The sequence below is a fragment of the Platichthys flesus genome, chromosome 10, assembly GCF_949316205.1.
Source record: "Platichthys flesus chromosome 10, fPlaFle2.1, whole genome shotgun sequence".
Classification (NCBI taxonomy): Eukaryota; Metazoa; Chordata; class Actinopteri; order Pleuronectiformes; family Pleuronectidae; genus Platichthys; species Platichthys flesus.
In genome coordinates this window covers 7,987,774-8,059,446 of record NC_084954.1, presented here as the reverse complement: position 1 = coordinate 8,059,446, position 71,673 = coordinate 7,987,774, and the positions used below count along the sequence as shown (strand labels likewise).

At 43.6% G+C, this 71,673-nt stretch overlaps 3 protein-coding genes across 4 annotated transcripts in view; 2 read left to right on the top strand and 1 right to left on the bottom strand.

Moving 5' to 3' along the window:
• Positions 1-18,494: 18,494 nt before the first annotated feature.
• LOC133961428 (SLIT and NTRK-like protein 3) lies at positions 18,495-34,834 on the bottom strand. Its single transcript, XM_062396528.1, has 7 exons — positions 34,750-34,834; positions 31,449-31,729; positions 31,023-31,274; positions 30,776-30,891; positions 29,581-30,510; positions 28,147-28,366; positions 18,495-21,094 (listed from the first exon to the last, which is right to left on the bottom strand). Exons 2-7 carry the CDS (start codon positions 31,662-31,664, stop codon positions 19,955-19,957), a joined length of 2,874 nt encoding a protein of 957 aa, XP_062252512.1. The 5' UTR covers positions 31,665-31,729; positions 34,750-34,834; the 3' UTR covers positions 18,495-19,954.
• Positions 34,835-41,893: 7,059 nt separating this feature from the next.
• LOC133962243 (nardilysin-like) lies at positions 41,894-63,320 on the top strand. The gene is made up of 32 exons (XM_062397771.1): positions 41,894-41,953; positions 42,478-42,869; positions 43,900-44,149; positions 44,551-44,632; positions 45,878-46,031; positions 46,661-46,734; positions 46,899-46,994; positions 47,192-47,314; positions 48,487-48,544; positions 49,511-49,584; positions 50,054-50,123; positions 50,747-50,824; positions 52,471-52,591; positions 54,336-54,394; positions 54,783-54,837; positions 54,919-55,023; positions 55,700-55,823; positions 56,146-56,232; positions 57,461-57,580; positions 57,705-57,756; positions 58,084-58,234; positions 58,367-58,494; positions 58,946-59,108; positions 59,262-59,293; positions 59,557-59,695; positions 59,785-59,832; positions 59,922-59,974; positions 60,725-60,808; positions 61,051-61,141; positions 61,347-61,463; positions 62,300-62,389; positions 62,541-63,320. Exons 2-32 carry the CDS (start codon positions 42,655-42,657, stop codon positions 62,754-62,756), a joined length of 3,309 nt encoding a protein of 1,102 aa, XP_062253755.1. The 5' UTR covers positions 41,894-41,953; positions 42,478-42,654; the 3' UTR covers positions 62,757-63,320.
• Positions 63,321-68,576: 5,256 nt separating this feature from the next.
• The window catches only part of LOC133961515 (protein FAM163A-like), a 14,230-nt gene continuing 11,133 nt past the window's right edge, over positions 68,577-71,673 (top strand). Inside the window, exons 1-2 of one of the 2 annotated variants that reach the window (XM_062396642.1) lie at positions 68,577-68,875; positions 69,378-69,503. The gene's annotated coding sequence lies outside the window, so the exon portion shown is untranslated. The remainder of the gene's footprint in view (positions 68,876-69,377; positions 69,504-71,673) is intronic. The other variant, XM_062396640.1, reaches the window with a different exon arrangement.

Sequence of the window (71,673 nt, the reverse complement as noted above, 5' to 3'; positions counted from 1 at the left end):
ATGAGGGAAACTACAGAGAAAAGACCCAAAGTACACACACACTCACACTCGCATGGGGCACGCACGTGCACGCTGAATCGTGTACACATGTCCCATAGTTACATAAAGGTTATGTAAAAGTCATGAATATTAAAAGGACTGCAAATGCTCGGCTGTCATTAAAAGTGTACGTGCACTCGTCAGTGTGTGTGTGTGTGTGTGGGATTGTTTGTGTACACGTGCATCATTAAAATACCTAACATTTCATGAAGGAGCAGGATGGAGGTGATCCTGGAGCAATTTAATTAGAGCTGGTCGTGCAGGGATGGGAACTCTTGTCAGGTGGTGAAGTTATAGACGAGCTCATCCTCCATGATCTGACAGTCAGTGGTTCACAATAGAACAAGAACAATACATTATAATTACACAGGGGACAATAAACTATTAAATATGAACCTCTTTTAGTCTTTCAGGATCACCACAGTGAGAAATTAGATCCGATCATCAGACCTGTCCATTACTATTATAAATAGTTTATTTCATAAACTGTACATTAAACATGTTTCCACTTCCTCCCGTTGTACAAACACGAAGCTAAAATATCCTTTTTACCCTCGGGTTATTAGTCACAATGGTGCGGAGCCGCAGTATCGAGGTCCAACCAATCACAAGACAGTCTTGTTTTATAGCATAAAATATCTAATTAAAACTAAACTTATTGGAAAATGAACACTTGAAAAGATAGAACCCATCTTAATGAAATTATTCTTCTAAATTTAGTTTGGGCCATGTTCCACCCACTAACATGGAGGATACAGGGTTTGGGACCTACACTGCATCCAGCCACCAGAGGGCGATTCACATGGGTTTGCTGCACTTGTGAGGAGCTGTCATGTTGTCCGTCTATACACGTCTACGGTTTTCCCCATAGAATGTACTAAGACACACTTTTGACCCGTACGTTGACTGACTTTTGGAGCTAGCCTCAAGTGGCCAGTCAGTGAACTGCAGTTTTTGGCACTTCTGCATAGGCTTAATTTGTCAGCCACTTGGTCTGTTCATTCGTGTTTGCTGCGTCAAGTACTGCAGCCCTGGGTGCAGCACACTCTCAGCTATCAGCTAGTTATCATGGCTAGCATCCTCTGTGATGTGAGTAGCCTCTTACACTGTATATAAACTGCTTCGGCGTCACTTTTGGGAGCTGTCATGTCGTCCATTCCCAGGTTTATATTCTTCTGTCACAGACTTATCATTAACGTGCAAGGGACCAACTATACATCCCTACCTGGAAGCACTAATAACAAACATTTACCTATATAACTATGATTACATGCATGAAAAATGAATCTGGACAATGTTTGAGACGGGTGAATTGAGGTGAGGCCAACCTTTCACCCACAGATGATTAATGCCTCATGCCTCAAACCCAGGAGTCAAAGAGTAACAGGTTCACGGAAAAAAAAAATCATTCTTCTTTGAAAAGGGAAAAACGGAAGGTTAAGGGATTAAAAACACCCTCACACGTGGGTTGCAGTATGAATTCATGCCGCACTGTTGTAAAAACTTTTATAATGAGATAAGTTACATTGAAACAAGGTTATATTCTGCAGGGTTTCATTCATTTCCACCCGAATATTTATGATATTTATGATTTTCTTTGCTACGTGCTGTAATGAGGATCGGCCCAGACTAAGCTGCGAGCAACCCATGCCTTCAATAAAATATGAACTCGTAGTATTCTGAAAGGTATGATAATATAAGATCTACAGTTCTTACAATGTAGCTGCTTGTTCTCCTCAGTTATGCAGAGTGCAGCGAGGGACAGACTCGTCTCTGCCGTTCGGGAGCCACACTGTCTGCAAGATATGATACAAACAGACACTTTGGCCGTAATGAAACTCGACAGCTTTTTCAGTAGGTGTTGTTCCCTCAGCTCATTGTGATTTCCCATATCAGGCTGTTCTGACTGCTGGCATCAAATATATAAAAAAACAAAACACAGAGGGTTAATGAGGTTCAGGTGCAGCTTCTCGTCCCTTTCCACGGCTACGAGCCGACGCAGCCACCTCAACACCAGCGAGGCTCCGACTGTCCTGCATCACCAGCGAGTTTGTTCAGTAAACCTGAAACAGCAAGATGTCAGGGTTTAGCTGCAGCCTTGAGCAAGAATTTCACTGCTACAGAAGTTCGTGCAGACGCGTGGCTCAGCTCACCATCGCTGCTTCTGGCTAAAAAATATCGATCCAAGAAACAATCATCTTGAAACTGAAAAAGTAGTGTGGTTGTTGCAGAAAACAAACCCTGACCCATTAGCTCATTTTTACATGCACAGACATCAATCACATCATTCAGTCTGAACCGTAGGATTTGGATAGAAGACCAGTTTTCAGTGGTCTGAAATTTCTATTATTTTAAAAAGATTATTCCCTGTTTTATCCGGATGTTTCATACCCTGTGTGTCTGCTTGTTTTACTTCTCTGCTGTTTCCGAAATCACTCACTGATAACTCTATATAGACTTTTTGCTGAGCTCACTAAATAGTCATGTATATAAAGAAGACCCTATAGCAAAGTATGGGTTAGTGGTTGAGTGACTGATTACAGACACAGTCATTGTCTTCTTCATCTGGTTTCCTTACGTCTGGGATCTTCTGTCTCACCCTAATGTGCTTCACCTGTTCCCAATTATCCAGACCTCCCGATTGTATTTAGTCTGTGCTCCTCAGTCTTCTCTGTCAGTTCGTCTGTTTCGTTCCCTCAGGTTTCCTCTCAATTTAGTTCTTTGCACCTGTTCCTGAGTTTAAACCTGTTTTGCTGCCTGAGTTTTGAACTTTACGATCATCTGAGACTTTTATATCCTGTCACGTAAACTGGTAAGCCTGTTTTTGTTATTAATTATTTTACTGCACAGCAAACTGCTTCACCAAACACCTCAGTTGTGTTGGATTTGGTGCTGTGAGTGTTAAGTTGTGTTTTGAGTATTTTCAGTGAACAGATCTCTTTGCTGCCTATTTGTTGCCAAAATGTAAAAAGTAGTTTTCCCCATTTGCATCTGTTGCAGTACGTTGAGTTCTCAGAGCCACTGTGGTGTAATCATGTTGTTGTTGTGGTGAATAAAGACTGTTTAATCAAAAGGACAAAGTGTCTCCACATATCTACCTTTGGTGGAAGTTCCAAAATAATCCATTAAATAACCAGCTAAGATGAGGGAAGTTCACAGCCTCACATTGACCCATTATGCTTTATTAAGATTATAACTGAATATTCTGCGGGCACATTGTTGAAGGTGGATTTATCGGTTGGGTATAAAATGTGTCATTGCAGACATGGACACTTGGTTTGTACTGAACAACACATTTCAGTACATTTGAAGGACTGGTTTGGCTTCCTCCAGAGACACGTAGATGTTTTACAACCTTCCAATGCATCAAATTTAAGGCCTTCAAGTCACAGGGGTTTGACACTGAATCAAAAGCTAAAAAGCTGTGTCGGTTACAGAGTGGCTGCCACTGCATTCGTATATAAGTTATAACCTTTGCATTCAGACACGTTGAAGACCTTCTTTAAATAAAGTCTTATGCACAAAATACGGGATAAAGACAACATTCATCTTAAAAATGCTTCTGCAAAAAACATATTCAGCCTTCAGCTGTTTGCGTCAACTTAGCCTCGAGCTTATGCCGCGGCAGTTCTTCCCTTTTGTCACACATATTTCCCTGGCGCGACAGTGTGTCTCGTATTGTTTTCATCCTGAGTGTGTGTGTGTGTGTTTGTCATCGTGGCAAAGTGTGGTCTACTGTAGAGGGAACCACCACTGAGGCATTTTCAGAGGGTGGGTAAAGTCTAGACTCAGTTTTCCGGACTTTATCCGCAGTTCTTGTCTGAAAACGATTCAAAGCAGCATCGCACCTGTGCAAGAGGCAGTCACAAACAAAATTCAAGATTCAGTTGTGTAGTTGAGATGAAATTTACAAATTACAGTGCAGAAAATGTATGTGATATTTAGCAGTTTAATTTATTAAGTGCAGTTAAACCTCATTGTCAATTGCAAAATGCAATTGATGGGATGACTTGATGGTTCTCATCCATCACATCATCATACTAGAGATTATTTTACTCATAAACTTCCCCTCCTATAAAAAAAGTCATTCTTTTAAAAAATAGTGGCGGCTTAAGGGCTGACTCTGTTCAAAGAGCCTTAGTTCCCATAACTTCCAAAGATTGATTTCTCTGATTCCATTAATTATAGAAATTTGGTCAAAACAAAAGCAGCTGATAAACTGGACATTTTGAACAGATGTTAGAGAAAAAGTTGAGGGTTGGCCACGTGAATATCTGTACTTTTTTACTTTCCAGTGTCATAGCGAACCATCCAATATTTATTGAGATATTTCAATTTGCACCCAAAATGTCAATGGACCCGTGGCACCGGAGGAAAGGTTAGGGGAAGAAGGAAGTCAATTAAGATTTATGGTCAGGGAACCGTGACTGTTACAGTTCCTGGCAATCCATCCACCCGCTGTCGAGATATTTATCTCAGTCTGGATCAAAGCGGTGAACAAGGCTAACAGATCGACATTTCCGGCCCTGCAGCCAGAACCGATAGTACAGCTCAAAATGTTCATGAGTCATAAATTAAGTAACGCTGACGAATTACAGCAAAAAAGTAAAGAAATCAACTTAGCGAACACACAGTTGTTCTTCACAATTTGCGATAACTGATCTATACATTGTTTATAAATACTTAAACATTAATTAAGCAAACTCTCCACACTGGGTTTTGTATTTCCTTTTTATTCAGTTTTTTACATATTTTTTTATAATCTTTTTTTGCATATTTTAATCCTGCTCAGCACTTTGGTTGTTTAACTGTGCTAAATAAATAAACTCAAAACTCATTATTGAAGCCATCAATCAAAACTTTTAACCATCTTTGTTGGCCCTAAAATTATTTATTGAAAGGTAAAAACCAGAATTAAATGTTTTTCAAATAAAGGTGTTTGCTGCAGACTGAAAACTAAATAGTGGACAAACTAGCAACTTACAAAACAATGTTTTGCAAGTGGAAGAGTTTTGCAGTTGGCAGAGTGAATCACAGCTCATTATTTTCTACTCTTCTGTCTTTGACCTCCACACAAGTTAATGTGCAGCAGACTTTCAACACATTGAGGTCGTTTAATGTGTTCTTGTTTCATTTCAAGAAGAGGGTTGGTATACAGCCTGATTAATTATTAACGTGATATATTCTCCTGCAGGGGATTTTTTAACGCTCATGTTGTTGTTGAGCCTGAATCATTATGAAAGCTCGACTTGGATCTCACATGCTCTGCATACTGAGCCGAGCCGGGACAACCGCTATACATTCTCCCACGTAGTGCGATTCCTCAGCAGAGGTAACTGCCTGTGAGAGCGACGCAGTGAAAAGCTACAAGGACATAAACACATTCCAGCGACAGCGAATGTCAGCGGTCAACAATTTATGAAGACGTGCCAAAACAAAGGACAGACACCGTGGAATGAAAATGTTACTTGAGGTGAGCTATTATTATTACATCCAGTAATTCAGGGCTGCAAATAAACATACGGATCATTTATGTGCATTGAAATGAAGACAGAGTGAAGAGAGTGGAGATATAACATGCACAGAGGATTTCTGAAGACAGAGGCCGTGTCCTCACCAAGGCTGATATTTAGCCAAACCAACCTTTTTCCTGTGTTTGAGCCTCTTGTCCACACGCAAACGGTTTAAGTCACCAAAGCAGAGATTTTTGCAAATTGCCTTCGAAAATCGAAACTCTAATGGAGTCTTTGGGAAATAAGCTTATTTTGTGCATGTTGTTGTGTGTAATGATGGGTCAAAACAACACCGAGACACTGTGACACCTCTTTCCAATATTTGCACTATAATGAAGAGCAAAGAAAGGAGATCAGGTGTGAAAGGCATATAAAGTAAGTTAACATTTATGCAGGTTAATCATTGAAGAAGTCTATAATGGCTAAAAATATATTTAAGACCTAAGCCTCAGCTTCAAGTTGATATTAAAAGCTCCCGATGGTAAAATTATGTTAATTGGTTTACTCCTGTACCAGAATCCGTGAATTTTCTGATTAGTACCATCTGCACATGAATGCATAATGAGCATGCACCAGAAACAACAAGCTTAGCTCACTGAGCATGATCACAACTTCTTCTCTGGTATTTGATGGTTTCTTGGTGTACACTTTATCGCCACCTATTGACCCTGCATGCTTGTTTGAGCAATTGCAGTTGTTTTTGCAATTGTCTGGATGGAGATATTTTGTATATCGACAATTTAGTTTTCTAAACAGAGGGATATTTACATAAGAAATATCTGCAGTAGTGTAGACCAGGTGTACGTGACCAGTCCAGTCCAGTGAGAACGAACTGAGCTCAACCCTGAAGATCAAGTGTTAACACGTGCTGGGTGTCAATTTCAGCAATTTTTTTGATACCGTCTGATCTTGAGAAGAAAGAGAGTAAGAGAACGACTTCAAATGTGCACCTTAAAAGAAAGTGAGGTAAATAGAGTGGGGCAGATGGAGGGAGGCAGAAGGAGAGATTGTGCGGTTCAGTGTTTCTGCGAGGCTGAAATGAGAGAAGGTGAAAGTGCTGGGAGGCAGCCATGTGTAATAAGGCAAAAATGGAGTAAAGAGAAATACAGCTGTAACAGGTAAAAATGAGAGCTCTAGAAGCAGCGCAATAAGCATCCTTGGCACTTTCCTTACCTCTCACATTTCTACTGTTAAAACTGGATTTCATGTGTGTGTGAGTGAGTGTGTGTGTGAATGTGCGCTGGTCTATAACCAGCTCATTATTTGAATAACAGAAGGCACAGACTCGGTCTGGATGCAGAGCTGCGGACGTGCTAATTCTGCATTTGCATTGCAACATTTAAAAAGCCCTTCTAGGCTGGAATGAGTTGACCAGAGCAGCACATTCTGCTCTGCTGAGTCGGCTCAGTTGTGCAGATTTCGGGTAGTTTGCTGCGTATTTATTCGATTCAACAATTGGGTATCTGCAGCCTACTAACCCCCTTGCAATGTCGCAGGGTAATCTCACTTATAATTCCAAATACTCCGAGCTTGGAAAAAGTAGGAAGGAGGCCGGTGCAGCATTTGGTCGTTACTGGACGGCTTAATAATATCTTGAAATGATCGACAGCAGCATCTTCAATCGCCGCAGTCCACATCAGCAGTGCCCCGGTCTCCCATCGTCTCTCATCATTGTGGGAATGAGTGACATTCATTGTGCCATAGACTGTCCACATGTGGCTGAAGTGTGCGAGGGCTGTTTCTATAGAGAGAGAAACAGCGGGGGAGGCAAAAGTACAATGTCCTGTGGAGTGAAGGAATGAGAAAGGAAAATAAAAATGAGGTCAAACAGTAGATTTTCAAAAAATCGTTTAAAAAAAAAGAAGGTTTTAAGCTTCCAAAAACACCCACGCTTCACTGTGACTCCTTTTTATTATTTATCACACATTTAAGTCCTGAAACATTAAGTCAATATATATCAATAAATTAAAAAGAAAATAACGTATATTTCATCAATTATTTAAGTTTGCCGGTTTTAGTTCCTGAGCTCAGACGATTTGTTGTTTTTCAGTTTAATTTTTTTACTGTAAATTGATTATTGAGAATATCTTGAATGAAACAAACAAAATTTCAGCCGCACTTTAAGCTTTCTGTTTCACTATTTCTTTGACATGTTATGAACCTGTGTTGTTCAAACTGGGGGGCATGTCTAGACAGAGAAACGTAAGATGGATCTATAGTTTTACCTGGAAGAAATAAACAGCTTGTCACCGTGCAGGTAAAGCAATTTGCACCGGGGCTAAAAAGTGTAATTTAGACAGACGTAAATCACACGACGGACATATTATTGACAAGAAAAACAGGTGGCGCATCGAGCAAAGATGACATCTAGCTTGCTCAGGGGTTCAATGTCAGCTGGAGAAGTGATTCAATTATATATACATGAGATTTGGAACATCAATATAAAAGCAAATCAGTACTATAAGTAGAGATATAGTGGAGTAGATCCTGATAACTCTCTGTGTGCTGAGGTCCGAACCTTTCTCTTCAACGGTCCAAGCACCCATTGCACACATGTAAGAGCGTGTGCATGCCTTTCTATGACACTGTTAGCCTTCCTGATATTTTATACAGTCTATGGGCTACACCCACCACGCCATTACTGTGCAAATCTTTACAATTATGCTAGCCATGCTAACTAGCTTCTAGCCACCGTGCACGATCCCTGAGTCTGTGCTGGCAAGAGCAGCAAACAAAACTGAACTAGACTCATGGACAAACCAAGCATCGACCTCCAGGGCCGATACATGAAGCCAACACAAGAGGCGCAAAAAACTGCAATTCACTGAGTGGCCACAAGTCAATAAGTCTTCATGTAAAGGCTATGGGACAAAGCATTGACTGTTTCTAAAGATGGACGACGTAGCAGCTCTCAAAATGGGAACCAAAATCCACCTCCTGGCCACATGGATCAAACAAAATTTAGAATCAGAATCAGAAGGTATTTATTGCCAAGTAGGTTTACACCAACCAGGAATTTGCTCTGGTTATGTGTCATAGTACATGTCAAATAAGTAATTCTAGAAGATGGTTTGTTCATTTTTGTGCTAAGTTTGGTTTCAGTAGTTATTTGATGCTATGAAACTGGGGATAAACTCAGACTGACTCACGATTGGTCGAGCATTTATGTGTCGTCAGGGCCTCGCTAACGAAGCTCCGTCGATCGCTACTGTGCAGACTTTGGTTCCAAATGGACAAAATAACACTGCTAGTATCTGGGATGTCTTGGCTACATATCTGGATAATTAAAGTAGAGAATCCATCTTTATATGAAAAGATAAAACCCCACCCTGTCAGTTGAAAGTTTTCAATGTGAAGCAGCAGCGGTGGGATGTTTGATTTAGATGAGCAGTAAGTTAATAACACAGTTCTGTGAGGAAAGTGAACAGTAAACAATGGGGCTGTTATCAATGAGATATAAATTGTAAATTACAGGCTACATTGTTTTTCTGTGAATCCCTTGTGCTTAGGTAGGTAATCTGAAACCGGCGCAGGAATAACCACTAAAAGCCACGATATAGAGAGCTTATTACTGAATGTAAACACACTTTATGGCTGATGCAGAAAAGCGCCGACCTTAAATTGTTTAAAATGAGACCGGATGAAAACCTTTAGGATTCATACTAATTTCCATAATATGAGTGGTTCTTCAATTACACCCCACTGAAATAGGTTGTTAGGACATTTTTTCAGCTTCAGACAGAAAAACATTTAACATCCAGAGACCAAACCATGTCTGCATCGATCAAAAAACAATTAGTAGACAAACAGACTGGTGCCACTCGATCCCAGTCTTCCCCACCTACATGCCGAAGTGTCCTTGGGCAAGATGCTGAACACCGAATGGCCCCTATTAGAAAAAAGGGTTGTGTGAATGAATAACTGTACAGTCAAGCACTATTAATGGTGATGAAGACAAGAAAAGCGACATATAAATACTGACCATTGACCATTGGAATCCATGCTGGTGATAATCGTTGGATGCAGCACTGCGCTCGATATCAAGATTTGTAATATTCACAGGGTTAAATGAAGTCATCAAACTGAATCAATCACAGGGGAGCTGTCAGGAGAGAGTTAGGAGCCTGAGGAGGACTCTGCCCGAGCAGCAGTGAGTCACAGAGTCCCCGTCTCATGAACTGTGAACACTCCAAGCTTCTGGCTTGTGTTTGCTATTGTGGCCCCCGACCCCCTTGTCCCACCATTGTTAATGATAATGTCAGCGGTGACGGGTGTGTGTGTGTGTGTGTGTGTGTTTGTGTGTGTTTGAGGAGTGTGCTGGCTTTCATGTGCTCTGTGTCGGTGCGTATCAGAGCAGAGTGTGACCAGAGGTGACCCAGTGGTGTCCCTGCTGGTCCGGAGCAGGGATAACACCCTCTGGAGGCAACGCTCATTAATCATCCCATTCAAACGCACAGAACGCAATCCATCCTCCCAGCCTCTCCTCCTCCTGCTCCTCCTTCCCTCTCCTCCTCTTCCTCCACCACTCCGCGGCACCAACGCTCCGTAATGGGGTCACTGCTCCCATTTAACAGAGACAGACAGAGGAGAGGGAGAAAGGGAACGTGAAGGGGTTGAGGTGGTGGTGGGGAGATGGTAAAAACGAAGTGAGATTAAATAAGAGGTAACAAAGGGGGAGTGACGGCGAGGGAGGCAGAAATAATAAAAAGAGGGGGATGGAGATGGGGGCGAGAGGGGAAGGAAATAATTACAGAGGGAGGTGTTTGAAAGTGGGAGCGATTAAGTGGAGAGGAAGGGGTAATAGAGTGAGGGAGAATAAGTTAAAGGACGGCAGGGGGGGGGGGTAAAAATGTGCTGAAAAACATTAAAAGTCTTTCTCTATGATTAATGTTGCGCAAGAGAAGCAAGACATTATGTTCTCTGGAAATGTGGAGAAAAAAATCTTTGGAATATGCCGCTGTGAGGACCAACACTAATTATGTGACTTTGTGTGTGTGTGTGTGTCTGATTCACTCTAGCGCTGTAGGACAAGCATGTGTACATAACCAGCACACACAGGGATGCACAAACGCTGGTGGAGGCAACACACGGCTAGCGTGCGATGCCAAGGGACCTCGGTAGAAGTAGGTTCCTCCTCCTGCTGCATTATTCTCTTTGGAATGTTGTTTTTATTTCCTGGTTCGAAAAACTGCGGCGCATTGCCCCCCGGTTATCAGCCATTACGCGCACACAACACAACACAACACAACGCAACACACAAAGGAGCGTTTCACTCAGCCTCGTCCCATTACCACTTTTGAGAAAACAGCCTCTGACGGATGCCCCGAACAAAAAGAGAAACTGGAGGCCGGCAAAACATCTGAGCCGGACAAGAAAGAAGAGGATAAAAGTCACTTTGTCTCCCTGCCCTCGAAATAAAAAGTTCACCCTGGTTCCTGGTGGTCAAGGCCCCTGGAGACATTGATGTCCATCTACACCATCTGGGAAACTCAGAACAAAATTAGCCGTGTCTCAATTCAGGGGCAGTGTCCTTCAGAGGCTGCATTTGTGCGACTCGACAGTCCCCTATTTGTAAAGCCCCTAAAAATCTGTTCTTCCATCTCCGAGAAAAAGAGGCTCAGATTGGGTGGATCCTTTTCAAGCCAACCTATCCCAGGATTCATTGCGCTTCTGTTTTTCAAAGAGGATGTCCGATTCTTAATTATTAGGATTCAATACATCTGAACAATTTAAAGTGCACATGTTAAAAAGCAAAGGCGCATTAAAACCTTCTTATTGAGCCCAACTGCAACGACCCACGAAGACCGCCTCTTTTGTTGGCCCTATAGACGGCCAACGGAGGTGGACCCTGAATTGGGACACAGTGATTGACACCACTCTCATATCTGCACTGTGTATGGATATTAAAGAGTCGAAAGTGACAGGTGCATTGTGGGTTTTTAAAAACGCAAAGTCTTAGATCTGAGCCGTAGCAGTGACACGGCTTATGGAGAGAGTTAATGGACTTTACAATATATCAAACTGAAATCTGAACACGAGTAAGTGATACGACAGATATCTGTATCTCTTACATATGCTCTCAAATAAAAATGCTCATAAATCTGTTAGGAAATCTTTCAAAGTATTCGTTATTACTCCAGACGCACTCATGTCTGTTTCCTTTAGCAGCATTTCAAGTATTTCAGTGCGAGATGTGAATCCTCGGATCTGTGCGTCCGAGGAAACTGAAAACAGGAAAAACATAAAGTCTGGGCCGAAATCCCATCGACTCTAGTTGCATCATGTCAGATGCAGTTGGCACTTGGTCAGAGTTTGAGAAGCTTCTGGTCTAATCCGTATGAAAAAGCCCATGCAAAATACCAGTTATGGCTGTTAGGTGCCGTGGCTCTGAGCGCTGAGCGGCAGAAAAATACCACAAAGTCACTGAGCCTGGCCAAGAGACGTCTGGCACATAATGACCCATAAAAACAGGCACACTGTCGTCTTTGTACAGATCAGACAAACGAGACAAATTGTGTTAATTAGGGAGCTTCAGAGGTGTTGTTAGGCCCATTTTGTTAATGGTCGACAGAGCAAGAGTGTCTGTCTCCAGTCTTTGTCTGTCCATCGATACCGCGGATCCTTTGAGGGTCGCAGGGGACCTGGAGCCAATCCCAGCTGACTCTGGACCAGCGGCAGGGTAAACTCTGATAGGTCACTTTGGGTTTAATAATTGCTCGATATACCTTCAACTTGCCAGATAATACGAACAAGCAGTAAAGCCAAAGTAGCTAGACTAAATTGGAGGTGAAAAAAAGTTACTTTTTGTCCGTGGCGTAAATTGAATCGAGAGAACCAACCACTTTGTGTGACATCCGATGACGTATGATTATTGCAGGAGTTTGATTTATCCCCAGGAGCAACATTCTACTCGCTCTCACATACAGCAGCACCACCCTGTCATATACAGATAAGTGAGTGGTATCAATACTGCCATCAAACTCTTCAACCGAAAACCATCAAAATTGAACGGCGAGCTGATACGCGTCTGTTTCTGTCCATAAAGGCGTTAAACATTAAACTGAGACAGAGGAAAAGATCATGGCTGTTCCTCGTAGTGGCTGTGAATCCAACTCGCAGAGGTCTGGGGCATTTGGTGTCGACACAGAGCTCTGTCTGCCAGAGAGGAGGAAGCTAATTTATATGAGAATGGGATGGAGATTAAGACCTCTGTGGGTATTATGGATTTAGGGAATTAAGCATAATGGATTTCATGTAGGGCTTTCTTTTACAGGTCCTCCTTTGGAAAGAGGTACGTGGTCTTGAGAGTAGATCTGATTCATTCGGCGGGTGAAGAACTGGCACGTGCACATGCCAACCTGCTGTCATCCAGTAAAAACACATGCACATTCCATTTTTGCCCCTGTGCCTGAATTCATATAAACAGCAGCTCGCTGGGATAAACTATATCCGATGCCTTTTGTCTTCCCCAAGTGTTTTTTATGATGATTTTAAACTTCTGTTTCACACTGCTCTGGTTTCCTGAAACAGTGATAACAAACAAATAAAACGCACCGTGCATCGAGTGTCAGAACGCACAATGAGGGATCAAATCAGGCAACAGCCTTGAACGTCATCTGGAGTGTTTCTGATCACGAAGCTCCAATATTCCGTTTACACTCTGCTAAATGCTTAACTGTGCTCATCAGCGAGCTGCTCTGCTGTTTGTCGCCGTGCACGTAGCACTCTGTGGTTTCTCTTTATTTGCTGCTGGAAAACAACGTGGAAAAAGAGCTGCGGTATTAAATCAACACGTTGAAGCTGCGGGCCATTAAAACTAAAGCTGAAACCGGCTGAACATGCTGAGTCGCGTTATGGTTCTGTCGCACGCCCTCTCGTATTACACATTGTAATTTGATTCATCGTTAATATAAAAGCGTTGATTAGTGCAGCTTTTTAAGATGCTCGGCGGAGGCCACATAACAATACTTGCAGTCGGTTCTCTTCAGGATTGAGAGGTTGATTAAGGAGCTCCAGACCAGGTCCACACCGCAGCGCCTGATTCATTTTAACTTTCAACACTCTCACTCATTTGTGTGGCTGTTTTTGCAAACGCAAGAAAGATTTCAACCTTTTACTATTGACTTTGTTATAGCAGCCAATTCCTCTGTGGTGTATTTATAATACCCTTGACTGTATGTGATTTAAATTAAGATAAGCTACCTTATAAACAAAAAAATAAGCCAAAATAAACCACAGTGGGTTGTGTCTTCCTCTTTGAATGTACATGACAATTTCAATTGCTATTAAATTATGTTCATGTTTAAATCCTGCAAGATGTTCTTTGTGTCATTATCTTTGCAGACGTCAAACTGGGAGCACAAGACATGTTAGCAAACAGGACTAATGTCTTGAGATTACACAGGTCATGCAATGCATTGTTGTTGTGTCTTGTTTGCCTCCATCATGTGCTTGCTTTACTGCGAGGTATCCTCAGCTGATCTCATACATGATGCATGTGTGAGTATTGTGTTTATTTTTGCTCGTACCACTATAGCTTTCATTGTGCTTGTTGTAAAGAGGAGGAAAATATTGACACCCATTTGAACGAGTCACCACGTTGACAAAAACATGCAAATCCATATCCCACGTTTATATCTCGTTGATTCAATGCACGTTGACATCACATGTGTTTACGCCACAGGTATAATCTCAGCAGCGGTGTCACCGGAGCTTGACTAAACCAGACACTCTGCTGGAGAGCGTGAACTTTGCTCCACTGAATTGAGACGTGCGAAGCAATAACTCTAGTGTTCGAAAAGGTAAAGAGAGCGCCCAGAGTCCCCCCACTGTGCACAGCACCCATAAATCACAGATACGCCCCTGCAGCCAGACACATAAACACAGTCGCGCTCCCAGTTTCTCGTAGCCGGCCCTCGGAGGGAGAGAAGACATTCTAGGCTATCTCTGCGAGCGGGTGCCTTCCCCTGGCTCCCTCCCCGCCAGATACACATGTTGTTCCAAACACTGGTTCCACACACGGCGACGGGCGCAGATTAAAGCTGACTTAACTTTATCATAAATGAAGTGCAAAGTCGACAGTTGTGTGGCCCACTGCCTCTCAATACTAAAACCACCAGCCGGGGTATTTACGTGATGGGAAGTGTGCAACTGCAGCCACCAGGCATTCCAGTGCTGAGGTAGGCTCTAATCCTCTGCTCCTGGCTCGCTCCTGACAGGGGAGGAAACAAGTCGAAACAGCAGGGAGACACGTTCACAAATCAGAATTTATGGAGCGATCAGCTCTGTCTTATGGCTGTTTCCGAGAGAGACACTGATCCCGAGGCTCTGCAGTTTTTGTTGTAGCTCACAATCCAGCGAATAATCTGTACACGGTGATTATTAAGAGAGTGGAACATTGGATTTTAAGAAGTAAATAGTGGCGATAGCTGAGCGAAGTGGGATGTCAAAGAACTGTTTCCAGCATTAATCTGTGTTTCTACTACTCATTGTTACTGTTAAAGACACGTGATGCAGGTCGTCGCTTGCTTCATCGGTAGAGGCTGAAAGAAACCCGAGTTGAACAGGGTCTTCTTACAGCAGGAGACTTCTCGGATGTGTGATATTTAAGAGACTTAAATGCTGGTAAAAAGCTTTTAAAAGTGATTTATGTATAAAACGGGAATGTGGCACTCACAAATACCTCCTTCTTAAATTTAAGCTGCACCAAATTGCACACACTCACAGCTCTTAGTTGCCTGAATGTGTTTTGTTTTTAATCTGGAGCTGTGAATTATTCCTTAGGAAATCAGTGGAAATGTCAGAAAAACTTCCAATTTCGCAATTTGAAAGAAAGTGAGAACAAACTCCTGGATCTGCCCCCTGAGGCGGATCCGCACCCAAATGATCTACGTTCCTCCCTGACTCATTCCACATGCTTCCACCAAGGTTCATAGTAATCCTGTAGTTTGAGCGAAATCCTCCTGGAAGAAAAGTTAAAAAACTTAAAATAGCCTTCAATCCATATTCTCCTTATTCTTATTTTTGATCTCTCACACAAAAGCCCTCAAAACTCACTCAAATGTGCACAAAGACTCACAGCGCACTTTGAGAACTCAACCGTCATGTGATGTTTTCAACGTCAACCGGGCCCGTTCCCTGCCATCTTAGTGTCTCCTCACCGGCTTACTGAGGCGGCGGAATGACACGGCAACAGACACATATCAGCTTACCATAATAACACCTAACCAACGTGCCGCGTAATCCACCATTTTGCCTCACAACACTGTAAACAAGCATTGTGGAGCTACAATGGGAGACGTGGGAAATCGTCCTCTTCTGACCGTTGCTGTTCGGTCGACACGTAATTGAGCCGCGAGTCTAATGCCGAGATCAGGTGGGTGGCGTCGTGTGCCGGGGAGCAGACACAAATGGCAAATTCAGTGTCTGTGTCTGTTTCACACATCTACTGTGAATCTTTCCGTCTCACTGCCGACTGTATCCCTCCACTTTAACAAATTAACAAGTCCTCCCGTAGCCCCGAGCCTGGAAACACCCGCTCGCTGATCTTTCTCCTCTTCTTTTCATCCCCTCCCATCCTCCCTCAAATCTCCCTCTGTCCTCTTTAGTCCCTCTTTGCCTCCCTACCTTCTCCTCAGCATCATCATCTCCTTCTTCCTCCTAGCATCCCCCCTCACCCCCTCCCCCCCGCGTCTCCCTCTCCCCCTTTTTTCCCTCCTCCCCTCCCTCCCTCCCCTATCCGTAGGTATTTCCCTCGCCGATGTTGCCCATCGAGAACCAGTGATTGTCTGTGGGTGAGAGCAGAGCAGAAGAGTGGAGCCGATCACTGCAATGCAGAGCAACCAAACAACATCACGGCGCCGCAGCAGACTCCTGTGTGTTTCCATGTGCGCTTGTATGTACAGCTTGTGTACATACTTAAAAATGGACTTTGTTTGCCCGTGCATTTCGTATTTGCGCGTGGGGGAAAGTGTGCACACATCTGCAGCACGGGTACAATGATGTAAATGTTTATGCGAGTGTGTCTGCGAGCGATGACCGGCTCAACCACAACTATTTGTCATGCCCAAACACCAAAGCTTCTGCAGCGATGCACCATGACTTTTAAATAGATCTCTTTTCACTGACATCAAACCGTGGCCAACTGTGCATTTTTAATACCCTGCATGTTTATGCAGAGAAGAATATGGTTTCATGCCTTCGCACACACACACAGACACACACACACACACACTTACACCCACACGCTTACACACACACACACGCTTGCTCGAAGAAGATCTGCCTATATTGCAGCTCAGGCTAAATCTATTATGCAAAATGACAGTGTTTTAATCAGGCTAATTGTCCAGCTCCTCGCCATGTCTCTGCCATCTCTACTTAACCGATGCCACAGCAGCTCTGTGTTTTCCCCCCTTTCTTTTCTTTTTTTTTTCAGGAATAAATGACACAGCGGTGGAGGAAGAGCGAGAGGCAATCTAAGCCACAGAGGCCCACAGGCGTTTGAAGTCTAAAGACTCTTTCATCCTCGACTCTGGGAAATGAATGATTTTTTTTCACACAGTGACAGGACAGCTCTGACAGGACCCAAACACATGAACCGTGGCAAAGCTGTCAGATAGTCAAACACACATATAGATGCGGACGCGTGCAAACGGGGAGACACAAGTGCAAAATACCGAAACACACACATGTACACGCAGCTGGAATGAGTCCAGAGCAGAAGGTGATTCTCAGAAGGCAAGGAATCAGGCCCTCAGCGCTCACGGGAGAATTGAGCATTAAAAGTGAGATGTAGAGAGAGAGAGAGTATAGGATGCAGAAAATGATGCTATAATTAGTTGTTTGTTGCTTTAACTGGCATTTAGTTTTAACTAGGCTTCTTTGTCCGTAGACACAATGGGGCTGATGTGGCATGAGTGAACTACACAGCTTAGAGGATTACGGCCGGACCGAGGCTCTGGCGTCGCACTCGCTCCCTCCGTCACGCACAACAAACAGACACTCAACGAGCTGCACAAACAACCCGCTGCTTCGCACACTTCCCTGAACACACACACACCTCCTACAAACAAAGGCACACCCCTTCCCAATGCACACGCACACACTCACACAGTCCTGCGTGTACGCACAAACTCACCCACCGGGGGATTATCTGTGCAACAGAGTTCTGAACACTGAGAGTGAGGAGGCGTCTGAAGAACTGCACTCATCACCGAAGGATGGCAAGAGTCGAGCAGAAACAAAGCAAAAGCACACACACACACACACACACACACACACACGTACGTGGACACACTCCGCTGTGAGCTACCTGTGTGTCGAGCAGCATATAGAACAGCATCTCTGTGTCCATCCTGTGAGGCTGAGCTGACAGCCGGGGCAACGAGAGGGAAAGGGAGGAGGGCGAGGAGAAAGAACAAAAGAGAGAGGTGAGAGGGCTGGACAGGAATAAAGAGGAGAAGGAGAGAGAGGACAAGTCAGATGGAGAAATGAAAGTGGTGGAGTTAGGGGAAAGGGATAAAATCATTAAGAGAGAAACAGAGCTGGTAAGAGATGGAGCAATTCGCGACCTTGGTCCCCGGGGCCGCCGGACTTACATGTCCTTATCCCACAGATAGCCTGTATCGATTTTATACCATTAATGTGGTAGATTTCACACTATTAGCTTCTCCCTCCACCCTTTAGTGTGTGAAGAACCCTGCAGGCACTCAGCTTTGCTCAACTCTCATCTGATCTCTCCAACACGCTGCGTGGACAAGCTTACAGGCTTAGCATACCTCGAGCTGTTTCTTTCATGCACCATTAAAGCAACAGAGACGGAGAGAGTGAGTGTGAATTTATGGGGGTCAGGGCATTTGTGTGTGTGTGTGTGTGTGTGTGTGTGTCTGTGTGTGTGTGTCACATAGCAGTTGCCATCGCAAGGTTTTTACGTAGCACCCTTTATTGTATTTCGTGGGTCGGCGGTAAGAAGGCTGAACCAGATGCAGAATCATCCTATACATTAATATAACATGATCCCTTACAGGAGAGCTTCAACACGCAAAAACTTAGAATAAATATATTCACAACTGCCTCTACTATTGGTAGGAGATGAAAGCATAAAAAGGTACCTCCGTAAAAGATAATCGATAAGGGTATAGAAGTGTCTGTCTTTTTTCTTTTTTTTGACAAAAAAAAAAAAAAAAAGCCGTCGTGTCCTGTTTGTTTTTTTTGTCCTTTTTCTGCCGTTCAATTTTCCTCTGAGAAATGTTTAAAAATCAATACAATAACATCGATGCTCTTCTCCGATGAAAGAAAGCATGGTGTCGAGGTCCTCGTGGCCCCATTGAGTCTAGCTGATTAAGAAATCAAAAAATGCATCCATCGCCACAGTGTCTTTTTGTGTGACAGCCTTCCTTTTGTTTTGTCTTGCATTCGAAAAATAATTATCATTTCTCTATCCTCTCTTCCATAAAACCAGACGCCTCTTTTTTCCCCCCTGGTGATATCGCACAGCAACCAACCATTCACTGATAAGTCCCTCTGGAATCGAGCCCCGAAGACTTTCCACTGTATAAGCAACTTAAGTTAACTGGATGAGATGGAAATGAACCGAACTGCATACAAACAACTCCCATATTGACTGGGTATATTATTATTTTTGGCTCATCCAGGGAATGCAATTATTCGGCTGCCTTCGATCGGTTTTTAGTCTCAGTCGTCCATCAGCGTCCCATCCGTTGGTAGTCAAACCTCTTTGTTTAGATAAATAGATCTGTATTCATAGAAAAATAAGCATTGACCACACTGCTGGCTGTTCATTGCTAAGGCACTTGGCTGTTTTTCAGTCATTTCTCTCCCTCTCGCTTCGTGTCTCCATCACAAGTGTCCGCCCCGGCTCGCTCCGCACCTTTCCGACTGTCCCAGTTTGCGACTCTGTGTTTGATGTTGCACAGCCCCGGTGTGTTTTCACCTCCACGCAGGTCTTCAGAGAGTGATAATATGAACATAAACGCCCACCACCGCGCCGTCTCCTGCTCAGCGTGGCACCGAGTGGAGAAAACAGAGCCTTGGTTTCTTTTTGCGATCGTGAGGTGTAATGGAGGAAAAAAAAAATACTGGAGTAGCTGCAGCGGAGGTTTTGCCTCCAGGCTGAGATCTGGGATCAGCAAATCCTTGCCAATCCTATACTTCGGTAGTGGGGGGGGGGAATAGAAAAACTGACCTCAGCTCGTTATCCAGGAATAAACATGGTGTGTAGTGTAGTCCTGCTCCCCCACAGGCGCCTCTCAAAGTCATGCCAGCCTCTGTACAGAAGTCATTGTTACTGGATGATTCATCACCCGAGAGGGGGATGAGGAGGAGACGAGAGGAAAGGGGTAGCAGGAAGAGTAGGAGGAGGGGGAGAGAGGGGAGGAGTGTTAGAACTGGTACGAGCGGTCCAGCACCTCCATGTAGTCCGGTGTGGTCCTCAGTCTGGCTCTGTGCTCCCCCGCACCCTGCTCGCTCTGGCTGCTGTTGCCGCCGCCCGACGCGGAGCTGAGGGTGGTGACCACGAGCACCTGGTCGGGTCTGGTGTCCTGCTTAGAGTCTTGGGGGTGGGGGTAGCGGGGCGGCGGCCTCGCGTACCTGTCTGGCAGCTCTCTGAACTCTGGGGCGGGGAGTCTGAAGAGGCAGTCCACCAGTTCGACTTTAGGGGTGGGGCCTTGGCTGTCTATCACCGTGGGGCACAGGATGCCGTTGCCGTGAAGGCCGGCGAGCTGTCCCATCGCTCCTGTCACGGTGTTGATGGGGGATGAGGACACCTCCAGAGTCCAGTTCCTCTCCTTGTCTGCCGCAGAGCAGTATCCTCCCTCGCTCTCTTTGGAGGCTGCAAATGTCTGTTGCTGCCGTGTTCGCTGTTTCACCGCGGCGTCCTGTTCCTCTTTGTAGATGGGGTTGCTACACATGTGCGAAGCCGCGGCGGGGTCGGGACCTTCCGATGCGGCCTCAGGGGGCAAGATTGTGTCGTAGACGTGATTGTGTTCCGGTGGAGGTAAGGGCGGCGTCTCCGGGAGGCCGTGGTGGTGGTGGTGGTGATGGTGGTGCGTCTGCTCAGTGAAGATGCCACACTCCATCTGGATGCCGGCCAAATCCACCTCTCCCTGGCGACGGAACGGCAGCTTGTCCCTCCTCCTTAGGGCGTAGGCGATTAGTGCCGCTGCCGCGAAGAACGCCGAGACAAACAACACCAGCAGGCTGAGCACCAACACCGAGAGAGGGATTGAATCCTTCCCAGGAGGGATCAGGGGGCCCAGGCCTGAGCCGGGGTAGCCAACCGATGCGCCGCTGTCTGCAGCTGTGGAGGTGGCTGTGTGCTCCTCCTGCTGCTGCTCCTCCTGGGGCTCCAGCTCAGGGCAGAGCAGCTCCATGGAGAGGGAGCGCAGGTCCACGCCTTTGGTCTTTTCCGGGGAATGGCAGACCACCTCTCCCACCACCACAACCGCGCTGAGCCCCTCCAGCCACCGCTTGAGTGGAGCCGCTTCACAGTTACACTCCCACGGGTTCTGCTGCAGGTCCACCTGGAGAAACACACAACACCACAGCGCATTGTCATCGTGTAACAGAACACTAATTACTGGTCTGCCGTGCAATGCAAATCCATGAATCACTTTGTGCAATGTAAACAAAAGTAGATAATTATTTCTGAAATGCTGTTGATGTGTTTAAGTAACTTTTAATGTCTGCAGCGTTGAAGAATAGGCCAGTAGCTCGCACTCTAATAAGATGACAACAAGAGAAACGATCATCCCTCCGCTATCCTTTTCTCTCACCAGCAACAATATGTGGAAAATGAGTTTTCCAGCATTTGCGTAACAGAGTGCAGCTCTCAACGGTGCCCGAGTGCCTTTAAATGATTTCTGTTAATGTAATTAATGATAATGTCAGTATAGGGCCATCAGCACATCCAAGTGCCAACATTTACTGAATGGCTGCGCACGAGCGTCAGATATTTTCCGTGACACACAGCAACCTGAGCCGTGACCAATTCAACTCGTCCCACCCACAAGTGCTCCTGTTAAAAGCTGTTCACACCTTCACTTCAGCAGGTTACAGGATTATTTCAGTTTACAATAACGACCACTCAGAGTTTACATAAGTGGTTATTCACAAAACTCACCGGCAGGGTTTTGAGCGACGAGCATGAGAGAGCACTCTTTGTTTTTTAACAATAGACGGGATGTGATGCAACGCTCCCCCGTGCCGTAATGCAATAGGTGTGCACATGAATCCATTTCGTTCTCAGGCATATTGATCACGTGTCCTAAAACAAACTTGAATATTCACTTTGCGGCTCTTGTTAAAAAAAAAGAAGAAGGGGCGAAAGCAGATTATGCACAAAGGGAATCACTTACATCACGTCGTATTGTCTAGAGAACTGATCCATTCCGTATCTTTAGCAATGACACTGGCAATGAAAGCCGATATTCTCTTTGTCACACTTCCAACGAGCCTGCACGAATGCTGTCATGCTAATTTGGTTAGGCTGTCTCCCTGGCTTGCAGGAATAGATGGATGCTCCACGAGATGATTCAGCACTGCTGTTGCGGGAGCCGTGGTGCGAACGCCTCCCCATGCCTCACACGGAACAACAGGATGCTCCTTCACTTTATTGAAGTTGGCCCAGTGTGGTTTTTTTTTTTTTTTTTTTCGTGTGGCTTCCATAATGAAATAACAGGAGTGGAAACAACAACTCAGCTGCAGTTTTGACTCCACTGTGTTAAAGGTTCTCTGAGAAGTGCAGCGTTGCAGGTTTCTGTATTATTGTGACATCTGGGCCATAATGTGGCATGAGTGAACATTAATAAACCAGGTGACATTTTAAATAAACACTTCATTCCCTTGTATTGTTTTGTTTTCACGCAGATGCAGGGGCTTTATCCTCTTTTCTCTTTTGTATGCATCTGTCTTACATGTCCAACTCGGTTTACAATTCATACGCCTGGTCACCCCGACGTGTGATTTGCCGTCAACTTGTCAATCAGCGCGGTGTTGTGAAGCGCAAATTATAGGCGCCAGCCCGACAGGTGCTAGACGCAGCGGAAACGCAAGAGCATGACCCCATTATATAGATTTTATTATGCAGCTTTTAGTAAATTCCTTCCACATTCCAGCACGATACAGATCTGAGTGCAGCATTCACTCGTTTGATGCTGCATATTTGAGGAAATTCATTCAATTACACTTTACACGGAATTTCCGTCGCCAGATATGAATTTAGTCTGACTTATAAAGAAATAACATTGTTGTTTTTTTAATTGGAAACTGCCACATTTACCCAAAGAAGAGTTAATTTTCTCTTGTGGGTTTTTATCCTTATGACAAGCGATCACAGATCAAACAATAACAGTCCAACACTTACTGGGGAGCCATAAAGTAAATCCCATTAAGGGAGAGAGTAAGGATGTTCTCCGTGAGCCATGTGACTTAAAAACTGCTGCCAAAACGGCAACATCCTGTCAGTCATTACAATTGTTCCGGTTAACTCACAGGAACAGAGTCGTTATAAGAAGGATTTTTGGAAGTTGTGCTGCAGGGATTCTGCTGTAGCCTCTGGTGACGCGCCGCCCCTGAGCGTCAGCTTGCCAAGCCTTCTCCATACTGATGCATGCGTTTCATAGTCTTTTGTATAGTGCACAGAGCGAAAATGAAAAGAGTGCATATTGAAGAAGCCCCACGCAGTACGTGCCAAACTTTGTATATTGGAAAACTTATTTCATGGCCACAGTAAACGTATCATGTTATACACACAAGGCCAAAGAGGTGTGTCAATGGAAATTTATTCATGTTCAGAAATGTCCCCCCCCCCCCTCCCTTTGCATGCATCGTCAACTTCTACCTCAGATAGTGAGTTATCATAAATCCCGGAGCAACTCAAGCAACCCCTTCGAGAAGGGGCATGAACTTGTTCAATCCACAGGCCTGTGTTTCATGTGGGCAGAGAGAGAGCGGTGGTAATAGCAAAGAGCAGAGAGCAAGAGCTCCTGGTCCAGTGAGGTCATCGTTAGAGCAGGAATTGGCAACTCTGCCTCTGTGTGATCGCTGAACATCACTGCAACATTATGAGAGTGGAGGAAAAAACTCCCTTGATCTTTTATTCTGAGGGGAAAAACAAACATTGACTTCAAATTCCGCTGCATTGGATATATGGATTTTTGGTTTGAAATGTATGCGGTAAACATGGCGTGTGTACATGTAGTATGTAGACATGTGTCGTCTTTTTACACAGTTTACAGACTCTGGCTCTCGCTGGGGCGTGTGCGTTCCAACGTGCACCTCCTCTGGAGAAGGTGCGGAGAATCTCTGGAGTTCAGTGCGCGTGTGAAAGCAGCTTATGTCTGTACAAGTGAAATCTGGCAAATTAATTAACAGTGCGAATGTTCTGTAACTAAACTGCTTAGTCGTTTATCTCAGGCAAATGTTCAGCTTTAATTTATTGTATTTAATGTTTTTACTCAATGTCTGGTTTGATGTAAATGTCTCCCGCGGAGACAATAAAGGAAACTTAATCTTAAGACGTCCTCATACCCAAATTGTTTCTTCACGATTCATTATTGAATCAATGCTACTAACTAATATTTTTGTAAAATATTGCCCCTGTAAAAACTTCAATGTAAACTTTTGACCTAGTTGGGTAATAATGCAATTAACTTTCAACAGTGCAAATAGGAGTACTTGCGTAAACATTAACATGCTGAAATAACACTGCAATAATAAATCTAATTCTAATTATGTCACGCCATATCATCCACCCCTACAGTGAACCGAATGGAAGTGGTTATTAACACACAATTACTCCCCCCTCTGAGTGGTAGGAAAATCCTGCCTTTCATTTTGCAGAGGAAAATAATCTGTACAGCCTGTTAAAATGGCTTCATTGGAATTTAGTGGTAAATCTGAAAGACCGAGACAGACAGTCGATCGTACGAAGGTCTATTTCCTGTCCTAAAAAAAGGAAATGTGTGTGTTTCCCAGAGGACGGGCAGAACAGTCAGAAAGCTTAGTACTTTTAGAGGCTTTTATTGAGATACTATATTTATGTTTAAAACACCTGTGGGGTTCTTGTGTTTGCTGTGCAGTGAAAATATCAGGTGAAATATTAGTTTATATTGCAAAAGGATCTCAAGAGTTTCCACTGCATAAACACATCCACTAGTGTATACTGTATCGTGTTAAAAACTGTTTTTTTCTACGTAGCATGTGAAACAGCCAGCTGAATACAACGGCCTGAGCAAAGTAATATATTGAATCTGATTTGATCAGGTAAGATGTTAGCGGTTATAATCAAGTCTATTCCCCGACTCTCAGCTGAGTTTTCGGACTGAATCAATGTTAACGCAGTTCACGTGGCCCCGTGTTAATGGTCAAAACCATCTGATCGTTCTAGCAACTGGGTAGTCGACCAATCTGCACCTGCACCACACCTCTTCACAATCTTTAACCCTCCCTATCATTAGGAAGTAAAGAGTAATTATGGTGTTTCGTGACACTGAATTACAGAGGTACATGTTTAATAATAGTGCAGTAGCCAAGCCAACTGCAACAACAGTTACACATTATGATTGTTTTTGTGGCTTTCCCTGTCTTGATTTCATTAAGCTTTTAACTGGGAACGGATGGGTTGTTTCTATTTATTTTAAGGTCTCGATCTCAACATATTTTCCGCCATTTTGTGAAGCACTTTGTAACGTAAAGAAAGTTATTATTATTATTATCATTCCCAACTGGGTCACAAACTCTTCCCATCCGGACCAAAACCGCCCGCCACAAGACCAGCTTCATGCTGGCTGCAGTTGGCCTTATCAACAAGGCCAGGGACCCCCACCTGACTCAGACTTTTATTCTGCCCCCACACCTCAAGGATGTGTTAAATTAACACATTATATTATATTATATTATACTGCATTACATTGTATATTGCAATCTGACACTGTTCACTGTTTTGCATTCCACTTTTTACTTCACTTTTTATATCTTTTATCTTTTATATATTTTTATTTAGATATGTTTATGTCTAAATAAATGTTAATTTGTATAAATATTAGAAAAAGTGTGTAAATAAGAAGTAAATAGTGAGTAAATATATAATGTTTCTTTTTATTGCTTTTCTTATGTGTGTTGTATTTATTGTGTTTTTATGTTTCTATGTTCACTGTATGCACCAACAACCAGAGCAAATTCCTTGTAGGTGTAAACCTACTTGGTAACAAATACTTTCTGATTCTGATTATAGCATATTGGCTGAGCGAAAAACAGTCGATAAGTCACTTGCGATGTTAATTCACCTCGGTCACCGCCCATAATATGCGTTGTTTAATAGAAGATCGAACTGCAGTGCACACTGGTTAATGTAGTAGTACCAGTCTTAGTAGTTGAGGTAGTAGTAATAGAGTCGAGTAAAAATTGCTAATCAATCATGAATATTTGACATTCAATGCATGGTTTCCTGTCGAACCAGACCCTGGTGTGTAATGTATTATTTCCATCCATCCTGACCCAGTGTGCATTGTTTTCTATCCGACATCCCTCAAGGTGAAATGTTCCTGCGGGCAAATTTATTCAGCGTAATAAGAAGCAGGTGCTGCCAAACTGTACGTTTTTATGGACCGAGAAAGACGTGCACCCCTGCACTGCACATATTTATGGCCTCCACTCAGATGCCGATTCACACAACTTAATTCTATTGCATATTTCCGGTTGTTATTAGGAATTATAGCATACAAATCATAATTTTCTCTTATTTTTTCAAAATAAAGGAGACATCAAGGAGGGATCCCCCCCCCCCCCCCCCCCCAAAAAAAAATACCAGTGTATGTACGTAAGTGGGTGTGACTGTATAATCCCGTCCTTGATTGTGACAGTGACTCTAAGCCATACATGCTGCTGCTTTGTGATTATCAAAATGGACTTTTTTTTTTTTTTACATCATCTGCGAGCTTCACCCGGCCTCCATCTGTGTTACCCTTTGATTTCTACTGTGCACACACTGGCTCCAAAAACATACGCCAGCGCCCAGAAATCCCACTTACCGAGCTTCACACAGGCCAGCAGTAAGTCAACAGGTGATATCAGTGTCACATTATTTCTCTGCCGTCCATGGGCAGCGCTAATGTGACTTTGTCAGTGTACTAACAGCCCAGGTAAATGAACGAATTCAATCACGGTGCCGCAGATTCTGAGCACTACAATGGTGGTACTGCTGGGCTTTATGAATATGGCCCACGGTGCTCCTCCATTTGGTGAATGCTGTAATGCTCATAGACATCAGAGGCGTAGAACAGCACACAACCATTATCCATCTCCTCGTGGTTCCTCCGGCTCCGTAAACCACCGTCGATCTCCCCTCGAGCGAATATTTAGAAACCCACACCAGCAAGGATCAGGAATTTTTCACGGAGCCAAGAAAAAAAGCGGAAATTCACAATGACGTTGGGGCTAATCCACACCCCCACCTTTCCTCATTCTACCCGGGCTGTCTAAGAAAAGCCTGGTACACTAAATGTGCTGAAGTGAGAGGAGGCAGGATGAAAATAAATGTAATATCTCGGGTTCGGCCGTTATCAGTGGCATTGTGCACAGCAACCAGCCTCATAATGCTGCAGTTAAATGTGTGAGGTGAGGCCAAACACAAAAAGTGAATTTAATACAGACTGTGCAGTCTAAGCATGCACGGAAAAACTTGAGGGGTTCAGCTTTCCCCCGCTTTAGCCGGTGATTTATTAAGACCACTTATGCAAATCGAGACAATTGCAATTTTCCAATTAGAATACCTGAGGCACAAGCAGCGTCCCACATGCCACAGAGGAGCTCTCCAAACAACAGGCGACGCAGATGATGGAGGAAACTGCAGCTGTGCCCGAGACCAGGAGATCAGGGGCTGCCAGAAGTTTTAAATGCAGGTTTGTCTTTTGCCAAGATTTCAGCTCGTTTTGTTGATTTCATCAAGCTGTGAAGATATCTAGTCTCAGCAATGATAATTGAAATAATTACTATTATTTTTGTATTAATTTAGTAAGTCAATGGGGGTATTCCAATTCAATAATCTAAAATGTTCACTCTGCCATTGTTGCTCATCAAATTACTAAGAAAATGTTATTTGTGTGTGTGTGTAACTGTTAACCAATCCAAGTGAGCCTAATCAGATTTCTTAATGTTTAAAAGAATCTGCAAATATGTACGCGTACAGCAACTTGTAAATGTGTATTCAGAATCCATACGTCTGATTACACAGACTAAGATACAGTTAAACAACTCTCCAAAACACACACGTGCACACGCACACACAAGCACAGACACACTGTACTGCTGAATTTCTTTTAGGCATAAGGTGTATTTGTTATAGGTTTGTAAACACACAAGGATTCTACACATTTACAGAATCTCAGTGCACATTTAGAAATCGGATTACGCAAACGCAGGTTGAGATACAAATACACAACTCTCCACATACACACACACACACAAATAATATTTCTACTGAACTGGCCGAATACAGTTGTTCTGACTCATTGACATATTACATGCTAACATTTCCTTAGTCATTGAGTAAATACAGTTTAAGTTTTGCACCAACCTGTACCAGCCCGGTGAGGTGCTCCAGCACGCCCTCCATAGGAAGCAGCAGAAGGTGATTGTTTCTCAGATTCAGACGAGCGAGATTAACTCCTGAGAACACGCCAAGGGGGAGGCTCCGCAGCAGGTTGGCGTTGAGGAACAACAGCTGGAGGGACGGCATGGAGTCAAGTGTCCCGGGATCAACCTCGCGGATCTCATTGTACTCAAAATAAAGGTACCTAAAATAAAGCAGAGGCCAGAGTTAGAGATTGCGAGACACTGGTGATGGAGTACGGTGAAAAGAGGATAAATAAATAAACCAGTGGATTAGATCACAACAAGTCAATACGGCCGTCTGTCTTTGTCTCAGCTTGGTACCTAAAACATTATTATTTTGATTAGAGCACAGGGTGAATTCCTTTTGAGTCGTTTTATTTTGAAATATTGTGCAGGTTATTTACCTCTCCTGCACCGCAGCACGGTAATTACATCAAGTCATAACAGAGATTTGATTTAATCTGCAACCTTCCCTGTTCACAGCTGATTAGACGATCAGTATCAAATGATATTGTGTAATTTAACACTGATGACTACTTACACTTGCCTTGACATGCCTAATCAGCATGTTAAATTTAAAGTCCTTTGCATTTTTAAAGTGTTTTTCAATAATAGAAATCCGCAGAGGCTCGCCCGCCCTAGAGTCACTGACAAGGCTAACGAGAGGTTAAGAGGAAAAAATGTTGGACGTCCTGTGAGGATCTTTATTATTGATTAATAGTCAAATTAACGGGGCTCCAAATTTTCTGATCTTCAAATAAAGAGCGGAAAACTAAAGAGTAGAAGATGTGCTGAATATGAAGATAGTATGGCACAAACCTTTTTATTCTATAAATAAGAAAGCGTGACCGTTTACGTTAATTCACCGAAAAAATACAATAGCTCACTGTAGATACTAACTGTGTACATTATTTGCAGAGGAATTATTTTCATCATGTTCATCTGACAATGATACATATGCATGTTTCCTCCGTGTTTTTTTGTAAATAATAAGCCCTTCTCATAAATGCTAATTCCTGGCATCACCCAGACGTCTCACTGCCTTATCAACACCTCTGTATGCAAATACAAAAACACATTAATTTTCACGTTGTCACTCAAACCAGGCTGACACCTCACTTCGGCGGAATCAGGCGGTGTGACTAACAAACGACAATCCCGGCAGAGAATGGGCACCTTTCATTTCAATCAAACACCAGCATAATGGTAATCAAAATGTTCTGCTCTCCGCTGTGTCACCATTACTGAGAAATTAATTCCCACATACTTATAAACAAATGTCTAAATACCTTTGCTGACATGTGGTTTCAGTCAATGAGTGTGTTTGAAGTGCAGCGAAGGCAAAGTGCTTGAAGTGGTGTGAGTGATCCAAAAGCCCAAAAATCTAAAATCCTACCTAAGATTCTGCAGCCCCAGGAACACGTGGGGACTGAGCCTCTCCAGGTTGTTGCCATTCAGGTAGAGGCTCCTCAGGCTTGTCAGGCTGGAGAAGGCCCCCTCCTGCAGGTAAGAGATGCGGTTGTTCCCCAGGTGAAGCAGGTCGAGACTGGAGAAATTCCAGAAGTCTGTGCGGTAGATCCTCTGAATTAGATTTCCACTCAGGTAGAGCTTGCGGCCGTTGAGGGGCCGAGGTGTGAGCTGGGACACGTTGAGGAAGCCGTTCTCCTTGCAGTTGACAGTCAAGCCGAGATCTGAGATGTGCAGGTTGCAAGTGCAGCCCAGGGGACAGATGATTGGGATGGGGGGTCGTGTTTGGTAGCCGGCCACGGGGGGATTCTGGTTGGGCATCAGACTGCGGGGAGTGGGAGGTGTTCTGGAGGGTCGGGGCCTTTTCGTCGGCCTCAGGTGCCTCTCTCTGTCTTTGCGCTCTGCTGAGGAGGAGGACGAGGACGTGGAGGAGGTGTGAGTGTTTTGGCGGGAGCCGTGCACCATAGAGGAGGGTTTAGTGGGCCGGACTCGCCCTGGGTGGGCGTTGGGTTTAGAGATAGGGGGCAAATGACGGGGGTGCGACCCTGCCGTGGAAACACCCCCCTCTGATTGTAGCTCTTTGTCCGGCAGGTCGGCACACAGCGCCTTGCGGGGAATTTCCCTCAGGTCCTTTCCGTGAAGGTGGAAGGGATACTCGCATGTAACGTCCCCAACAACCGCCGTGTAGGGGATCTGACCCAGCCACTGCTGAAGCTGAACGGCCTCACAGCCACAGTTCCAAGGATTCTCCTCCAGCTGTAGCTCCATCAGGGAGCGACCAACATACTCCAGGGTCCCAGCATATGCCAAGCTCTTCAGACGGTTTCCCCGCAGGTCCAGATGAGTCAGAGACACAGATCTGGTGCAGCAGGAGGGGGGGTAGTAATGTGGGTTAGATGAAAGCACAATGTGATAGAAAGAGAAAACATTGGCTCACCCGTTCCTTTGCCGAGAAATCTGCTTATCTGATGATTAATCCGTCTTTTATAGTAAGAAATAATGTGCAACAGGAACACTAATTCAGCATCAGCACAGACTATCTAATTGTGTCTGACAGTGATACCTTACACAGATCAGTCGCGGCGTAATTCAAAAGCTCTGCAGTAAAATAATGGGGATGTCACCTGAGCAGATGAGCAGGCAAGACGGGGATCAGGTTGTCATTGAGGATGAGGACCCGGAGCTTGTAGAGGAACCTCAGAGCGCCGCTGTCGATTCGTTTGATCACGTTGTAGTCGGCCTGGAGGTGGGAAAGACAAAGATGTGACGCACACATAATTCCTGCCCCTGCGAACCCACTGTCGGGCTCCTGTCACAGCCGCCTGTTATAATCGTGTGCAACTTTCCGGGGGATTAGGATCTCAAACCCACCTGGAGGTATTCCAGAGCCTCTAGACCAGCGAAGGTGTCGTTTTTGAAGACCTCCAGCTTGTTCTCGTGGAGGTACAGGCGTCTCAGCTTGGCCAGCCCGTTGAAAGCTCCCACTCGGATGTCCTGGAGCGCGTTGTTCCCGAGGTTTATCGACACCGCGTTGCCAAGGTGCTGGAACCCGTTGCTATAGAGACGCCTTAGCGAGTTCCTCTGGAGGTTGAGTTTGAAAGGGCGGACCCACGACTGCGACACCTGAGCGATTAATTAGAGGTCTGATTAGTTATCGTATTCATTCAACAGTTAAAAACACCCATAAGCCGCATTAGAGAACGGATATTAGACCCGGAGAGTATTTTAATCATGTAAATGCAATAAAGTGCAGCGCAGTTCAACGTGAGGGCGAAAGGGAAGGAGAGTGATTGATACCTGGGTGACATTAGTGAAGCTCCGCCCGTCACAGTGCACGTGCAGCACGCCTTCTTTGACCTCGCACGTGCACGGCTCGAAGCACGGCTCGTCCACCTCCTCCTCGGAGTTGTCCACCAGAGGGGTGTGTGTGGAGGTGGGGGTAGGGGTGGGGGTGTGCGACGCCCAGGACAGACACACACACCCCAGGGCCACTACCAGAGTGACCCACTGCATCCTCCTGCTTCTCCTTCTCAGCTCAGCAGCCTGGGGCTACAGGCCGACATCGGCCCTTCACCGCACTGCACACACACACACAAATGCACACATATGGTTAAAAGAGGGCAAGCAGCTCGGAAGGCAGCAGCAAAAAGTCAGATCAGGATGAATCAGATTTGATGATACATCACAAGCATACTGAAGCAGTCAGAAAAATAAAAGTTAAATCACACGGACGGGAGTGCCTCAGGGAAAGAATTACGTTCCATTGAAATAATGATGTATAAGGCCGTCCGGAGGCCACTGTGTATGCAGCAATATGAGCTGAACCATGGGAAACATATATAACATGTATTTATCACGTGGAAACAAGGCTTCGGGTTTACAGGCATCACAAGAGCAAGAAATGCTGATGCAAAAACAACAAACTCTCAGCTGCTAAAATGTTGCTCTTGAATTAGATATTCAAATACTGACATTGAAAATGCATAACAAAGGCAAAACATGTGGGCTAGTTCACCTGTGAATCACATTTTATCATTTTCAAAGTGGCTTTTTTGGACGAGTGGAGGGAGGTGGTGGTGGTGGTGGTGGTGGAGGGGGGGCTCTGATGAATATATTCATCTGTATTCTCAAATGCTCGGCGAAGCTGAAATGTCACGCACGTGTTGTTTTAATGTATGCAATATGAATATGGGTAAATTCAAATCAGATTCATAATGCTCCTGTCTAATGAACTGCTCCATTTAATAAGATGAATGGCAATCAGACAACAGACGGATGAGGCACAAAATAACCGGGTATTATAAATCAGCAAGAATACGTTGGGTTATCAGCAGCCATCGAGTCCTGTCATAATCATTACCGTGATAATGACAGTGGAGTGAAAGCGTCGCCGCAAATCAAAACTCTTCAACGTTTTCAAAGAAGGTCTGATGTGGAGGCAGCTCGGTGATGAGCAGGAGCGTGAACTGACAGTGGCTGTGCTGACGAAGATGATGAAGATGTTCATGAGAGTGGCAGAGCAATAATAATAATAATAATAATAACAGAACGGGAACTGAGCTGCTGTCGTCCAGGAAACAAACAAAAAAAAAAAGAAAAAGGAAAACAGCTTAGATTCTTGATAGAGTCTTGCATGGGGGAAGTTTCCTCTCAAGTCTTAATGAGATCTAAATTGGATAAAGCATCTCGACCTGCTCATACACTGTTGAACACTGCCACGCGAAATGCAATAATGATCATGATGGTATGGTAGCTGTAATCATACAGCAATAATCTGGCATCAGCGAGTTAGACAAGGAGGCAGCAGTGAAAACATCACCGCCCGGGAGAGGAAGAGCAATCACAGAGATGATTATGACGGGGAGAGATGAAGGCAGAGGTGGAAACGAGAGGAGGAGGAGGAGGAGGAGGAGGAGAAGTGGGAACGGGAAGCGAAAAGGAAAGGAGCAAAGGAGACACAGACAGATAAAGGAAGAGTAATGGGCAGAGAGTGTGGTACAAAGGGAGAGGAAACGGGTGAGGTGCGGAGAGAGGACTGGGATTGCATAAGCATTAAGAAGTCAGTCAGGGCTGCCACTCAGGACAAGAGCTCAGAGTGAAACCGCTGAAATCTGATATCGATTACATCAAAAGCCCTCCTCTCGCCCTGCACACAATGTACGCCTGCCTCGCAGAGAAGCAGCGCTGGAGCCAAGTTGCCTGCGAGTGTGTGAGTGTGTGAGCAGAAAGGTCAAACCATATCCAAAAAGTATGCCTTCATTGCCTGCCAAGTGCAGGAACAGGTACCTTGACACATGTAGATGAGTGTGTGATTTCGTAACAAGACCAGCGTACATGCTGCAATAGTTGTTGGACAATCCTGGAGAAGCGTGAGAGGAAGGACAACATGTTATTTCCACGTATGACGAGGGGAGTTCTCCCGTTCATCGGAGTGTTTGGAGCAGGTACACTTCACACGCGCAATGCAGGACAATCTAGGCCAACGCGCTCGATGGTGTTTGACAAATTGGAATACAATGAGAAACACAAGCCATTCAGATGTCCCAGTAGGTCCTCATTTTCATCCAAGAAATGCATTGTTTATCGCCGAGCCCGAAGGCCCCCCCCCCCCCCCCCCCCCCCACATGATGAGATCAATACAGACTCCAGATAGACCACTGGGATCCCTCCTGTTAGAATCTGCTTTGTAGGACGGCCATGTCTCCTTAAGAAGAAGAAACACAGTCAACAGTGGAGCCTCTTTTTCCAATCAGCCAAGTGGACTAGTCAGCAGTCGGCATCGCTGTGCATCATTATGTTAACAAGAACCGAGAGGAGCCGAGTGTTGACTAGTGACAGCACAGCAGAATTCAAATCCATCCACCTATCAATCTATCCCTTCACCAATCTATCGGTCTCTCTGTCTGTCTGTCGGTCTCCAGCTGAGAACAGGCCTGACACAGGTGTGGCTTCTCCTCCTCCCTGTCTTTTCTTGACTCTCTCCGACTCTTTTGAGTTTTGCTTCTTCTCCTCTTCCCTCTCTCCTCCAGACCTCCAACACACTGACGCAAGCGAGCCACAGATGACGGTCACTGCTTCATTCTTCGCCGTATTATTCATGTCACATAATTCCAGTGTCTACCTCTCTCCGTCCTCTCTCTCTCTCTCTGTCTCCCTCTCTGTCCGTCCGAACCCACAGTCTCACCAAAGCTTTTACATCATGGGCCCCTGCCTGCTCCCACAGCACAGACCTGCACTATCAGGCAACCAGCAGCAGCAGCAGCAGCAGCAGCAGCAGCAGCATCACTGATCAAACGTATTGGGGGGGCTATATCAGCCTGGATAGCCCAAAGCCCTCCAAGAAAATCAATTAGCCCCCTCTCCAACATTACAGCAGACAAATTGTGATAGTTAGCAGAATTAAAGCATGACCAATTAGGGCAGTCTAGTCATTAACAGAAGCTATTAAGACATTTACCAGGCTATGTATGAAAATCCTTGGCAGAGTATAACGCAATCCAATTGCTTTCCCCATTGTCTGTGTCTCCCCCAGCAGCAGCTCCTTCACATCCACACATGCAGCGACGCTCAGCAGAGCAGGGATGCGGGTAATACTCACTCTGTCCGCCGCCAAAGAATTAAGGAACGACCGAGAAAACACTTTAGAGGCTGACTGTCGACATGTCGTTCACATTCAGCCGCACTCCTCTCTCCCTCTCTCTCCTCCTGTAGCGGCTGAGGCGGATGGATGGACGGGGGTGAGGGAGGGGAGGGGGGTGCCAGAGCAAGAGGGGGGACGTGATGAGACTGCAATGAGGTGGAGGATAAAAACCAGAAGAGGGAGAGAGAGTGAGGGAGAGAATGAGAGAGTGAGAGAGAGAGCGAGAGAGAGAGAGAGAGAGAGAGAGAGATAGATAGAGAGAGAGAGAGAGAGAGAGAGAGAGGGGCTGGCTTTAGGATGCAGGACCGCTTCTCCACAGCGCAGCCCGTGGGAGCTGCGGCACCGCGCACACCGCTGGACAGGCGTGCGATGTTGCGCGGAGTTTTCAGCGTGCGTAATGATGGAGAATCCTCTCTTCATCTCCAACACAACCGGCTAATTCATTGAGGAAGAGAGGGAGGGGAGGGAGGGGAGGGGAGGATGGGAGAAAAAAAAGAGAGACACGGAGGCGCCGGAATTAATCGCGCAATAAAAGACGGCGCGCAACTGCTCCCTGTTCGTGCACATGGGGCGCATATTACGCGCGCTCGGGGTGGATCCTCCTCCTCCTCTCCTCTCGCCAAAAGGAGGCTGTTTAAGTTCCTCATCATAAACACATTACACAGAAAGACACAACAAGAGGCGCAGACAATAAACTTTCTCCTCACGTTGCCCGCGTGTGCAGTCTGCTATAACAAAATAAAAAAAATGCCCCGACTTGTTCAGCCTTACCGACAATAATTTAGAATCTCATTAGCTTATTCATCTCTCTCCTTCTTGCCCTTAAGCGCCGAAGGGTTTCGTGAAACCGGTGCGCGTTACCATGGCGACTCGTGCCAGCTGGCTTCGTCGCGCACAAATCCCCCCCCCCCCTCCTTTACCCTAACCACCACCATCAAAAAACTATGGTGACTTTCATGAGTGAGAGGGGGGGTATTACTGGGAGGCCTGGAAGATCACCTGTCCTGGTGCATTAAGGAGGTTGCGGGGCCCAACAGATGCCTTGGAGATAGAGAGCAACGAAGACACCTCCAGCACAGCTCCTTAAATGTAACCTTGTTGTAGTAATGAACCATCCAATCAGCATTTCCTGGTAACAGCGAGCTCCACCATTCAAAGACCTTGCTATTACACCTGATTGTTTTTCTCTTAACCCAGTTGAAATCATTCGGACTTGTGGCTCCTACAGGAGCATATAATATCATTCAACATTCCTGAAGCTTGTGGTAAGTCTACCTTCGATGGTTAAACAGGTAAAAACACCCATAATCCCCATTGGCTGATATTCTCTATTCATAAAATGAATGGGATATTTTTTCTTCCGGAACCAAGCAGTAGAGCTCTATAGACCCCTTGTGAGGCCCGGTTGTCCCCAGTGGACCAATGGCAAGGGCTTCCTCCATTGAGGACACCATGGTGCCACAGTGTTGAAAGCACAGGCACACAGGCGTTCCAAATAACAGTCAACTGGTTTCACGGCTATAGGAAAAGATTTAATAACAACATGTCTTCCGCATTACTGAGCTGAAAGTTCAATTTTCAGTTCAATTTCACATTGATTTCAGCGTGCATTAAGGTGAATCACCTTGAGGAAACGGGAGAGGTGCATCTCTCCCATGCGCACATGCTCTCCTCTTCCTCTCCCCACAGCAGTGGAGGGGAAAGCTCTCCCTGGAGATTGCTATCAGAAACAGTAACAGAGACGGTTCCAGTAATATCAGGAAGATGTAGATGATGGTTATAGATTTCAGGGCTCTCAGGTGCATTAGGCTGTATTACAGCCTCCCCACAAGGCTACTTAATGCTTGCTTGCAGTGGAAACAGGCCGGCAGATGCAGGGCATGCATGCACGGTCATATGATTACATGCATTTGCGGAGATTGCTTACAGATGCATCCGCACTTTTAAGTATGCAAGCGAGGCTGCAGCTGACGTGTATAAATGAGGCTCAGTGATGCATGGGTTTTGGTGCTGAGGTATCATTTCCAGTTTTAAGATTGGTGATGCCGGATCTAAGGCAGAGGTAATGTGATCCCAGTCCTGAGGCCATATCGTCTCACTGAGAGTGCAAGAATGGCCGTGACGGAGAATCTGGGAGAAAAACACCTTCTTTCCTCACCGTGGTGCTGTCATTGAACCGTGGAGGCTCCCTAAATTAAGAAAACAAACGGAGAGGAACTGAGAGAAGATGGTTATCAGGCACCATCAGATACCTGCGTGACTGTTCTCTAGGGGCAGGAGCCGCTCTGAGAACATAAAGCTCTTTTTCGGAGCGTTGACGGGGCCTCTAAAGTAGGGAATCTATTTATACTGGCCTAGTGCTGTCTGTGGAGCTGTCCGGTGCTGAAATGGATGGGGATTCATGCTGTTTCATTTGAGCCACTTCTCCTTTCTTCTTCCTCCGCGTTTGCCTTTTCCAAACCCTTTTCCTTTCTCCCATCTGAATTTCGTCATACTTAGATTCCTTCTATTTCGCTCCCCTCTCTTTCTTCCTTTTTGCCCCTCTTTCTGTTTCTCCCTTCTTTATTTTCTTACTTTGATTCTCCTGCGGGTTCTTGTCAATTCAGACTGGTTTACATGTCATTCTTTCCTTGATTCCCTCGCTTTTGTTTTCCTCTCATCTCATATTGCAGGAAGTGATCCTCCCATTTTTGCGGCTCTCTCCAATTATCCTTTTGTTGCCGAGATATCTACGGGGACTGGCTTGCATGCACGAATGGACACACACTCAAGACTCGAGGACAAGCAGACACACTGACAAGAGTAAGATCGTAGTTTCCTCACCTCCCTGGCCAATCCACAGGTCAGGAACTCTCCTTAAAGCCAAGCGTGTTCAAATACTGTTGCCCTCGTCCCTTAATTTGTGTTTTGGTTTCTTTGGGGGCCTGCACTGCCCCCAGTCTAGTTACTCAGCAGGATGAGGCAATCAGAGAAGCAGGCAAGGGTACTCTGTGCACTGTTAGAAGGAGGAGGAATAGAGGGAGAGAAGGAGCAAAAGGGAAAAACAGGTTGTGGGAGACCGAGATGAGAGAGACAATGAGCAGTGGGAACTTGGAGAGCTGGCTGATATGTGTGGTGATGGGTGAGAAGCAAACAGATAAAGGGGTTAGATGTAGGGAGGGAGTAGGGGGAGGTTGGCCGGGAGGGCAGGTAGTTCTGTCATTAACTCCAGATTAAAGCAGAGGGCAACTCCAGACGACTCACCTATGATTCACACAGTGGTACTGCAGGCAAGGACAAGTCTCCCGGGAGACATGAAACACACACACAGTGATTCATACGAACACCCGAAGGCTCGTAAACACACACACACACATATAGGCATAAAACACCCCCTCCTCATTTAGCATAACTACACACAAGATACACTGTGACTCACAAGAACATGCCTCCCACACACATGCCAAATACAGAGAGCCATGCAACATGCACTCACACACACACACATCATTGAACTAATTAATCAAATCTCCTGTTTTAATTAGGATTCAGATCAGTTGCTATGGGAACCTTGCCCCCTTGGAATCTTAAGGTAAAGACTCTCATTGCTGCCGCTGCCGTCTCCAATGACTCTACAGGAAGCTGACTGTGGAGCACAAATTCATAATACCTACAATGATTCAGCTGGCTGCGCTCGGCATTGTGGTTTCATGCGGACAATTTACACTGGAACACTGGAGAGGCCTGAGGTGCCTCGATCTGAGCTTCAAAGTGGGTACAGCCATTGAGAGGAAAAGACGGAAAATTATGATGTCTCAAGTTGCCGCCTTGCATAATGTCGCGCCTCAAGAAGGTCACATGTGCGTGTGCATTAAAGGTTCGCTCTGACACGCGTAGGCCAAGTTTCCATGTGGATAATTCCCTGCTTATCCTAAGTATCGCCACAGCTCCTGCAGCAGTTCCACCCAAACAATGGCTCCGTGGTTGCTGTACAGTTCGCCTGGTGCTGGAAGTTTTACTCTCAACATATCACTCATTGTGCTTGCACAAGGGCTCCATTAGTGATCAATAGTTTATGTTTGGTACTACCAGCTCAGTGCTCTCACTCTCGGGTCTGACTGCTTTAAAGCAAGTTGGAAAATCAATATGCAAACATTTCTGTTAATTTTAATCAGGCTGAGGAAATATTTACACACCGACTAATATCTGGGCTCTATTTTAAGCAACCTGGAGGTTTTAGTGTTAATACAGCTTCATCTTACGGGCCGATAGACGCGCTTATCTCAAAAGACGGGGATGAAAAGGTTCAAAACTGCGGTGGAGCCATCCCCGCCTCCGTCTTTCCACAGTGTATTAATATCAGCTCAGGTGAAGGCTGGACTTGATGAATTAAAGGAGGAGAGGATGCCAAGTTAAGCCATTAGGATACAGAAACTCGTGAGTGAGTGAGTGTGTGTGTGTGTGTGTGTGTGTGTGTGTGTGTGTGTGTGTGTGTGTGTGTGTGTGTGTGTGTGTGTGTGTGTGTGTGTGTGTGTGTGTGTGTGTGTGTGTGTGTGTGTCTGGCTCGCCGGTTGTCATGGTTGCAGTGTTTATCACCTCTTTCTGCCGACAGAAGCCCAGGGGCAAATCAGATTGGCTTCGGACTAAGAGACACATAGAGAGGGAAGAGAGTTGGTGAGTGAGAGGGAGGACATATTGGCACAGCGGAGGGGTGAAATGCCAACACGCTGCAAAGCCGCGGCTGAGGAGGAGCATTAGACAAATGTCAACGTGGCTTATTCATAATACGATTTTTGTTGTGGACCATTTGACTGTGATCAGAGGTCTGATTCAGTTGATATTATTCAGTATAAATCAGTAATTCATGATCTAATCACCTTGAATGTCTTTATTCATTCATTATTCTCAGTGTTTACTCCTGTCTTAAATACTAATGGCCTTAAATGCCTTACTGCCCTGTGGACTATTTATATTGTATTTTTATTATTATTATGACCTTAAGTATTTCAGTATATAGTATTTAGTACATTCAGCTCAATGCAACTGAGCAGCTCCTGTATTGTGTTGTCGTTTTTGTGAATGTTTGTCAGTGCATGTCTGCACGCAGTGGTGGAGGAACTATGTAAAAGTACAAATAAATAAACACAAATTTAATCAAGTAAAAGTAAATGTAAATTCACTTTTATACTCCAGTAATAGTACTTGCTTTGAAATATACTTTCAATATGAACTTTCTTACATGACGAGCACTTGCCCTTCAGGCCCACCTGGCCTTCAAGACTAATTAATTTGTTTTTATATTGTATTATAATATATTGTCTGAGTTGAATATCAAATACAGAGTTCATTAATTGATCTACATTTTTTAATAGCCCTCTTAATTCGATGCTTAAACCCATTGCTGGTGCTTTAACATGAGACTGAGAAGCATCTTAATCCTGGACCATCATCAAAAATGAAATGTAAAATTTCTGTTTCTGTGCTTGCCACCTAGCGGGCCCTAACCCGATCATCCCAGTTTACTGCCATGTGGAAACTTGTGGGGGGTGCAATTTCCACAGTGCACGGGCGGCTGTCGTGTGGCTCACAGCTCGCATTGGGGCTTCACATTCACCTCTAATCTTACCGAGAATTGAAAATCAGAAAAATGACTCAGCATGACATTAACCGGCTGTGACAAAGTGGCCGTTTTAACGCTCTCAGGTTAGCAGACAATATCATGAACAACCTGTCCTCAGTCTGACAAGACTCCACTTTGCAGTATTATCACATGCATCATGTGCAATACTCATAGATCACATTCATCATGTCAAATTAAAACACTGCTCTACAAATATCATAGTAAACATGTATATTACTATGATATATATGTACTATAAATATATTTTCCATGTTGCAGCAAGCTCCCGTGAAAGAAAATAGGCAGAGATGAAGTTTGGGGTTTTGGCTCACATCTTGCATCCTTTACATCACATGACAGCAGTGAGGATGAGAATGTACTGTATTGTCTTTGTTATATTCATCTTTTAATCTCAAATAGTGAGCATTAGCATATTAGCTGATATACATTTATGAATAACACCCATTGGAGACAGTTTAAAGGGATAATTCACCCAAAAATGACTCATGATTTATTGACCACTTTACCGATGGAGGAGTGGTTGAAGTGTTTGAGTCTACACTTTTGGAGCTTCAGTGGTAAACAGCATTACAGCCAGATCCAATACAATTGACACCATGTTTTTAGCCTTAATGTTATCCTCCTCCTAGTTACTGCTGCAGTTCTCCCTCATCTCTTCTTCTAAAAGTCATGAGCTCTCGAGATAGCTGTGACAGTAACTAGGAGGATATCAGAGGGTATTTAGGCTAAAAATATGGAGTAAATGATGCCGCTTCGAGTCGAATTTGAATGTAGAGGCTTGCGGAGACTTGGATGACACCATAGGAGCAGTATGGTGACACTCTCTGTTTTTTGAAGAAGGGGTCACCATTTATTACAATTGTACTGGATTTGGCTGTTTACCCCTGAGACTCAAACAGTGCTTTGTGGACTCAAACACTTCCCCCACCCCTCCAATGACAAAGTGGTCAATAGATGAGTGAATTTTCATTTTTTGGGTAAATTATCCCTTTAATACGAAAAGCAACTAAATCTTGGACCCTCGTCAAAACCAAGGTGTAAAATATTACCCGGCATCCCTCGCGGCCTGTGCCTGCCACCTAGCGGGCTCTAACCCGATCCTCCCGTTTGGCCTCCGTGTACAGGTGCATTAAGAAGTGTGGGGGGTATCTGCGCAGCTCCAGTGGCTCTCACCTCACAAGACCTTTCACATCCACTTCCAGTCTGATGGAGAGTTTTAACCAAAAGAAAAACCGATCGTGACATTTACCGGCGGGTCGACCACCCTTTGGTTAGCGGCCATTATCCTGCACACACCACACACAGCAGCTGGTCTCATACAGATGTTCGGACCCGTGCTCCTCTCTGCAGATGTTCATTCTCCAGCCTCCTCCGGTCTGCAAAGAGCACATGTGCGAGGCAGGGCCGCTGACCACGCCTCTTCTCTCCCGGCAGCTAATCAGTGACCGGTATAGTCGAGCCCCGGTTGTCCTCTCGGCCAATCGCAGCGCGTCTTGTTGCGGGGTCACTCGCTGAGGCTCCTCTGCTGTCACCGGGAGGAAGGTTTGTCACCGGCTTCTCTTCCGACTTTCTCCTTTAGCTCCTCGTTGACTTTAAATTACTCGCTAGCCGAGGGAGCTAAAGCTACATTTAAAGAACATCCCCACTTTGCATATCTGCCACTAGCCCGCGGCAGCCATTGTGTTTACTTGTGTGTGTACGTAGGGAAAAAGTGTTGTCATTCCTTCTGTGGTGTGTGTATTGTTGTTGTGTGCGTGTTTACTGTGTGTGTGTGTGTGTGTGTGTGTGTGTGGGTGGGTACGAGGGGGTTCAGGCTGTGTGTATTGGGAGGTCTCGTATTTTAGCTGACATTCAGCTGAATAGGGCGAAACCACCAGACAGCCAGTGTGAATAGCTGTATTGTGTGTGTGTGTGTATATATGTTGTGTGTGTGTGTATGTGTGTGTGACCTCCAGGCCTCTGCCACACAGAAACTCTTGGTTCATCTGTGTTTTTTTTAATTCTTTGGTCGCACTGGTTGTCAGGTCTTTTCACATTTCCTCCATCCTCCTCTGTGTGTCTGTCAGGGATCAGGGTCTCCATCATAGCTGTGCTCAGGCTGACACGTTGGACTCTGCCGCTGCTGCTCAGGAGTAAAGTACCGGTGTAGCTGTCCTGTTGTTTACGGTCACACCTTGCTGTCAGCCCGCAGTGCCACAGTGTCATCATCATCATCATCAACGTTATCGTCATCACTGCTGAGGATGCCGCAGACAAACAAGTCCAGAAAAGCCCAGATGCCTGACTCCTGTTCTTCTTCGGGAGCGGCTGGAGAGGATCCGGAGCCGGCGTCCCGGGAGGTGAGCCTGGCTGCTGGGGATGCACCAGGAGGAGGTGGAGCAGGAGGAGGAGGAGGAGGAGAGGACAATGTTGGAGACAGCACGATCATCAAGTCCCCCAGTGACCCCAAACAGTACAGGTAAATGACTCTCTCACAGCTTTCGGGAAGACTTCTGTTGAGCAGTGCAGTATAACTCAACTCTCCTCAGTCTGACAACCGCCATTCATCATGTCACCTTTAAACACTGCAACAGTCATAGGATAGTTATTACACAAATTCATCATACAAGTTTGGTGCAGATCCAGGATTTATTTTTCCACTTTATCTTATCTTGAAGTCATGGATCTTGATGCTAAAATATGGCACGCTCAGGGGATTCATATTTATGACTGGGTGCAATCCGGTGCAGGCCCGAATAAAAATCTGGATCCAGTAAATTTAAATGTGGTTTCATGAGGGAACCTTTTGGCCCTGTCAGAGGTTTGAGCTCTACTCAGTGCCATTCTAGTTTTAACAGAGATTTGCTCCTGGGTTAAAGTTTTGCTTTTAAACTTTTCTTTTTGTGCAGAACTACAAATACAAAGACCAAATATTTATACAAATCTGAGGTAGATCCTCCTCATTGTGCTTCATTCATGTTGCTTTGTGGCCCAGCGTATTCCGTGCTAGATGCTGCCTTTCCTCTGATTATTTAATTCATGCACTGTACTTTATACTTGTTCCTTGATTGATCTCCTCTATTCAGTTTATTCTCTCTCATTGTTATTAATATCATTTCATGTGTGATGGTATTCCTCTGGGGATTTTTTGGGGGTATTTGTGAATGTGAAAGTGCTGAAATAAAAAATGACCCAGATCCACTAACCCAGATCAAAAATGATATTAACTACTTTTCCAGCGGACTCAGAACAGCCTTATTGAAGTTTGATGGGATGATTTCATGCTATAAGCACACACCAGTGCCTCGGGCCTCCGTGGGGCATACACTGAAAATTTACTGTGAGAAAACAAAGCGAGGGAGTCTCACAGGGCATAAGATGCAGGCTGGAAATAAGACATTTTGATTTAACAGCCCGTTGAAGGCAAGAACATTGAAAGCTGTAAAACACAATGGTACAATACTATTTCTCAAAGCTCCCTGTGCTGTTTCACCTTTGAATCTATTCAGGTACATTGTGCTGGAGAACGGGCTGCGAGCTCTGCTCATTTCAGACTACAATGGACCGGCCGCGTCGGAAGATGAGGACTCAGATGGAGGTGAAGAAGAAGAAGAAGAAGAAGAAGAGGAAGAGGAGGAGGGGGAATCTGGAGATGAAACAGAAGATGAGTCTGAGGAAGATGATGAGGAGGAGAACAGTGGCAGTGATGAAGATGATGAAAGGGAGGGGAAGAAGAAGAAAGGAAATGCAGACAAACAGGTACTAGAGGTTACTGATGTGGTTTTTAGGGGCCGGAGCGGATACAGATATTAGGGAATAAAACATTTCCAAGACAAATATATTGGCTGATATATATAAAATGCATTTGAAAGACGTTTTTATCAAACCATTACAACAAAGAAATGTAACTGAGACATTATATTTTACAATTTTACCATGAACTTAAACAAACTACTGTTCCCTTCATCATTCAGTACATCACTGTTTCCCATTTGTGCGTTTTTAGTATCCTTGGATAACATTAGACATCAGGCCACAAATGCAACACATGCTATTAAAATGAATAATTTGATTGTTTTGGTCTTTTTATGAGCTTTGTCCCTTAAATATCTCTGTTAAGTGCATCATTAGATTCAGACATGACTAACTGTGTGTTTCAGTCTGCAGCTGCTCTGTGTGTCGGAGCGGGCAGCTTCAGTGACCCCAGTGACCTCCCCGGCCTCGCCCACTTTCTGGAACACAGTGAGTATTTAACTTGAGCGCTTCAGGTCATTTCTTTGAGATGGTGTTTCTCCTCCTTTATTTGGATTCAATTGTTTATTCATTCTCAGATTCATTCTTCGATATGAATCATCACAGTTTTGATTGCATGGATGATTGTTTGTATTCACCGTGCCCTCTTGGCCTCTATTGTCTAGATTTACTTCTGTTAACAATGTCTGACATTTCCCAGAATACCCCTCTCTCAGGGCCAGGACTACCCACTCTGGACCCGCTGGGAAAACATGAGCTTTTAGGCTTCTTGTGACCCACTTTTCCTTGTTGCTGGCCGTGCATCTAACCAGCCACTAAATACACACAAACCGTCTTTAGACATGAACTCTGGAAAATGTCTGGACATTTTACTGACTTTGCGTCTCTTGCTAATTTCATGAAAAGAAGTTCAGCTTACATCTGAAAGCAGCGATTTAGTTCACGCTGCTTCACAGATAGGACTTTCTGTCGGGAATCCGCTCTTCATAAATTTTGGTTCTTAGGTCTTGTTTTATGTGAATTATCACAATATTACTTGAAAATCCGACTTACACATCGATTTTAGTTCCTTGTGCCTCTTTAGGAGAATTAATAATGAATTGACTACCAATCAAATGACTCAAACTGGGGTGTTAGAGCCTCTCAGAGGGCCTACTCTTCCTGATTGGTAATCCAGCCTTGCTTCCTCTAGCAGAGAGGAGGCAGGAACTTCTACACATCTCACTGAATTGTGGATTTCATTCCTGGCCGCTGATGCAGCTGTCAGCTGAGATATTGTTGTACCTGTCTCCTCTGCTTATGTGACTGTTGAACAATGTTCCTAAATGTTAGTCTGTGAGGAAACCCTTGTTCATTCTCATCTCCTGTCAGGAAAACTGTTGTCGAGAGTTCACAGTAATTTCTAGAGCAGAGAGTACAGATCTATCAAATTCTGTCGTGGCTCACCTACAACTGTGACTGTCCAGCTGTCTGCATGAATCAGAAAATCACAGTTTTAAGGGACATCAAGAAGAAGCTGTGGTGAATTTTTCATTTATGGTCTTTTCTCTTCTCTTTTCCCTATCTCCTTCCTTATCTCTTCTCTCTCGTCTTCTTTTCTTTCTTTCTTCTACCCTCCTCCTCTCAACTATTTGCCTGTCCTTCACCTTTCTCCCTGCCCCCTCTCCTCCATCTCGCCTTTTTTTGCTCCTCTGCTATTCACTCTCTCCTCCCCCCCAACACTCTGTGTCTCAGTGGTGTTCATGGGCAGCGAGAAGTACCCGTCTGAAAACGGCTTTGATGCGTTCCTCAAGAAGCACGGAGGGATTGACAATGCTTCCACTGACTGTGAGAGGACGATCTTCCAGTTTGACGTTCAGAGGAAAAGCTTCAAAGAGGCTCTTGACAGGTGAGGAAGCGTCAGAAGCATTTTATTTTTTTTTATTTTTGCTCTTAAGAAGTTGACCTCTAGAGAACTATGCAGTGATTTACAGATCACACACAACCTTCCTTTATTCCTAAGGATAAAATAAACTTGGTAATGAACATTCAGTAACTTAAAGCCACGTCCTAGCATTGTTGTACAATCAGAGAAAACCCACCATCGTGTCCTTAAAGACATAAAATCCCAAAACGGGACAATTCATTTGAATCTTGTCATATCTGCTTCACCCGTGGTTTTGTCCATCTGCCATAACTGCTGTTTTTTCCTTCCACTTTTGTACGTTTAAATGTTATTCTGTTGGATATATGTCAATTTTTACCACTGCAAATGCTTATATATTGTTATTATGTGGGTAAAGTTTTTGCTATCAAATAACATCAAAATGGTAACAGTGGCACAGTGGCTGCTGGTCAATTTCCATGTCCAGGTCTCAGAAACCACAGGTTTATGAAGTGAACCAACTGATTGGGACAAATGCCACAATCAGTCGTTGTCTGTCTACACCTGATTGGGTCTGTCTGACCTGCATCCCGTCCCATCTGGCTGCTATGTAGCCCCCTGATTATGACCCTTGTGTCCTGTCCCCCTCTCAGGTGGGCGCAGTTCTTCATCTGCCCCCTGATGATCCGGGACGCCATCGACAGGGAGGTGGAGGCCGTCGACAGCGGTGGGTCTCTTATGAGGTTCAAGTTTGGCCTTTGTGCTCTGGTGTGAACTTTTCATCATCATTGTTGGTTGTGTTCTCCTTACGCAGCTCTTTAGCACGCCATCAGTCACCTTGTTTCTCTGTCATCTTGATTTTTTTTTTCCATCTCTCCTTCTGTCTGTCAGAGTACCAGCTGGCTAAGCCTTCCGACTCTCACAGGAAAGAGATGCTGTTTGGCAGTCTGGCCAAACCTGGACACCCTATGGGCAAATTCTGCTGGGGTGAGTTGGCAAACACAACCACTGGGACCCATAGTACACACAAGGGCCTCCTTGGGGTATGTTCAGCAATAACAAACAGGACAACCAAGACAGACGCCAAGTTTACGGTCTTGCTGACAGCCATGCATTTGTAGACACGTTTCTCAGCTGTGTTTTGTCGTTGTTCTGAATTGACTGCTCACCTGTGACAACACTAGGAAATGCCCAGACTCTGAAGCAGGAGCCGAAGAAGAAGAAGATCAATGTCTATAAACGGCTGCGTGCCTTCTGGAAGAAACACTACTCTGCCCACTACATGACTCTTGCTGTGCAGTCAAAAGGTTTGGAAAATCTGTCCCATTCGTTATACATCACAAACTAGTCAATTTGTAGATTGGTAGAAATGTACTTGTTTTAATTATTTTACACAACAAATGAAATGATTAAATGAAAAAGCAATCTATAGATAAATGAACAAACAAAACGGCCATTAGTCGTAACTCTAATAAGGATTCAGCTCAGCCAACTGTGGATAATCGTTCCCAAATCAACTCAAATTGCTTTATTTCTCGAAACCAATCACACAATACAAACTATCTGACAGATTTTTCTTTCAAGCTTTCGCAGAAACTATCACACAGCTAATTAACTACTGCAACAAAGTGAATTGATGACGAGTGTTTGTGGTGAGAAAAAACGTCCTCATGAAACATTCTCTCATGTTTGATAAACCTGCCTTCACCTTGAAAATGAAAAGTTGTAAAGTGTCACATTGATCACTCACTGCTGTAGAACAGCAATAGTGTTGCAACAGCATTAATAAAATAATAATAATGATCCGCACCAAATTTGACACACTCGTTCCCAGAGAAATCAATGTAAATGTTGCAAATCACCCTTTAATTGCACTTTTTTGTTTTTATACACAGGCAACACTCAACGATTACTGGTTTGTAGTTAAAATATTTATGATGCTGTTTTATGCTTCAGTGTGTTTGCATTTAAAACTGTAGTATATTTATATTTTCTACTTCTAAATGTTAAATACATTACTATAATATGTTAAATTCATAATAATCGATGTAGTACAGTAGAGTCTGACTGAGGACTGAGCCGATACTGATATTAGCCAGTTAAAAAGCTCCAAACCGATAATTTATAGCCTATATATAAAACACTATTAATGATCCCTAAGATCTCGTTATCAAACGCTTATGTCAAAGATATGTAATTGAGCGTTGATATTTTACTGTTTAAGCTTAAAAATGATCATAAATAACAATAAATATGTCTGTGAGCGGCTCACATTGGCTGATTTTTATCGGCCAACCCATAAATCTCCCGGGCTCTAGAATATATCTGAGGGCAAACCAGTGAGGGGAGCAATTGGACCTTTTAAGGGCAAAAGCTTGAAGGCAACACCACAGTTGCTTTAAAACAAACACTCTGAACTCATGGCCAGAATTATGGAGGCAACTTTAATTCATCCTCCTTCTCTTGCTCTGTCCTTTAGAGAAGCTGGACACTCTGGAGGAGTGGGTGAGAGAGATCTTCAGCAAGGTGCCTAACAAGTGAGTATTGAAGAAGAGACTCTCAGTCACAGTGATGAGGTGTTGGTGTGATAATAGATGGAGTCGGAATGTTCTTTTCAGACTTCTCTCGAATGTAAATGTCAAGCCTCCCTCCTCTCCTCCTCGGCTCCTTTTTCCTCTCTTCGTCTCAGATGTAAATTTTTTTTTTTTCAACAGAGTGCACCTGAAATTTATCATTTCTCCATAAAGCTGAGCTGAATTCATGTTTTCTTACAGAGCTTGTTTCCGTTTTCTTTATGAGTCACGTGCGTACCACTGCTTTCATTTCAGTTAAGGGATTACATGCTCCTGTATGGGTTAAATGAGTTCTCTCTCATCCATGAGCTTATAAAATCTTCTCAGGCGACCTAAGCTGCTTTCAGATTTAATTAAATTAATTTTCATCAAGCTAAAAACATATGAATAGTTGACACCAGGAAATGCCATCCAGCAGAAACAAGATAGTATTTTTGTGATGTGTAATTATGAATTAAGAACAGTCGACCTTAAACTTACTCTGGAAACGTATTCAGCGATTTCTTGTTAAAAATATCTGTGATTTCTGTAGAGCAAAAATATTCTCTGTTTTCCTTAAAAGATTCATGTATGATTCCCTGGGAAATTTGTGGAAATGTAAAAAAAACCCGACAATGTTAAAGAAATTGAAGAATAATCCCTTGATCCACCCCAAAATGTAATTGGTTTCCTCTTGGCCTGTGTCTTATCCCTCCACCAAGTTTCGTGGAAATCCGTCATTTGGATTTTGTGTAATCCTGCTGACAAACAATGAAACAAGTGGACTGGGGTGAAAACCTCCACCAGGGAGGTTATCAGATGTTAAAAAAAACATTGTGTTGGATGTAATACCCTTTTATTGACGTGTGTTGACACACTGACATTGTTTAATCAATAATAGTTGAGTATTTGTCATTGTTGCTTCTTCTAATCCTGGTTTTGTTCCTGCAGTGGTCTGCCCCAGCCGGATTTCTCTCATTTGCCGGATCCCTTTGAGACCCCGGCCTTCAACAAGCTCTACAGAGGTACCGATCCAGCTCACTGTTTCTGTCTGAACACATCTGCTGTACTCTATCTCTTAGGAGCGTTGGTTTCTCAACCTCTGAATAACAGATACTAGATAGTAAAGCAGAAAAGAAATGATTGTACTGCACAAAACGAAGATTATTCTTTCTTAGATTTTTTTATTCATATTAATAACTAAATAATGTTTGCCTTTTCAAACCTCTACAAGTTTCACACTACAAACATTTTCGAAGGAACGTTTGTTTACACTGCCGACAAACCTGTGAATACATGAACTCAGATAAGATTTTTTCAAAGTCACAAAGCTTTGTGTTAATTGAAGTCAAAGAGGTTGGGGACCAGTGCTGTAGAAGAAATTGACCAATGGGCCACAGCATTACAAAAGGCAACTGGTTTTAATGATGTGGCTGATCAGTGTGTAATCCAGCTGTTTGTTATCTTGTGTGTCCTGTGTTTGTGTGTTCACAGTCGTTCCCGTGAGAAAGATTCATGCTTTGAATATCACCTGGGCTCTTCCTCCTCAGGAGGAACACTACAGGTGAGCTACAAACAGCAGAAACTATATCCAACCTATTGCATCATCGCCTGCTGCTAAAACTATTGTCCACCTTCTATCTTTCAGTCTTTATTTTATAGTGCACCTTTCTCTGCTCTTTCTCACTGTGCTACTTGAGGTCTTTAGCTTTTTCAGAAATCAGCTAATTGTCTCTCTCTTCACTGGTTGCAAGTGCAAACTAGGGCTTCTCTTTATTTAAGACCACTTTATTTATATTTATAAATATATATATATATATATATATATATATATACATATATAGAATAAAAGAAGGAAGAAAAATAAACCAGTGTTTCTTTTTTTATCCACCAACTGATACTGAATTTGGTAAAACTCTCATTTAAACGTCCTTCTAACACTGACTTTTTAATGTTTTTTTTGGTATTGTGTATTACTATGCGACATCTTAATTCTGGGCTCTAAATAAAACTAGAGAGAAATTGCGTCATGCCGTGTCCTTGCCTCCTGTCTGCAGAGTAGTGGCTTTTCATATCGACATAGAATTACAAGAGGCAACCTACAATGGGCTTTGCCCTGATTGTAGAGGGACAGCATCAATGGTGTTGTGTTTTTCCTTTTTCATGCTCTTCACTCTTTTGTTTTAGGGTGAAGCCTCTCCACTACATCTCTTGGCTGATTGGCCATGAAGGCACAGGAAGCATCCTCTCACTGCTCAGGAGGAAGTGAGTGTTATTGCCTCGGCCTGTCTGTTTGTTTGTGTGTCTGATTTGAGGGCACTCCACAGCCCACTTAAAAGGTCTTCAATTTGCTCGGCATACATGAGCCTTTTCACGCTCTGAGTGTATCGAGCTCTATCTTCTAACTATACACTTCGCCTGCCCACTCAACGATATGATTCCTAAGTTCTTGTCCCTGGGTGGATGTGGTCGTGCGAGAGCGTTTCCGCCTCTTGTTGCTAAGTGGGAAAGCGATTGGCCAAAACTCCTCTGTAGTCCCACAATACAGCGAGCGACCCCATCCAATGGTCCCTTACCCAGCAGCACCACTGGCAGGGCTTGATAGAATATTCCTGTTTACTGTTAGTGCTGTTTGCTATTGTTGATAAGTGACAACAGTGCCATTTGAGTGTGCTCCGTCTCAATTCCCAGTCGTAACAAAGTGCTGAGGCAGTGGAGTGTTTTTAGTTTTTTTTTTGTTCATACAATCACAACATCAAGGGCCAAGAGGCTGGTTTGAAACCAGGCCACTGTTGTGCTCACTGAAAGAGAGGACTTCTCTGTGCATATGTCATCACACAAACACACACACACACACACAAGACACACACACACACACACACACACACACACTCTGTTTGAGTTGCTGATCCCCTGCCTTAACCCTCTAAAGGGCCATACTGTTGATTTAATACAGATTTTAGTGACTGTACTGTACAGCAGATCAATAAAAACCTGTTCTCTACATCACCGCTGGTCTTTTTCAAAAAAGTCCATCATACATTATTTCTCCCACCACTGGTTTGAGTTCATTTCAGTGCAGTTTGAAAACCTTCAGAGATTTAATCTTTCTCTGTGCGATCAATCACAGTTAACGTCTCTTCTACTTGTGTGGTAATGCAGTGCAGACACATTTTTTTACAACTCGAGGAGAGATAAAAGCAGATGTGATGTTCACTTGAAGAATCAGCAGAACGCAATGTTTCAAGTTTCTTTCAGGCTGTTTTTCATGTTTAAAAGACTCAAACGCTAAACATTCAAATGCAAAACAGAATGATACATGGAATTCCTTCGTTAAGGTTTTTTTTTTGTATTTTTTTTTTTAAACATGACCAGTGACGTTTATCCGATAAACAGGAACCACCGCCGCTACAGAGTGCTGGTCGCCTGTTTAATAATAGACAATGTATCGTATGTCTAAATAACACAAAAATCCACACTACACTTTCCTTGGTCCTTGATAATAAACATTGGAAATGTGAAGCTGATATAATAAACAGTTCTCTGCTCCTACAGACTTGTGGAAGTATTACATAGATATCTATAATGGTAAATGGTCTGTATTTATAGACTCTTCCCTATTAGCGACCACTCAAAACACCTTCCTGTACAAGTTACCTTCACCCGTTCACACAAACGTCATACAGGGCTTGTATAAGCAGTGCTTTACCATCACTTACCATTCATGCACTGGTCGCACAGGTGCTGGGATCGAACCACTGACCTTCTGCTTTGTGGATTACCCACTCTACCTCCACCCACTTGCCCTTAATGTGGATTCTCTTTCAAGGTTCATGGCAGAGAGTGAACCTTTACCCTTCCGTCCTATTTTTAAAATCTTTGTGCGTGCGCCTGTGTGTGTTTGTGTGCAGGTGCTGGGCCCTGGCTTTATTTGGAGGAAACAGTGAAACCGGCTTTGACCAGAACACAACCTACTCCATCTTCTCCATCTCCATCACCCTCACTGACGAAGGTTTCCGAAACTTCTACCAGGTAAATAAAACCTCCTATATTCGCCTCTACTTCTTCCTACCTAGCTTTGATGTCCAGTTCTTGATCATTAATATTATTTCTTGTCTGATTTTACAGAATCATTGTGTTGTTTGCTTCTGTTACTAAGATTTACTCTTCACGAACGCAGCTGCCATATTTTTCTTATTTAAATTGATACATCAGATCATTTCAGGAGAACAATCTGTTATCAGTTGCTATGACAACTCTTTTGTAAAGCAGAGAGGCACATGGCAATTATTCAGCAGGCCCAGTGTTATCTAATCTTAAGAATTTAATGGAGAAAATGTTTCAGGTAACAAACTTGCATTGTTAACTGCTGTATAAATAATGCGTCGGCCCTGAGGAGGTTGTTTACTGCGATGAAAAACACTTCATCCTCTTTGAAAGGAGGAGTGGAGGATGAACCTGGAGCCTCTTGGATCAGAGGCTGTCTGTGTTTTTGAATCACGGTGCAAATGCAGTCAAGTGCGGCACTCGAGGTGCGATGAGTAAGTGACGCACTTGTAGCATTTTGTTATCTGGAGATGCTCGAGACTGATCCATATGGAACACTGATATTCACAAGTAAAGGATCTCAGACACTCTCAAATTGCCAGATGTATATGCAAACAAAGTGTTATTTATGACAAGAAAAGGTGAGGCTTATGTAAAATGTAAACAATTTGCACGCAATTTTTGCGTTGTTTATATTTTTGTATCCACAAACATAAGCGTAGACACAGATGTGAGAGGCTCATATCGGCCATTTTTAATCAGCCAACAGATTTATCGCTCCAGCTCTAATCATTGGCTAATGGTGGTTTAAAGGACAGCTCAAGATCATGGCCAATCATCTCAACTTTAGATTATGTTGATTAAATGATTCAACATTTTTCTGTCTCAGGCCGGCAACAGCCAGTAGCTGGAGGCATCATGTCGGGTCTGTCCTTGTTCTTGTTAAAACAATATGTCATGAAGGTTTTGAACTTCTACATTTTTGTTAAAAAATGTAATTATTTGGACTCACGGATGAGCTGATGGAGTTTGGTGGTCAGAGGTCAAAGGTCACTGGATCCTCAGGCTCTTGTGAACGTGATATAGCAGGACCATCCAAAGGGGATTTCATTACATCTGGCACAAACATTCACTTCGTCTGTTTGGTCCGTAGCCGAAAGCTCTTAGAAGAAATACAGAAAAGTGGAAGAAACTAAAGCAGAGTACTTCTGTGTACATATATACCTCTCAGCAGAAATTATTCTTTATTGTGTAGGAGAGTCGGGACAACATCCAACATCATACAGATGAATCCTTTGTTAAAGCAAAACATATCTAAATTCATGAATTCCATAAATAATAAATATGAGACCTGGAGATGGAAGTGAACTTTTTCCTGACCAGACACTATTTGCATGTGGAACAGACTTGGAGACATGATGGTAACCACTAACCTTTCTGGTCTCTCTTTCTGGTTGCCTGGAAACTGCTGTTGGCAAAAAAAAGCCTAGTTCCCAAAATGTCAGACTATTCCTTTTTATAAGGGTCTGCAGTTCAAGAGTTGACCTGAACACGTTAAAATACTTGAGTTAAAAATAAAGTGCTAAAGGTTTACCGTTGTTGAAAGTTCCCCTTTTTAAACTGCTTCTTTTTATACATTTGACATTTTAGCAACAAATGAATTGGGGGAACTTAATAAAATTATAAATTTAAATTAATGAAATCTAATTCTTCTCTGTGGTCTTAACAGGTGACTCACCTGGTGTTCCAGTACCTGAAGATGCTTCAAACGCTTGGACCACAGCAAAGGTACTCTCTCTCTCTCTCCCTCACTTACTCACTCACTCACTCGCTTACTCTCTCACTCACTCTTTCACTCACTCTCTCACTCACTCTCTCACTCATTCACTTACTCACTCTCTCACTCAATCTCAGACTCTCGAACTCACTCACTCACTCACCGTGGTCACTTTTCTTTGGCTTTTGGATTCATTTTAAGGTCGGAGGTAGTTACCAATTCATTATATTTCATATCGATAGGATGTTGTGATTGTTTGGCTCTTGTACTTTTTATATTTATGCATTTTGTTATTTTCCATCATCTGTGTCTGTGACTTATTTATTTTGTGACATTTGAGACTCAATCTGGGATGAATATAGATAATGATTTTGTGTAATTAATTGCACGTTCATGCAGAGTATACGAAGAGATCCAGATGATTGAAACGAATGAGTTTCACTACCAGGAGCAGGTGAGAACCATCCAAACGTCCACATGCTGCTGTGTTAGTAGTAAGTTAATGTTCTGTTATGACTGATTTCTGTTTCGACAGATTGATCCCATCGAGTATGTTGAGGACATTTGTGAGAACATGCAGCTGTTTCCCAAAGAGGATTTCCTAACAGGAGATCAGCTGATGTTCGAGTACAACCCAGAAGTAAGTACTTCACTGTAGAGCCTGACTATAAATTCAAAAAATCTATTTATATAATATGGCTGAGATCCGTAAAATGACATCATCAAACTCTTGTGACAAAGAAATGTAATTGAGGCTTGACATTTTACAGTTTGAACCTAAACTTTATCATAAATAACTTTAAATAAAAAGAAAAATAAATACACTCAAATATATAAAACTTGAAAGAATAAACTTTAAAAACATTAAATGTAAAATTCACATACAATTTTACATATTGGCATGCACAAACTTAGATGTATAAACGAGGTATTTCATCTTTAAAGTAAAACATTTTGTATTGGCGCGTTTCAGCTAAAATAGACGCCGATAATGATTTGTCTAAAAGGTTCATAAATCAAATAAATCGGTCTGAGATGCTCCAGGAATCCTCTATTTCCCTCTTTTGGATAAACACATCATTCTAATGTGGGGAAAAAAGTCTCTAAAATTAAATTTATTTTGTAGCTTATTTATCGTACAAATATACTTGTTTATCCTCTTTTGGGCTTTTCTGCTTCTTATTGCAATCTTGACTGCTGGAAATTGTTCTAAAAAAAACAGTGCAGATGTGAAGCTGAAAAAAAACCTACTCTCCTCTCTTTGCTGAAAGTAGTTTATTTTTTTGGGGACCTGTGTTGTCTCTTTGTGTTTGTAGGTGATCAGTGCAGCTCTGTCCCTGCTCACCCCTGAGAAAGCCAACCTGATGCTGTTGTCACCAGAACATGAGGGCCAGTGTCCCCTGCGGGAGAAGTGGTTTGGAACACAATACAGCGTGGAGGGTGTGTTTTTGTTTTTCTCTGTGTGTTTATCTGCTTGTTAACTGTCACAAAATAGCTCCTACTCACAATGCAGCGATCCAGTGAATATTTTCCCCTTGTGTGAGGATATTCAGTCTGATCTAAGCCAGAAACAGAAATGCCAACATTTATCTTTGTCTCTTTAATGGTGAACAATAGTGTTGAAACAGCATTTAAATGTTTTAAAAAGTGTAAAAAAAAATCAACATTGTTGCAATAAAGTCTTAAGGTCCCTCAACTTAAAACAAAAATCTAAATTCTAAATACTTTGTGTCATGACAACAGTCTTTTTGTCTTCTCACAGACATCCAGCAGGAGTGGATGGAGCAATGGACGGGCAACCTGGAGCTGAACAGCGACCTCCACCTCCCTCAGGAGAACAAGTTCATCGGTGGGTGAAGTTGTGTGTTTATGATGCTTGCCCAGCAACAGATTTCAGTTTGTTATGCTAGTAGCCGGCGATGTAGCCTATGGCCTCAGGCAGAAATGCTGAGTGGGCTACAGAGATCTCATGAGCTCACATCGTTCCCTCAGACATATTTGTTTTCTCTTTCAAACTGGAAATCATCAGCCGCAACCAATGCAACTCGATGATGACTCTATTTCATGGGAATCAGACTTGGATACAAATCTGCTGTGGTTGCCTGGAGATATTATGTCATGTTGAAATTCCTGTGAACACGATATCTCATGAACGCTTCCAGGACATTTCTTCAAAATTTTGTACAAATGTTCACTTGGCCTTATGGAGGAACTGAGACCCAACATTTGCATCATTCACTTCACCTGCTCAAGTTAAACTATTTGAACTTGAGCAAGAAATTCATGTGACGTGAAATCACTAAAGTCAATCGGTGTTAGTCAACCAGCGCTAGGAGGTCATCAAGCCGGCCACTGGTCAGCCTCAGGCAGCCAATCATCATGATGCTGATGATAAATTCCCCAGAGCTACTTAAACAAGTGGCAGATATACAAGACAGATTGACAACTGTTGTCACATTAATCCTGCTGAATGGGAATTTAGTTGAAACCTTGATAAGGATAATTATTTATTTCCCTTTCTAGTGAATATAACATATTGCACAATCCTCTTGTTCTTATAATATTTTCAAAACACAACAGCAGATTCCTTTTATGTCTAAACCTACTTGGCAATAAATTAAATCATTTTTTTGTATAAAACTTTCTGGCGAGACTTTACTACAAGTTTACAATTTTCAACTTTCTTTCACCACCAATCTGACTGATGCATCGAAAGTTATTCAGCTACCTCAACAGACGGCAATGGTTGATTTACTGGAGCATATTAATGAAAGGTCAAGGTTTTTATTCTGTCTCAGCAAACAAGCAGCTCGGGTTCAATTCTGACCGAACTTTAAGGCCTGATACAATTCGTTACTCTGACAAAATGTGGAGGGAGAATGCGTCTTCAGTGCTCGCCCTAAGGGTTCCTGAATAATTTATTGGGAGGTGGGGGGGAAATGACATCCTTCTCTGCATTGAGTTACTGCATGTTCATCCCCTAACTGGACATATTGAATTGTTGAAACTCACACATTATTAATGAGGTTTTACCAAGTGAAATGATGGTGATTTATTGTTTATGTGCATTTCTTCAGCCACTGACTTCTCCCTGAAGCCCTCTGACTGCCCAGACACAGAGGTCCCTGTCCGGATAGCCGACAGCGACAGGGGCTGCCTGTGGTACAGGAAGGACAACAAGTTCAAAATTCCAAAAGGTGAAATGTGTTTGTGTGTGATTGTGTTTATGTGTGCATCATTTAGCATGCAAGCTGTTTTCCTCAAGACATTTGATATCATTAGAGAGGTGTTGATACTTGTTTGTCCTCTCTCCTGCTGCAGCCTACATCAGATTCCACTTAATCTCTCCTATTATCCAGCAATCTGCTAAGAAGTAAGTGCAGGCTCAGATATAATCTTGTGAAATTAACATTTGTTTCTCTTGTGCTGTAACACTCATTAATATCCTCCACCCCTCACTCTTTTTTCAACTGTACCTCCTTGTCTTTTTCATAATTATAAAAATTATTTTCTCCTACTCTTGATTCTCACTGTTATTTCCTCTTTCCCCTCAATCGTACCAATCTCACCCCCCTATTGCCTCTGCCTTGCCTTTCCTTAACTTAATTTACTCTTCCTTTCTTTCTTTCCTTGTCGCTTTCTTTCTTTCCTCTCTATCTCCCTCCCCATGTCTTTCCTCTCTCTCTCGTCCCTCCCTCAGCGTGGTCTTGTTCGACCTGCTGGTCAACATCCTCGGACACAACCTAGCGGAGCCGGCCTACGAGGCTGAAGTGGCTCAGCTGGAGTATAAACTGGTGGCTGGCGAACATGGCCTGGTCATCAAGGTCAAAGGATTCAACCACAAACTGTCTGTGAGTGAATATATCAGGAATAAATTAACGATTTCATTTTAGTATTAATCTAAAAACACTTTAAAATAAAAAATGTATACATGAATTATACATTAGTTATAATAATTGTGTGTCTGTTTTTTTTCTGTGAAGTTGCTGTTCCACCTGATCATCGACCGCCTCGCTGATTTCTCCGCCTCTCCTGGCGTCTTCAGCATGTTCTCAGAGCAGCTCAAGAAAACTTACTTCAACATCCTCATCAAACCGGACAAACTTGGCAAGTGAGTAAGACTCATCCTGTGTCTTTGTCTTTCTGTCTCACGTTCTGATTCATCACCAAGTCTACGATGCCTTCTAGTGGTGAAATGTGTCAACCTCAAAGGGAACTCCTCTCTCTCTCTCTCTCTCTCTCTCTCTCTCTCTCTCTCTCTCTCTCTCTCTCTCTCTCTCTCTCTCTCTCTCTCTCTCTCTCTCTCTCTCTCTCTCTCTCTCTCTCTCTCTCTCTCTCTCTCTCTCTCTCTCTCTCTCTCTCTCTCTCTCTCTCTCTCTCTCTCTCTCTCTCTCTCTCTCTCTCTCTCTCTCTCTCACTCACTCACTCACTCACTCACACTCTCTCTCTCTCTCTCTCTCTCTCTCTCACTCTCACTCTCACTCTCACTCTCACTCTCACTCTCACTCTCTCTCACTCACTCACTCACTCGCTCCTCCTCTCCCTCCTCTCTTCTGTGTCAGGGACGTCCGTCTGTTGATGTTGGAGCACTGTCGCTGGTCCATGGTGGAGAAGTGCCAGGCTCTGACGGCCGGGCTGACCAGTGATGATCTGATGGAGTTCAGCCGCAGCTTCAGGACGGAGCTGTACGCCGAGGGACTGGTGCAGGGCAACTTCTGCAGCACTGTAAGTCCACCGCAGCCGGAACACACACAAATAGATTGATTAACAATAACATTGGTACTTTCATCGACTGATTCTGAGTGAACTTGACTGCCATACTCTCTTTCTCTCTTATCTATACCTGCTCATTATCATTTAATTGTGTTTCTTCCACAGGAGTCAGCTCAGTTCCTGCAGTATGTCACAGAGTAAGTCAGCTCTTATCCTGAATGCTCTCTAATGAGAACACTAATACTCTACAATCACAGATCTGTAATTTGCATTAGCTTCAGTTGTTCAATGATCCCCTTTTAAACTTTTCTTCACTTCTGCCTCTTTTCTTTTTTCTCTTCTTTCTCCCTTCTTTGTTTCTTCCTCTACTCCCTCGGATCCTTACCGGATTTGTTCTCTCTCTCCTTTCCTTCCATCCTTCCTTACTCTCCTTTTCCCCTCCTCTCTCCTCCTCTGGCAGGAAGCTGCATTTCTCAAAGTTGCCAGCAGTTGTGCCAGTGATGTTCAGAGTGGTGGAGCTTCCTATGAAGCACCACATCTGTAAAGTCAAGTCACTCAGTAAGGGAGATGCCAACTCTGAGGTCACAGTTTACTACCAGGTACACACATCTGCTCACATCTTTACAACATACACATTTTAGCATTGTTTGTTTTCATGCCCATTTTTTTTCCCTTTACATTTATCTAGACTGGCCTCAAGGCCTTAAAGGAGCACACACTGATGGAGCTGTTGGTGGTGAGTGTTTCTCTCTCTTTTCTCCACCCATTCCTTCATTCACTCTCAGTCCATCAGGTCATCCCTCCATTTTTTTTTATTGTTTCTAGATGCACATGGAGGAACCCTGCTTTGACTTCCTCAGGACCAAAGAGACTCTGGGGTGAGTTTTTTAAAACTGTATTTAAAAGCATTTTGGTTACAACTGTTTTCTTGTCTGTTTATAAACCATTTGTTCAGTTTTTATATACTACATATGAATAGAATCTAAATAGGAGGAATTATAATCAAGCATTACAAAATCAGCTAATGTTTCTATTAAACTTTCACTTCCACATTTGAAAACCCGTCCTTAAGAAACTCGCTTTTAATTAAATCCTTTCTCAGAATACCATTTGAAATTAGTTTTTCTTCTAATGTTAAGTCTATTTTGTGCCTTAACTTGTATAGAAAACAAATTTAAATGTTGATACTTCACAGATCCCCTTCTATGTGTCTGTCAACTTCGAAGCTCATTGTTTGAATCCTCTGTGAGAAATGTGCTAAATTACTTCATTTTAATAGTTTGAATTTTTACATCTATGAATATAGTCAAGACAAGGGTGCATTTTTATATAGTTCCAGTAAGTGTCTCTGCCTACACGTTTGTCTTAATTGTGAGTTTTTATTGTATTTAAAAAGAGCGAGCCTGTGCGTTAACCGACGGGAGGAATTTCTTACTCTGCATTTTGTGAACCACTTTTTTTTTTTTTTTTTTGTCCCATTTAGCCAGACTTTAGTGTTTACTGCTAACAACTGTTTAATTCAATTCCAACCTTTGGCCCTCCAGACTGGCTTTATATCGTGCAAAGTGGAGAAAGTCAGGACAGGAAATATAATGCATTTTCTTCTTCGTTCACTTCTGCTGCCGCAGGTACCATGTCTACCCGACCTGCAGGAACACCTCGGGTGTACTGGGGTTCTCTGTCACCGTGGAAACACAGGCTACCAAGTTCAAGTGAGTCCGAGACACAATCGTAACCTTTTATTTGCCCCAAAGCAAGACGCCATTTATCTCAACCGCCTTCCCAAAACCAAGGTGTAATGTGTCTGAGTGTTCACCCAAATCCAAGCTGCAGTCTATCTGTGTGGTTGTGGAAAGAGGAGAGAGAGGAACTGATGAATGAATAAAGGAATCAAATAAACCCCGAAGCCTATAATATATCTCTCTCCTCTCATGAACTGCTTTTTCCCTGACAGTACCGAGCTGGTGGAGTTAAAGATTGAAGAGTTCCTGGTATCATACGGGGACACGCTAAATGCTATGACTGAGGAGGCCTTTAATACTCAGGTCTGTGTGTTTATTATTTTGTGGTTTTGTAATTTAATGTTTATTCAAAAGGGGAAAATGTTACATATGCAAAAAAGGTTTCAGAAATGTGAACAGTTTATCTTTTCCTTTGTTGGATTACGAGGACATTTTGTAACTATATATGCACGAGTATCTGCATAAATAGAATTAGGGATTTGTGTGTTTGTGTGTGTGTTATGTACAGGTGATTTCTTTAGTGAAACTGAAGGAGTGTGAGGACACACACCTCGGGGAGGAGGTGGACAGGAACTGGGCCGAGGTGGTTACACAGCAGTATGTGTTTGACAGGCTTAACAGAGAGGTGAGGCACACACACACAAACACACACACACACACACACACACACACAGACACACTCACACACTCACATCTTTAACCCAGTAAACATACAAATCCATACACACACACACACAGACACACTCACACACTCACATCTTTAACCCAGTAAACATACAAATCCATACATCCTATTCTCCTCTGCTTACATGTATTGATAGTTAGTTTATCCCCCTGTTTGTAACTCTAACCTGATCTTTACTACAGACTTGTGTGTGCTCTCTACTGAGTGCCAGTTCTAGTTTGGATTATGAAACACTCAAAACAAACTGGTCCCAAGTGCTGTTCATTCCTGGACACCACCTCCTGACGACAGCTGATTTCAAACCTAATATTAGACCTCTTTAGATCCAGAAGAACATGAAAATAAACTGTGGGAAGTGCAGCTCTGACATATCATCTCTTTAATCTGGCAGATGAATAGCAGATTTTTTTTCTCTCATTGGCATCAAGTATCGGACCACCTGTCCAGTGTAAGTCCAATTTAGCTGAGGCTTGGATTTCATCAACTCCAGAGGGAAAGATCTGGCTCCCTATCAGCAGGTTGTGTGCAGATAGTAAATAAACTGGTTAAATTAAAGCAAACTCTAAATGAGCTGTAAAAACTAAAAATGGTAAAGCTAAATGAGGCTTCAAAGATGGCTGACAATTGTGTGACGACTAACCTCCCCTTTTCACAGATGTCATTTGATTCAGCGTTGATATAAAGATAATGATTAATAGAGATTTAACTTCCTATGAATGTCTTTTTGTCCGTCAGCCCAATCAATGTTCTTCTTACATCAGTGTTTCTGTGTTCAGATCGAGGCTCTGAAGCAGATGAGCAGGAATGAGCTGGTGTCATGGTTCCAAGAACATCGAGAACAGAACAGCCGCAAACTCAGTGTCCATGTGAGAAATGTCTTTGTGTGTGTGTGCGTGTGTGTTTGTGTGTGTGTTTGTGTGTTTGTGTGTGTTTGATGGAGAAGATTAAAGATACTTTCCGATTTTCTTTATTTTTGTGCAATACTCACCACAGTGAATGTATCCCTGTCTCCTCAAGGTGGTGGGATTTGGTGCTGAGGAGAACGATGAGGACGGCAGTGGTAAAAAACAGGAAAGCAAAGACGAGGATACAATTGGCGCTAGCTACTGTGAAGTGTCCAAACTCACTTTCCTTCCTGCCTCACCCAAGCTGGCCGGCGCCATTTCCATCATGGATATTGCTGCTTTCACTAAAGGCCTGCCCCTCTTCCCCTACCACAAGATACTGGAATGAACTTGTTGTCAGACAGACAGAGGGCTTAGCTCTGAGCTCTGAGCCACATTTGGGCGACGCTGCCTCATTATCAGATGCAGGCGCTTAATATGTGGAGGTGAAGGGCGGTTGAAACGGCGTCTGCTCCTCTCTTGACCTGGATTCTGTCTCTGGGGCCCGGCTGTTGATTTTAGTTAACACTGTGTGCACAAGCAAAAAAGCCTGGAAGTGATAATAGACTTTCTTTTTAGCCAAGTGATAATCTATTCTGTTTTCTCACACTCAATTTTTTTATATCCTCAGACACTTGGAGTGTGGGAGAGGTCTCATTCTCTTCCACTATTCAAAATCATGAATCAAATCTCATTAATTTAGTTCTCTGCTGATGAATCGGTCTTCTCACTGGTTCTGTCGCACTGCAGGTTGAGCCTCATGCCATTTTAAAGTTGTTTGAACTCCACATGTACGTGTTTGAGTGAGCATGCTCTGGATTTCTTGCTCTGCCGTGCACTACTGTAATAAGCTGACCTGGATTGTGCCATGGAATGAAACTGTGCTAAGAAATAAAACTGTGACTGAACGAATTGGGAGTTTATAGAAAACATATCTATTAAGTGGCCTTTACAGTAGAAGTAGAAAACAATTGAAAGTGCATTTTCTCTACTAGCTCATATTTAAACTTTAACATGACACGCCTGCTATTTAAATCACATTAAACCAAACAGAAGGCAGAGTGTTTCCACAACCCGCTGTCTGATAAACGGTGGGATCTGTTAAAAGTCAAAAGTGTGTGCATGCTGGTGACTGAGTAGGGCATCAGCTTTTTAATTCATGCAGCTTTAATGTATTTAAAATTTGTACAGACTCTCCACCTGCCCTCGGAGGAAAAGGTTGTTGCAGGCGATATTGTGTGGGTCTGTGGCTGGCGACACTCCGCACTATTGAACGTAATTAAAAACTAATCCGGAGCCGAGCGGAGCGTGTTGACAGAACTGACTAATGTGCCCACAGGAAGGTCTCACACTGTCGAACACAGTGGCCTCACAGACTGAACTATATTGCAGTAATACAAAATGGATGGCAAACCAGTTTGTCCACATTTGAAGTACAAGCGATGTGTGTTGCTGCTGCAGCTCTACGTGCTTGTTCGACACGTCGTTCCAGAAGCGTGGTGATTAAAGCGCTGCTGTAACATCCTCCGTTCAATTAGTAATGCCACCCTCAAGATTTTAAAACCTGGCTGCAGGGATTTGCTTCTATTCAATGATAAGAGCATTAGTGATGTTTGTCTGATGTGTGATAAGGCCTGGCCCGCAGTCAGGATATTGAATTGGGTTGAGTTGGAAGCTCTGCAGGATTGTCAGCTGTTCTTTCTCTTTCATTTTCACGAGTATTTTTAGTTATTTCAATAAAGAAAGGGACAGAAAAATGTAATACGTGATGATTCTGGATTTCCAAGGAATGGGTTTTCTGTGATTTACAAGCAGCTTTATGGATATTGTAATGCTTCGGACATCAGAGTGAAAGATATCCATGGACTGTGTAAGTCACGAAATAACCTAAACACGGGGGGAACTGCAGAGTTGGACTATTCCTCTCTGTCCTGTGGGTTAATTGCTACAAGCATTTTGGTGGCCACTTCAATAGAACTTGTTCCCTACAGATGTTTTGACAAAGTGAGCAGTTAAAGCACGAGTGTAATTGATGACATCAAGGCTTTATTCCATTTACGTTAGCCAGTCCCAGGGTCCTGATACTGAACATGCAGGTTAACTGGAGAGGCTTCCTGGGACACGTAATTAAACTGTGGCATTGTGTCACCTGCTTGTGCTGCTATAAGTCAAAGTGTCTGCCGTGACTAATGCCTATTCAGAGTAAAGAGCTTTGCCCAAACAGCCCACAGGCAAAGCTCAAGTTTGTAATTAGAGTCATCAACATACTTAAAGACATATTGACCCTGTTGTGTCACATAGTCTATAGATAGGGATGGACAACATGACCTCTCGCCCGTGTTAAAGCCAAACTGTCTTGATTTCCTCCTGGGGGCTGGCTGCAGTATAGGTCATTAAACCTGACTCCTCCCTGTAAGTGGATGGGACATGGACCAAAATAAAAAATTCAAAGAGCGTGCCAAGTAAGTTTGAAGATGGTCTTTGATGGTTACTTCTCAGACTCTGGTTCCAATTGACACACGATGGTGGCATTCCTAACCCGGATATTTTGATTTAATTTTTGGAAATAGGGAGGAAGAGGAGATGCATTGTCAATTTAGATATAAGTCTTTGTGCTGTTACTATAAGCAATGTATTCTATATATTAAGCTAAAGTGCTGATGTGCTCTTTGGAAAAGAAGTGGAGAACTGGATATTGTATAAACATGAGAAGCTGCTAAAAGAAGTCAAACTCCACCTGTGGGGAACGTGGTGTTGTTACACTTGTAGTCGTCCGACATGGAATTCACTGGACAGGTTCTGGGTGTATGGTGGCAGCAGGCAGCCCTGCACGGTCCCACAGAGCGCTCCTGGTGATAAACAGATCTAATTAGCTTTCAGTTTATTGTGATCCGAGCTGTGTCTTCCTGGTCGATCAGCTGCCTTAATCTCTACCATGGGGAATACAGGATATTACGCATTTGGCCGGTCATCCCACAATACATCATTTGATAAACACAACTGATTATTTGATTTTGAACTACAAGCAACGAAGACAGGTATGTTTTAGCTTCTGAAAAGCCTCGGCCCTGTTTGTACTGGTACCAGACACCACGTGTACTGGAATCCACCTTCTAAAGAAGAAAAAGCCTTCAGTTCTTTGAAGGCTAAAGAACTTGAAAATCAATGTTCACACTTTAAGCCCCAGGATCTCTTAAAGGTTTAGTGATGTCTTTATGTGCTGAGCTCCGAGGCCGCAGACGGCACTTGACTTTATTTGGGTGTTTATGAAAACACTTCTAAGACTATTTGGCCTCTGGAGGAGCAGTGGCAGTTAGTGCTCCTTTAAACCAGGTGCATTACTAGGTGGCACTCACTCCGGCTAATATCACCAATTCTCCTCTGATATTTCCTTCACTTTCTTTCTCCTAGTGTTGGAAGCCGTGGCTCTATATAAGGTCTTTTGAGAAATAAATCTGTTTTTTACCAGTATAACAAGATTAACTGTAGCTATATACTCCTTGTCATCATACCTCACTACAGTACAGCCGACCATTTTCACCTGTCAGGGGCAGCAAAAGATTCAATAGGTCATGTCAAGCTTTCGGTGAATTGATATATTGAATTGAATTGATATTTATACCTTCTCTTTGCAGAAAAGGTTCAATTCCAGATTCCTTGTAAACATATATATATATATATATATAAAAGTCTCCTTTAGAATCATTTGTTGTTATTGGAGACATTTTATTAACCTTCTGCAGGTCAAGAAAACAGGTCTGGGAGTTAATGTCTATTCTATGACTCTGTGAGGCTGCACCATGCTGCTGTTTGGAGCTTTCGACGAAGTGCACATCAAATACATTTTTCTCAAAGATGGTTTCTCTCATTTTAGATTTAGTTCATTTTTCTAGTAAGTTTGGTTCTTAGTAGTTATTTGATGCTATTATAAACAAGGTCAAATGTCATGATTGACAGCTGAGACTGACTTGTGATTGGTTAAGCAGGACTTCACTCTACTTAGTAATAAACCAAAGTGCTGCCCTAGTTATAAATCTGACCTTATGTTGGCGCTGTAAGGAAAATCAAGGATATACAAAGTTATCACAAGATTGTTGTCCACACCACAATCATGAACCTCCTGGTGACGCCAGAGGAACAAAATCAGCAGGATACATCACCTGGGACCAGATTCCAACGCGGTCCATCCAGTTGCTTCAGATGTTACAGTCTAAGACGTTACCACCCACAGAGCCACCCACCCGAGCACTGCTAAAAATAAACCTATCATCCGTTTATCTCCAAATGCTACATGAAAAGCAGGCACTTATTCCAGCAACTTATTTTAAATACAAACCATTAAACCTCAGAAGACAATATGCATTGGGGGGTAAAAAGGGATATATGACTCTGCCAGTCCCTACATCATCTCTAGTTGTCTGTGCTTTTGAGGAATATGAGAATGGGCTTCCCCGTGTGGTCTCGGTGTGCAACGGAGAGCAGCAGTGTCTCGGCAAGTCTTGCGATCGGGGAAGTCATAATTCAGCCTTTGGGATGTGTAACTGTGACACAAGTAGTATTGCCAGTAAATGAACTCAGCCTTCGCTGTCAGCAGTAACTGGTGGATCCGCTAAGAAAGGCTTTGGGACTTAGTCCCGGAGAGTTGTGCTCACGCTGTGTTCAACTGTCACAAACCATTCGGCCTCACGTGCTCTGGCTCTCCATCTCGAAGACTGAGCGGGTACGCGGAGAGGAGGCGTATCACAAATGCATGCAGACAAGCTTGCCCATGAATCAGAGAAGATTAGATTTGTTCAGTGTGCACAAACACACACACACACGCACATATACACACTATTCGTCTTCACCCTATGAAAACTTTCCACCGTCATTCCTGTTGTCATCTGAGGAACCCTGCCAAGGCAATAATGAACTCAGGGCATGAGGCAGGGGAGCATGCTGGGTGGATGTGAGTCATCATGTGTGCACACGTGTGTGTTTGTGAGTATCTCAGAGAAAATGAGACAGAAGGAAAATGGAGGTAGAGAGTGAAGAACGAGGCTTGCCAGATTTCCACATGTTGTTTGTGTGTGTGTGTCCGTGTGTGTGTTTCCTTGGGCCTTGAACATTGTGCTGGTTTTTAAATGAATCAGTGCAATGGGGTGTATCTTCTAAGCCGCTATAATGTGTCGGCTCCTTTATTTGATTCGAGCGGTAATCTTAGAACTCCCCACTGGCCTTCCTTCATCGGCCCCGTACTACAAAGCTAACGTTGCAACAGAGACACACAGACAGAAGCAGGGCAGTGCCACAGAGATGAGCCATTTCCCTGGATTAACATTCTTAAACAAGTGAATCCAGCCGGAAATCTCCTCATTATACGAGCATTATGGTCAAGACGTACCCTGTTGGAGTATTAGTTTGAGACGGTTGGCTTCAGCTGCTTTAGGGAATTAGAAAGATGAAGATAGTGAAAAAAGAATTCATGAGTAACTATTTAGTTGGTGTAAAGACCTTTTCAGGCATGAACTCGGAAAAAGGTCTGGAAAATTCGGTATGGACATTTTTCAGAGTTTGCCTGTGAACACACAGCAGGAGATTTTCTGTGGAACCAGTTTTCACCAAATTTGGTTCTAAAGGGTTGAAGCCTGGACCTGAATAGAAGCCATTAAAGTTTGATGCTGGTTTAAGGGATGGATTTTCACTTTCGTCCACTTTGTTTTGTGACAATCATGTATAGAGGTCAAAAGCAGAAACGTGCTTTGGCTTTAAAATTATATTTTTCTCCACAAACAAAAGTTTTACCATTTACCTTGTTCTGGGTGGATCCTCCGGAGGATCTCCTGCTGAGCTCATTCAAACATTCTCAGGAGTTTTTACTTGGAGGCCCGATGGAGAAACTCCAGTGAAAGTCCTGAGCATCTCACTCGGAACATCTGCGTTCTTACATTCTGCTCCTCCGGGGAATGTCCGGAGTTTACTGCAACCAATAGCAGCTACAGATATATTAGTTTTAAACCTTCATCTCAGCATGGTGACATCACACCGCCCCTTGTGCCCCTCTCCCCTCACCACCCCGCCCCACCGGGACCGCTGGTAGCTGGTGCCAAACCGCCCCCAAGGAGCCGCCGACGAGGAAGAGGAGGAGGAGGAGGACGCAGCCATGCTGAGCGACAACACTCACCAGCCGGACCGCCGCCTCGTCTCAGCCGTCTCCAGCGCCTCACACGGGCGGAAGATGCCGTGAGACCCCCCCCCCCCCCCGCAGGCCCCGGACGGCACCTGGCTGGGAGCGAGGTGGAGGAACGGCGGACAACGGACGGCGGGTAATGACGTGATGGTTCCGGTGGTGGAGCGAGCAAAACGCGGCTGCCGGCGCCTTTAGTGACCGGAGCTGCAGAGGAGAGCACCGGACTCCGACTGTGTGTGGACCCGCGTGTGAAGGAGGACCCCGGGGGAAGTAGACGGTCTCCAACAGGTCCCGTGAAGGTAAGACATCATGGAACCGTCCGTGCGCCTTGAGCGGCTCTGCGCATCAATCTATCCGCTTAATTGGGTAAAAGATGAGGCCAATCAGCGATGGAGCAGTCGGTAAATGGAGCTCCAGATACCAGTGGAGTTAGACAGGCTGTTTGTTTCAGGGAAAGTATTAATATACATTGTTACCCCTGAAATATGCACATAATTCGTATACTGTAGTTTGACATTCTTTTTAATAATAGAATATATGCTTGTATTAGAATAAGAAGTAAATCACATGCAACATGTAGTTTGAAGAGTTTGTGGGTAAAACCAATATAAATATCTATTTTCATTCAGATTTAATGCTTTAGATTTCCAAAACTACAATCTACGAATATTCCAATGGGCCAAAGAGCAGTGACAGTAAATGAATGGGGGGTTCACACAGGAGTGATGAATGCTGGGGTTTATGATGTGAATGACAACTCATCCGTCTGACTGACCTTCTCCGTCCCTTGCAAACAATCAGGCTCATTTACCGGAGCTGCAGGGCCGACCATTCAATTGCCGCGGGCCCCGAGGCTTTTTTTCCCAGGGGGCTTTGCAGCACTGGTGAGGATGCCACACAACCCAGATGCTGACTTCTACGGTTAAGGTGTGTGTTTGAGAATCACGGTTCAAAAGGGAGCCAGCTAATACCTTTTCTAAATTTTTTAATATTTTACTTGCTCATCTCATCAATCCAGATGTTACCGTCCAATCAAGATCCGTGATAATTAACGCTGAGGAAGCCACGACCCCTTTTCGCCCCTTTCAAACACAGAGAGAGACCTGGATCATGTCGGTCATGTGAGGAAAAAACGGATTACCGCATTCTGTTTAAACTATATGAAAATGAAATCACCCCCCCCCGCCCCCCTTGTGTTTTTTCTTTCCGCTCCTTTGCCGCCCTCGAGCCCTCCCGCTCTGACGATGGGCAGCTCTGTCCTAGATGTGGATGTGTTCGTCTCCTCACACGCCGAGATGAGTGCTTTCAGAGGCGGACAAGGAAGAAAAGTCCAGATTTTTACTACCTGGCTAAATTGCCCCCGTGATGGAAAAATATTGTTAAAGGGAACGATACTTGAATAATTGAAGCCCCGCGGTTTTAAAATTGCAGGGACTAGCTGTGATTTCCATCGCAGAGTCGGGAGGCCGCCGCAACGAAATATTCATATGATCATTTCAGAATGGATATATCGGAGAGCCACTCAGGTGCTGCCACCCCCCTCGCTCCATCCATCCCCCCCTCACTGTCTGTGTTAGGTTCCTATCGGCTGTTGTAAAATCAACCCTCAATTTCTCTAAGGGTCGGATGATCCAACCATTTTATTTTGTGGACATTCTCAATTTGGTTAATGAGCCACATTTCGAATCATGTGGATTGCCTCATTAAAAAGGTTCCTTTGTCAAAGTGACACTTTTTAACTTAAAAATGCAGCTTAGAATTTTATTTTGATGGTGCACTGACTTGTGGGGAGATATGTGTCGCTCTCATTCTTCTTTTTGCTCTATGTAACATCAGTGAGAGGGTATGATCACGTGTGAGAAGTGCATAACGGACGGATTGTTGTGGTTTAAAAAAACACAATCAGGTCCAGCAAGTTCGAGACTAACGTCGAACAATAGATACGTTTGAAAGATTTACAAATCATTATAACCAGAGTCTAGTTCCAATACTCATTGAGGACATTTCTGGCTCAGGAAGCTGCTGTGATTCAGCCCAGTAAGTGGGATTATGCAGTCAACACATTGATGGGCTTTGTTTTTTTTTCTTTGCATGAAAACTATTTGCAAATCTTTATTGCTTGAACACGGAGCCAAATTTAAATAATCATCACCTGTTGGTGTTATTTGTATAGAAAAATGACATATTAACATTAAGTTTTTAATCAGTGTCATTTTTGAATAACAAATATTTGCCGTCTTTTATCTAATACCACTGTGATGCTGCAGAGGGCGCTGTTGCTCAATAAAAGTTGCAAAATACCCCCACTGAATCTTACGCACTGAACCTTTAAGATCAATTTTAAAAGATCGGCCCCTGCTAACCACCCCAATTTCAGATCACTGACTGCAGCTCTAAGCCAAAAATGTGATTTGTTATGAAATCGTTTGTTAACAGAAAGCATTATGGGCGAAGAATACGGACACGCATCAATATTCATGGTCAGAATCAAATCAAGGTAAAAACAGGATGCAGAGATTTATGAGTTGGTTCTTTAGTGTGACGGCCTTTGTGTCAAGGCAGAGATTCATGATTTAGATCACGCATTGTGATCCCACCCAACCCCTCCTTTAGCTTATATCACTGTCTAATATGGATCGTCTATCTATCGGTCTTGAATGGGAGCTTGAACACGTTCAAAGAACGAATATCTTCCCCCCGTTTCACATAGTTTTATTCTATTTATCTGCTTGATTTCAAGTCCTCCAGTTCTCAAGCTCTTAAGATTCCCTTCAGTTTCTCTGTTAACATCTTTGTAAACTGGGAATCTTTGTGTTTTAGAATGTTGGCCAGAAAAAAACAAGTTTTCTGAAGACTTCATTCTGGACTCAGAGAACGTGTGATGGGTTTTTTAATTATTATTAGCATTTAGATTGGTTTGCCTAAAAATAGGAAATGAAACTCCTGGATCCTCAGCCTGAGTTCCGGGCATATACCTCCACATCTGGGCTGATTCCAGCTGCTGGCTGACAGCAAGATTCTCTGTGTGCACCAGAAAGGGTCCAGATGTGGAATCTGAGAGTCATGCTGTGCGTGGACAGGACCTGGGCCGGGGAAC

What these genes read in the sequence shown, in the direction of transcription:
- LOC133961428 (XM_062396528.1), bottom strand. Translation starts at nt 31,664, where the DNA reads ATGCAGTGGGTCACTCTGGTAGTGGCCCTGGGGTGTGTGTGTCTGTCC. An exon ending in GCTTCACTAATGTCACCCAG is followed by an intron (nt 31,275 to 31,448) that starts GTATCAATCACT and finishes TTAATCGCTCAG; the next exon opens with GTGTCGCAGTCGTGGGTCCG. An exon ending in CTGGGGCTGCAGAATCTTAG is followed by an intron (nt 28,367 to 29,580) that starts GTAGGATTTTAG and finishes GCTTTATTTTAG; the next exon opens with GTACCTTTATTTTGAGTACA.
- LOC133962243 (XM_062397771.1), top strand. Translation starts at nt 42,655, where the DNA reads ATGCCGCAGACAAACAAGTCCAGAAAAGCCCAGATGCCTGACTCCTGT. An exon ending in TTCAGCAAGGTGCCTAACAA is followed by an intron (nt 48,545 to 49,510) that starts GTGAGTATTGAA and finishes TTGTTCCTGCAG; the next exon opens with TGGTCTGCCCCAGCCGGATT. An exon ending in GTTTCCGAAACTTCTACCAG is followed by an intron (nt 52,592 to 54,335) that starts GTAAATAAAACC and finishes TGGTCTTAACAG; the next exon opens with GTGACTCACCTGGTGTTCCA.